Source organism: Lactuca serriola, chromosome 2 (assembly GCF_051521515.1).
Source record: "Lactuca serriola cultivar US96UC23 chromosome 2, Lser_US96UC23_V15, whole genome shotgun sequence".
Lineage (NCBI taxonomy): Eukaryota > Viridiplantae > Streptophyta > Magnoliopsida > Asterales > Asteraceae > Lactuca > Lactuca serriola.
The window spans coordinates 141,871,491-141,943,579 of NC_136409.1; positions in this window are offsets into that span (position 1 = coordinate 141,871,491).

Consider the following 72,089-nt stretch of genomic DNA (forward strand, 5'->3'; position numbering starts at 1 on the left):
CATCTGGTTTGGGGTGTGACAGATTGGTATCAAAGCAATTGTCTATAGCGAACTAAGTATATTCTTCCATGTAAGCAATACAACTATAGATACTGGTACTAATACCTCTAGCTAAAAATCATATCTTACAAATTATACTTTAGAATATAATAATAATTATATAAAAGTATACACACGCAAAACAAAGGCAATGTCACAATAAAACAAACCAAGAACATCAAATTTTGGGGTTGAACACTATAAATAAAGCTAGTATAACGTGTTGTCAAATCATGGGAAGATGTAGCCTGATCAACTATGCCTGACTAGGGTTTGACCGACATGTAACTAAGTGTGGGCATAGTAGACAGCAATATAAAACTCAAGTAATCAACATAACAATACTTAATAACCCCTCAAAGATCTACATTAACAACTTAGTAATCTACATAAAAATACTTGATAACCCCTGATCATCCATGGAGACCCCTATGATCATGCTATGGCAACTAATGGATGGATCGAGGAAGAACCAAAGGAGATTCACAAGGAAGACCCTGAGTAGGATCCTGAAGAGGATGCCGAGTAGGAGTTAGATGGGGAGATAGACATCAGGGAGATCATTGACGATCCTTATCTCATCAGGGGCAGCGATGATCCCCTTCCACCTCCCTCTTTTTAGGATTTACCTCCACAATGGGCGACACAGCTACACCCATGTGCGAGAGAGGACGGTCTACGATCCACATTTGGCATGCATCCACTGAACTATGTATCGGGCGCTAGCACCCCCGCAAACCGATCATTACCTATTATGGTACCACGAGTGTCCAGCCTGGGCACCCGAGTACATACCCTCAATAATGAGGTGATAGAGATTGGAGGCGAGGCCTGAATCACAATAGTACGAGTTTGACACATCGATGAAGAGCAAGACCGCCATTGGGAGACCATACTAGCTCTACAGGGTGAGCAGGTGGACACTACGAACCGTGTACACTCCTTAGAGGAGAGGGTGGACGCCTTGGAGTGAGAAGCCCTAGCAGCCGAGCCTAGGTTGCGGCAGCAGAACAAAGGGCAGAAGAAGCTACTCGTGAGATGAAGGAGATGGTTGGACACCTTGTACCCTATTTTAGTATTTGATAGATAGGTTATCCTATTGAGGTCATCCCAATCAGACGAAGCTCAAAAGTCTGTATACGTAGCCAACACCAACACCAACTCCAATACAGAAACCTATGGATGTGGCTGCAATCAAAGAAATGACTACACAAAAAGTAGCAACCGCAGTAGCCAACTACCATACCGATAGGCATGAGGGATCAGGACACGTTTACAACAATTACCACAACGACAACAGGGGAAATTCCCGAGTTTGCTTATACAAAAAAATTTCCAACTGCAAACCCAAGAACTTCTATGGCGATGGAGGAGTAATCGAACTAACATGCTGGATTGAAAAAAGATTGAATTAGTATTCAAGATAAGCTCTTGTACAAACGAGTGCAAGGTAAAGTTTGTTGCAAGCACATTCATGGATTCCGCCCTGTCATGGTGGAAGGGCCATGTAAAGACTATGGGCCTCACTACTGCAAATTCCATGAGTTGGGAGGCATTAAAGGTTATGATGATGGAAGAATACTACCTGAGGAGTGAAATGCAAGGCCTGGAACAAGAACTTTGGAATATCACCATGAAAGGTTTCGAGATAGCAACTTATACCAACCGCTTTAATGATCTGGCTGTTTAGTGCTCAGGGATGGTTACTCCTGAGTACAAGAAGATAGAGAGGTACATTTGGGGCTTGGCCCCACAAATTCAAGGGATGGTCATTTCCTCCTAACGAACCAGCTTTGACAACATGAAGCGCATTGCTTATCAACTGACTGACCAGGGCATCTGTCAAGGACCATGGTTCAGAAACCCGACCCTCCTAGGGAGAGGAAAAAAAATAGGAAATCTTTGAATAAAAAGAAAGAATGACCCCAACAAGGCCCCCAGAAGAAACAAGGAACGATGACATTCTTTGCCGCTACCGCCCCTGCAACCAAAAACCAACCAAAGCAATATGTCGGTAATCTTCCGAGGTGAGACAAGTGCAGTTATCATCACATTGGCACATGAAAGGAGATGTATTGCTTCAACTGCAAAAAAAGGGGGCACGTTTCTAATTTCTATAAGACCCCGACACAAGGGACCAATCAAGCATCCAACTCAGGGGTGACCCGTGCTTGTTACGAATGTGGGGAAACTGGACATTACAATAGGGATCATCCAAAGGCCAAGAGTTCAAGTGGAGGAGGCCAAGGAAAAGTCTTGGCCATGGGAGCAAAGCAAGCAATGCAGGATCCTATCACTGTGATTGGTACGTTCCTTGTCAATAACTCTTATGCCTGCATACTTTTTGATAATGGTACCAAAAGAAGCTTTGTTAGTCATCAGTTCAAACAATTACTAAAACAAAACCCCCCAACAATATAAAGAAATCTATACAGTAGAAATGGCTAATGGGAGAACTAAAAACTCCAAATAAATTTACCTAAACTGCACCATAACACTAAACGACCACATTTTCCGAATCAACCTCATGCATATGACTATTGGGAGCTTCGATGTAATAGTCGGTATGGATTAGTCATGTGTCACGAGAAAGTCGTCCGACTCAAACTAACCAACAACAAAAGTCTCGTTGTGTACGGTGACAAACCAGGAAAGGGCCTCCAGATCATCTCGTGTATGAAAGCGCAAAAAGTACATGCACAAGAAGTATTATGCATTCCTAGCCCACGTAGTAGAAAATAAGATAGAAGTGAAGGAGATTGTGGACATAATAGAAGTCCATGAATTTTCCGACGTATTTCCAGAAGACCTCCCAGGGTTACCGCCTGTTTAACAAGTCGAGTTCAAAATCGATTTATTCCTAGAAGCAGCCCCCGTAGCAAAGTCTCCATACAGATTAGCCCCGACGGAGATGCAAGAGTTGTCTAGCCAATTACACAAATTATTAGATAAAGGGTTTATCAGACCGAGATTCTCACCTTGGGAGCACCGGTCCTGTTTGTAAAGAAGAAAGATGGATCCTTTAGAATGTGTATTGACTACCAGGAACTAAACAAGCTAACCATCAAAAACCGGTACCCACTCCCCAAGATTGATGATCTGTTCCACCAATTACAGGGATCCGACTACTTCTCATAGATCAATTTGAGATCAGGGTACCACCAGCTTAGAGTTAAGGAATAATATATTCCGAAGACATCGTTCAGAACTTAATATGGCCACTATGAGTTTGTTGTAATGCCATTCGGACTAGCCAACGCTCCAACGGTATTCATGGACCTCATGAACCGCATATGAAGACCATATCTAGACAAATGTGTGATTGTATTCATCGATGATATATTGATATACTCACGAAGTGAAGAGGAGCATAGTTAGCACTTGCGATCGATACTGGAGTTGAAGGAGAAATTGCACGCACAATTTTATAAGTGTGAGTTCTTGTAAGAACTGGGAAGCACCAAGGACACCAACGGAGGTACGCCAGTTCTTGGTTCTTGTTGGCTACTATTAGAGATTCATCAATAACTTCTCCAAAATAGCTAAACCCCTCACAACGTTAACCTAAGAAGGGGTGAGTTTTGACAGGAAAGACAAACAAGAGGATGCCTTTCAGACATTGAAGCAAGCTTTGTGTAGTGCACTGATCATGTCCCTCCCAGAAGGCATGGAGGACTTCGTTGTGTATTGTGACACTTCTAAACAAGGGTTGGGATGCGTTCTCATGCAAAGAGAAAAGGTCATCGCCTATGCTTATAGGCAGCTCAAAACCCATGAGGTCAACTACACCACCTACGATCTAGAGCTTGGAGCCGTGGTATTTACATTGAAGATTTGGAGACATTATCTGTATGGTACCAAGTGTATGATATTTACTAATCAAAAGAGCCTTCAACATATCCTCAACCAGAAAGAGCTTAACATGAGGCAGCGAAGGTGGGTCGAGTTGCTAAACGATTATGAATGAGATATTCATTACCATGTGGGCAAGGCGAATGTAGTAGCTGATGCTTTGAGCTGGAAGGAACACTCAGGGTGTCGAGTAAAATAGTTAACAATGACCATACACTAAAAGACATGCTTTGTTCCTGTATGATAGACTTCGGCAAGGCATACGACACTCACATACCCTTAATTGAATTATCCTACAACAATAGCTACCACTCCAGCATCAAAGTTGTTCTGTTCGAGGCTCTTTATGGATGCAAGTATAGGTCACCATTATGCTGGGATGAGGTTGGCGATATCTAACTGGCTACGGGTCAAGCGACGACTAACGCACTCACCGACCCAAAAATTATACGGGAAGCAACGAAGAAGATCGTTTAGACATGGGAATGACTTAAAGCGTCTCGAGATCGAAAAAAGAGCAATGCTGATAGGAGACGCAAACCCTTGGAGTTTCAAGTTAGAGACTGAGTACTATTAGAAGTCTCGCCATTGAAAGGGATGATATGATTTGGCAAACGAGGTAAACTTAATCCACGTTATATAAGACCTTTTGAGATCCTTGCGAGGATAAGTCTTGTATCCTACAAGCTCTAATTTCCACAATAACTTAGCAATATACATCCCACCTGTCACGTGTCAAACCTCGAGAAATATCTATCCGACAAAACCCTTGTCATTCCATTAGACGAGATCGAGGTCAACGAAGGTCTGAGTGTCATCGAAAAACCGGTCAAAATCATGGATAGGGAAGTTAATAAAATGAAACAAAGTCACATTCCAATAGTAAAGGACCGTTAGAACGCTAAGCGAGGACCTAAGTTTACTTGGGAATACGAGGATCAAATGAAACTGAAATACCCCAAAAGTATTTCAAAGCCCCTAGGAGCCTGGTACCTAAAACTAATTTCGGGACGAAATTCTTTTTAACGAGGGGATGATGTGACACCCATCAATTTTGGTCAACAGAAGTCAACCATAATTAAGGTAAACATAATATATCCCTCACAACTATTAAGATATATTAGAAAATCTTTAAATGAAAGTACATTGCCTTTTCAAATTTCAAACTGTATATAAGTCGGTACATTTAACACAACATTACATACGTGACAAATTGGATAAATAGTGAATGATTTATCGGGTTATAACAATACAACGTCATACAAGGTATATAGAAATACAACATACAAATGACCTTTAGTGATTAAGGTTGTAACAAGTATAAATAAACTATACTAACTTCCACATCAGCAACCACTAATAATTATATGAAAAACTATTATAGCAACCAACTTTTATAACACTTTCTCCAAGAATAGAATTGTTGTATTTTTATAAAAGTTATTATATTTATAAATACACACACACACACACACATATATATATATATATATATATATATATCCGTGTGTGTGTATTCATAAATATAATAACTTTTATAAAAATACACCAATCCTTTTCTTGGAGAAAGATACACACACAGACAGACATAACTAACCATCCTTAATTTAATATAAAGAAGTCAAGCCCATTAAATAATGCAAAAGTATTACAAGACCAAATGATCATGTCGTTTACACCTTTATAATAAAAGATCAATCAAACATGCCCCTTCCCATACCCCTAAAATCATCCACCCATTCCCCATGCAACCTAGGACACTTTTGTTACACTATAAACACATTCAACTTCTTCACAACATAGCATGAACCAAGTAAACACTCTCATCTTCATCTCTTTTTCTCTTGGCCGAAAGTTTCGCCAGCACCCCCATCACTCTCAAATTCTTCATTCGAAGCTTAATCTGTTGTACACACAACCCTCATAACTCAAGATCTTGGAAGGAAAGTTCAAGAACACCAAGATCCAAGCCAATGACCACCATCTTCAAGTTTTGTTTAACCTTTGGACAATAACATAACAAATGAGTGCATACCCCTTTTTTTCTACTAGTTTTACTCATTTCACTCTTTTAGGGGAGATTACATACCATGCTAACAAATTACACTTTGGTCAATGACTTTACACAAAAGTCCTAGATCTAATATATGTTATATAAAACCTTTAACCTTTAGGTAATGTTACTTCATACATGATTATTCCTTATTTAAGAAAGTATATATATATATATATATATATATATATATATATATATATATATATATATTGTGACATCCCCAAATTTACGGTCATTTTAAAAAAATTATTTATGCATATTCAAAAATCAGAGTATTCCTTTTAAAGGATAATATTGCGGAATTTGTTCCCAGAAAAACATGATAAATATATTATTAAATCATTTCCGAAGAAATATACTTTGTTTATATTAAAACTTGGGATGTCATCGGCAATACAGAAACATAAGCATAAACAGACCTTACATTCATTTACACTAGTGATTTACATCTCCTTTAATCTCTCAGCGTAATGTAGCTTCGTATCGACACCTGTGACACAAATAAACTGAGTGGGTTAGGTTGGAAAACCTGGTGAGTAAATAGGGATTTCAATCCCACAATGTTATATATATATATATATATATATATATATATATATATATATATATATATATATATATATATATATATTAGAACTCACAAAATAAACAATTTCATCTTATATAAGCAATTCTTATCCTAACCCGTCGATCCTTACAACGATTGTGCCCATTCTGTACTCTCGGACTAGGGACAATTGACTATGTCTCAATCCATGCTCCCAGATTAATGACAAATAACTATGTGCTATCCATACTCTCGGACTAAGGATGAATGACTAAGTCTAATCCATGCTCTTGGATCAATGACAAGTTTTAAAGTTCTACCCTACGTGTATATCTCACTCCTACTCATAAGGAGATACTACCCAATATTACTCTTAATTAATTTAGGTTTACTCTGTATCCTAAATCATCATATATTATCATATATGCTCTTAACTAGTATTTCAAGCAATATAAAATATTTCACACAAAAATATATATTTAATACTTTAATCAATACTTATATTAAAATCATGTTCATGAAAGGGACTATGCACTCACTTGTTAAAGTGATGATTCCCAACTCGGGCAATGCTTCGCTTATAACGATTCTATTTTCCTTCGATGAAACCTAGTATTATTACCACTATATTTTAGTCTAAAATTTATCGCGACTATTTATGAGAAACATTGTTTTATAAGTGTTAAACAATACTTTTCAACCACTACGTACAGACAGGGGCCAAACACGAAACACCGGAGGTGAGGACCAGTTTGGCATTAGAGCACTTCTGAAATCCAACATCCCTATACGACATTTCAAACCAGATTCCCCGTACCGCGAGTAGTTAAAAGATATTGTAATATGATGTGCACAAAAGTACCCACTAATTTTAATATTTATAACCTAACAAACTTAGACTATCTATGCACTTATAGGCAGTGTACCTAGTCAGATTACAGTATAGCTTAGGTAAGTCGGGTGTCGATCACAGGGAACGGTGGATTAATTTAATATATTTGATTATAGGTTACAGGTTACACGAAAATAATAAAATGGTTTAATAAATCAATTAACTCTCGATAAACTAACAGGAAAGCACATTTCTTCAGGTACTTGGGTTTAGATAAATTACACCTTAAAACATAGACAATTGCATACACAAATTCATTTATTCAATGTTCACCGATTCCTAAAATGATTAGATTCGCGTTCACTATAACTAATCCTTTAGCAAACAAGTCAATTCAAACAGTGATCAGTTGATTAAACTAACATGCTTCCTAGTGTTTAGTTCGTATCAAGCAAGACTTGTAAATATAGTTAATCAATGTAGACATTTAATCAACCTCTTGTTGATGGTCATCAAACAAGGCTCACACATTAACTTACTTATTCTCAAATTAATTCTAGTTTCACATTCGTTATTTCTAGTCTTATAATCTCGATGGTCATCAAAAATCATAAGAGACAAGCAAATCAAGCAGATGTTCAAGCAACTCAATTCACTTAACAATTAACAGAAAATAATCATCATTAACACATGAGGATCTTTTAACAAGCTTGGCAAGATAAATTAAACACAAATAAACTATTTAATATAGCAATTAGTCTAATAATCAAAGATTCATTCAATCATAAACACAAAGTAAAAGGTTTTTACACCTAAATCAGAAACTAAATACAGAAAAGTACCACCATAGAATGCTAAACATGGTCACGTCAGCAAACCATATGATAATCAACATGTATCCGCTCTCCAATCCTTCCGATTTCCGCTTCCGTTAGCTTAACGGCCTTCCGGCCGCCTTCTAGACCCTCAAAACGGCTTAACAGAAGTTAATTATCGACTAAATTAGGTTAGAAGTCGAATCCTCCTCTCTGGTTAGCTAAAAATCGATATTTATAATCTTTGTGACCGACCTAAGTACGCTGGGCGTACTTAGAATTACGCAGCGCGTACTCAAGATAATCACGCGATCAAGTTTATCCGGTGCAAAGGTGTACGCGGCGCGTAACCTTAAGGTACGCGGGGCGTAACCGCTACCTCAGCACCATTTTGTTTCTTTTAGCTTCTAAACCCGGTTTCCGCTTCAGTCTTTTCTTTTATGCTTTATCGGCAACGAATAGCTGCAAAACATAATTCAAAGCATTATGAGTACTTTTTAGTTCTAAAATAGAATAAATAAGGCCAAAATATTAAGATAAAGTGTATAAAAATGTATATGAAAATACACATATCAAAATACCCCACACTTAGCCTTTGCTTGCCCCCAAGCAAATTTGCTTTTATTTTACCAATATCGCACTAAACAATCCATTTAAAACTCAGCCATTATGCCAAGACCTCAACGCGTACATTTGTGTCTAATATTTTCCTAAAGTACCCCCCCATATTTTAAATACTCACAATCTTCATAAACACTCGCCCACTTTTTCCGAACAATGCTCATTTTATGCAACCCTCCGAATCCATCCGCAGAAAACCTCCTAACCTCAAGGTATTTTTAGTTGAGCAACCTAAGCATACATATTCTAGAAAATTACAACTTTCCGATACCACTATGGAGCTTTATTTGAATTCTTCATTTCTTTAGCATTTTGATCTTTGATTTCTTTGAATTCAACACCTTATTTGAATTGATTTCTGGTATCTTCAACTTTTTGAATTTCTTCAGAATTTTGATCTTTTGATCTTTACTTTATTTGCTCCAAAATTCAACTTTTTTCGTAATTCTCTTTTCTCTTTTTTTTTTTTTTTCACATGTAACTCACTTTTTTCACTCAAACCCTACATGCTTAAGCAGAGGCGCTCAACCTCAACCTTTATTGGTTAATGATAATAATTTTCCTGGATACATTTCAGGTTTAGGCTGCTAAACCTATTGCATCCCTCAGACCAAGCGGGGTTGTGTTTTTGTTCCATGATTTCACTAAAATAAGGGAAGCCACAAATGCACTATAACGTGTATTGGCTCAACTAAACATTTGAGTTCTTATCGGATCATTTCATACAATATTAGCAGAATTTAAATTATCACTAGATTTTTTAAACTATTATTTCAAGTTTTAAAATTTTTAAATTTCCTAAATTCTAGCAATTTCATTTTTTTTTCTTAATTTTAATTTACTTTTACCGATCCCCTACCCCACACTTATTTCATACAATGCCCTCATTGTATGCTAAAACGAATTAAGAACATAAAAAGGGAGAAAAAGGAACAGACTCCCCTGGGTAGTTGTGGCGAGATCGAATGGGGCTGCTACAAGTTGCTTCAAATTTTGCCGAAAAACTGAAAACTGGAACTGCTGCCTCTGAATTTGCCGAAAAATAAAATCAAGACCGCCATCTTCAAAAATGTGGTGCAAAATATTGCAAATAAATGCAAAGTATAGTAACCATGATGTGGGAAAGTGTCGACCACGTCGTCTCGTCGAGAATGACATCCTCTACTCGCGATGAAAAATCCCCCATAACATAGGAAAGTGTCAACCATGTCGTGGCAGCCGGGACGATACTTCTTCCTCGCGTCGAAATAAAACTCTATAGTATGGAAACTGCTCATCCATATCATAAGAGTCAAAACATCGTAACAATGCCAATCTTCAAAACGATTGCTCACGAAATAAATATGCACCCCACACTTATGACAAATCATGGGTCTCGACTATAATCTTCAACTCTCATACCGCTCTCTCTAGCAACAGTCGGACCTAGCTGCTGAACTTACTGCCAGCTTCCTAAGGGCGAAAATTCTGCAGAAATCTAAACAACCAAAGAGCATCAACATGGAAAACAAACTAAATCAAACTAAATCAAAGTTTAATTACATACCAAATACTAAAAACTAAACTAAATTAAAAATAACAAAAAACAAATAAAACAAAATAAAAAGGATCACTCGTCATCTCCATCATCATGTGGCTGTGTCCCAGAAGTACCGGCCCCATCAAATCGTGACTGGAATGGTGGTGGAAAGGGAACCGAATACTGAAACCCCTGATGGGCAAAGAATGCGTTCAACGCATTCCCATACCACCGCTGTTGCGCGTCCACATGTACAACATACTCGCTAAGACTCTGGACCCTCATGTCAAGCCGGTCAATACCCTGAGCCAGGTAGCGCATATCAATCTCCCGCTCAGGTCCCTGCTACGCTCCCCGAGGAGCAGGTCGACGCCGCTGGACCCGTCTCGGCTGTGGCTCGGCAGCACCCTCCTCATCTGCCTCATCATCTGCTCGAACTCTCAAAGCACCATCACCACCCCGCTCTAATACGCGCATCGACTCCAATAGCTGAAGACTCATCGGCCTCATGTCGTGAAACACCATCGATCTCGTGATCTCACGTGTCATCAACTGGTATGATCGAGCTAACCGTGTGATAAAATGCCCTCCGCATATCGGGCTATCTCCCCGAAGTCCCCTGGCCCTCCGTCCCAAGTATGCAGCTAAAGCAACTGGAAGGTTCAGGTGCCTCCCTGGACTAACTAGTGCCCATAGGAAATACAGGTCTGTCGAAGGCACTCTCTCACTATTCTTGTGATGCGTGAGAGACATAGAAATCAACCGGTGCAACATTCGGTATGTAGTGGACCGAATCATCCCTCCTCGAGCGGTAGATGGTGTATAAACTCCTCCCGTAATCTCGGCCCAAAATGTGTTCTCATTATAGTCCGCTGGCCGTTCCGTGAGACAGTCAGCAAGGAATGCCGGGAAGTGGACACTCCTCGTCTCGTCGGCTGTGTAAATACCCACCCGAGTCGCAAGCTCTATCACGCTGCATTCCCGGCTCACTCCTCCCAGTCTGAAAGCAAAGGCTGTCCTGTCATCGAGTGGCTTCCTAGGATCATAGGAAACTGTAGCGTAGAACTCCAGCAAAAACTCCCGATACACAGGCTCCTGGATCCTGAACAAACGCGCCCATCCCTGACACACAAACAATTCCACACCACTCGCGTCCGAGTGTGTATATTGCAAAAACTCCTGGATCAATGCAGCAAGTCCAGTCCTGGTAGCCAACTCCCAATCAAATGAGGGTGCAATATCAATCTCCTTTGTGAGAAGCAAGCTCAAGTTGGTGACATAACGCGCCCAGGTAGCATCGTTCAGCGTTTGCGGAAATTGTAAAAAACGATGATCGGTCACATCCTCGGGAGGGTTGGTTCTTTGTGCCCTTCGAGCCATAATCTGCACACATTAACAAAACACAAAACCAAACCAAATATCACAGCATTAATAAGTTTTAAACCAAAAAATATAGGGCTGGATAGGGGCAGTACGCTGGGCGTACATCCAGCGAACGCTGGGCGTACGTCCAGGTTCAACAGATCTGTGTCGGTTCTATTACTCGTGCATAAACCATACCCCAACTCTAAATAAACACAGCAGGGCAGCAAACTGTTAACATTTCGTGGTCCAAATGCAGTAGGAACAAAAAACGTGACCACCCTTAAAAATCAGTCCCCGTTATCTCGTAACTAGTGATAATCAAGAGTAGCAGTCAAGAACTCGAAGTCAGTCAAGAAGTCGAAGTCAACAGGGGTACGCTAGGCGTACGACCCCAAGCTCAAATCGATGGTGTGGGACGGAATTAAGACGAAATTAGGTTCTAGGGTTTAGTGTATTAACCGAAATCGGTCCATTCAAGCCCTAATCAACACATACAATTGCGAAATCGGCCCTAATTCGAGAAATATATAAACCCTAGATTTCAAGCAAAAGCTAAATGCAGCTTATTCCGCCGATTGAAACACAAATATATGATATTGAGTAACCGAAAAGCTTACTTGTGTGTTGGATTTAACAAGAAACGAAAAAAATCGAGGATCTTGGAGGCTTCTTCCGTCCACAGCGTATGCGATAAAGGAGATGGGTTTGAAAATAACAGCGAAGTCAAAGGGTCAAGATATATTTACCTGGTCGCTTATGTACGCGAGGCGTAACACAAGGGTACGCGGGGCGTACCCCCATCACCCTGAGATGTTCATCCGCGATTCGGTTCTTATTACGCATGGCGTAACTAAACATACGCGGGGCGTAATTAAATTTTCCTTTCTTCTTTTAATTGAATTTCCTTTTCTTTTTAATCATTTCATCTAGGGACTTAAAACTTATTTATTTTTTTTCTTTTTAATTTCTTAAGCTAATGATGACTTCACGATGAGTGAATAAAAAAATTGAGATGTCATAATCACTTATCTTTGTCAAGATCAAACAACAATGGTTGATCAAAAACCTTTGCATGCAAGAATTGGTTTGCGAAAACACCCACTTTCGGGACCCGTTAGAATATTTCCTTTGTTTTCCTTGCACCTTTAACTAAAAGCGGAACAATAAGTGACCTAACTAGTCAAGAACAGCAAGAGCTCGGTCTTCCACTTAACCACCACAATACGGCTTGCTATACTACGCCTCATGGATTGAGTTGGACAAATCAACAAAGTAGTAGGCTAAGCAGGTCAAGAATTCCCTAGTCGCTTTCATTCCCGAAACCCATGCAAAAAGCAAAGTCAAGCAATGTGTACAATCCCAAATTCCTGCAAAATAAAAACAAGAACCTTCCCGACAAGTGAAATGATATCATCGAAAATCAAACTAAAAATAAAAACTAACTAAAAACAAACTAAAAAACAAATAACGAATAATCAAATAAAATAAATTAATGACAAGCCGTTCCCCGGCAACGGCGCCAAAAACTTGATGTGCACAAAAGTACCCACTAATTTTAATATTTATAACCTAACAAACTTAGACTATCTATGCACTTATAGGCAGTGTACCTAGTCAGATTACAGTATAGCTTAGGTAAGTCGGGTGTCGATCACAGGGAACGGTGGATTAATTTAATATATTTGATTATAGGTTACAGGTTACACGAAAATAATAAAATGGTTTAATAAATCAATTAACAACTCTCGATAAACTAACAGGAAAGCACATTTCTTCAGGTACTTGGGTTTAGATAAATTACACCTTAAAACATAGACAATTGCATACACAAATTCATTTATTCAATGTTCACCGATTCCTAAAATGATTAGATTCGCGTTCACTATAACTAATCCTTTAGCAAACAAGTCAATTCAAACAGTGATCAGTTGATTAAACTAACATGCTTCCTAGTGTTTAGTTCGTATCAAGCAAGACTTGTAAATATAGTTAATCAATGTAGACATTTAATCAACCTCTTGTTGATGGTCATCAAACAAGGCTCACACATTAACTTACTTATTCTCAAATTAATTCTAGTTTCACATTCGTTATTTCTAGTCTTATAATCTCGATGGTCATCAAAAATCATAAGAGACAAGCAAATCAAGCAGATGTTCAAGCAACTCAATTCACTTAACAATTAACAGAAAATAATCATCATTAACACATGAGGATCTTTTAACAAGCTTGGCAAGATAAATTAAACACAAATAAACTATTTAATATAGCAATTAGTCTAATAATCAAAGCTTCATTCAATCATAAACACAAAGTAAAAGGTTTTTACACCTAAATCAGAAACTAAATACAGAAAAGTACCACCATAGAATGCTAAACATGGTCACGTCAGCAAACCATATGATAATCAACATGTATCCGCTCTCCAATCCTTCCGATTTCCGCTTCCGTTAGCTTAACGGCCTTCCGGCCGCCTTCTAGACCCTCAAAACGGCTTAACAGAAGTTAATTATCGACTAAATTAGGTTAGAAGTCGAATCCTCCTCTCTGGTTAGCTAAAAATCGATATTTATAATCTTTGTGACCGACCTAAGTACGCTGGGCGTACTTAGAATTACGCAGCGCGTACTCAAGATAATCACGCGATCAAGTTTATCCGGTGCAAAGGTGTACGCGGCGCGTAACCTTAAGGTACGCGGGGCGTAACCGCTACCTCAGCACCATTTTGTTTCTTTTAGCTTCTAAACCCGGTTTCCGCTTCAGTCTTTTCTTTTATGCTTTATCGGCAACGAATAGCTGCAAAACATAATTCAAAGCATTATGAGTACTTTTTAGTTCTAAAATAGAATAAATAAGGCCAAAATATTAAGATAAAGTGTATAAAAATGTATATGAAAATACACATATCATAATAACACTTTATATATTATATTTTATAATATATATATTGTTTATAAGTTCATAATAACGATAATAAATTTAAACCTAAGCTATACTTATAGTAGGGTAATCATAACTCACTTGCTAGGATATTTGGATAGGAACCAGGCTCTGTGGGGGCAGAACTTCCGAGCCGAAAGCTCTTCTTGTCGGAGCCTTCTGGCGCTCTGGGACTCTCCTCTTGCACTTGGAAGTTGCTAGGGATTGGGAGGGAGAAATTGGGAGTGTTGAAAGAGAACGAATGGGTAAGGTGTGAGTTTTAGGGTGATTTGTGCCTCTATTTATAGGTTAAGTCCAATGCGAATGTGGGGCGTTCCCTTGCTGAACGCTGGGCGTTCGTGGCTAGGTGTCATCATATGGTGTCAAGCCGTGGTGAGGAAGTAGTGGCTCAGATCGTGCCATGTGTCACTTGCTGGTTACTCCAAAAACTAATTATCTTCTAAAATCCGTTACTTTTGCACACGAACTCCATTTTTGACATTCTTTATATCCATGTGTAGGTATCGACGGGATCTACAAGTTTCATTTAGACTCCGTCGGCTAATTTTGTCTTTATTTTTAAAGTTACATTTTAACAGACTTAGACAGTTAAAATCCGTTAAAAATTCATTACTTTTTCATCTGACATCTGTTTTCGTCGGTCTTTATATTGTTGGGCTCCTATTAATGAGATCTTCAATTCTCATTCAGGTTGTGTCAGCTAAAAATCGATCGATTTAAAATCCGCTTTCCGGGTTGGGCACTGCTATGCTAAATCTTAGAAAAATCATAACCTCCTCATACGAAGTCATATTCAAACGTTTTTTTATGTACATTCTCGGTTTAACATATACTATGACTTTTGTTTAGATCTCTAAGGCTAAAAATTATTTTATTGCAAAATCACCTTTTACGATTCCTGGTGTCGTGCTGGTTTTGCCGAAAAACTTCGACAAGTCATAACTTATTCGTTATAACTCGAATTTCAACGTTCTTTATATGTACGAAACCCTTGTGACATATAATATAAATTAGTTAAGATTATTTATTCTAAATAATCTTCTATGAAAAAGTCACGTTATTGTCTTTAAGTTGACTAGACCGAATCTGCCGGCGTTATATATATATATATATATATATATATATATATATATATATATATATATATATATATATATATATATATATATATATATATATATATATATATATATATATATATATATTCAGATTCCAAATGAAGTACACAAGTTTTATTCCTTATATGCATTTTAGATAAGTTTCTAAGTCTAAATCTATTGTATGATGGATAAGAATATTACACATAGGATAACCGCAAATTGGCATTTTTATCAAAAATATAGATTTGAAAGATTAAAATTTGGTGATTACATATTGGATAAAACCATTATCCATTGGATAAACCATTATCCATTCGATAATACTATTACCCATTGGGTTACCAACACAACACTTTGATCATTATCCCGGACATAGAAAATTTTGATTACATTTTCAACTAGAATAACATACATTCGACGGATTATGTGAGACATTTCTTCAACCAATACATTAAGTCTCAGCCTTATAATTATTAAATATTAAACGAGTTAGATAGTTGTGTATAGATCTATATGAGAATGACAACCCTCACCTACGGTTGGTAGCTACAACCACGACCGACGGGTCAAGGGTGACAATTGTCTTAACATTTTCACGATGTGCGAAGAAGCGTTGTGGCGGGTATTATTACAATCGATAGCTCGATTATTAGGGCTGTTCAGTATTTGGATAAAACCGAATTATCCAATTGAACAATTTGGGTTGGACTATTTGGTTCGGATTTTCGGATTTTTGGATTGGTTTTCAACAAAACCGAATTATTATTTTGGATTTTGGATTGGTTTTGGTTTATAAAATAAAAACCGAATAGTCCAAAAAAACCGAATAAACATTTATTATTTATCTATTTATAATATATATCTATAGTTATTTATTAATTTTGTAATTTATTTTTTCAAATAGGTTCAAAACATTTCACCCGATAAAAAAAAAACATTAATATGCATTTTCTCTTAAAAGTTTTCTATCTATAAAATATTTAACTATAATATATCTTCTTATTAGTTGTTTATAATTTTCAAATAGCAACTAAATAATTTGTTTTTGTCTCTTGTGTAAAGTTGGGTAATATTATACTTATATGTCGTTTTAAAATGTTTCGGTTTTTTAAAACCGAATTATAAAAACCGATCCAACCGAATTATAATTGGATCGGATCGGATCGGATTTGAATTTAGTTTGGACTATTCGGATCCATGTTTTAAAAACCGAAATCAATTTGGATTCACCTGATTGGATCGGATCAAACCGATCCATCCAAACGAACAACCCTATCGATTATAAGTCTCACTATAACATCAAATAGTGAAATTCTAGTACAAAACACATTTATAAATATGATTATTTACTTATACTCTTGATTTTGAGTAATAAAATCATATGACAAGCCACATTTTTTATAAGTTTAGAGGTTATAGAAACTTCTATTTTATAAATACTTTTGGATACATACTACACACATACATTCCGCTTATACGCTGAAGGCGTAAAAATACAAAACGTTTTACAAAGTAGAGATACGATATGCATATGAGGAAAAATATCGGATTTTTCTACAAATAAACTCTTAAACTCTTATGAACTCATTAACTTTATGTTAACTTTTATAACGACATGTAATATCAGGAAACAATTAAACTCGGATCAGTGGAACCGAATTTGAAGGTAAGACACCCAATATCATTGCTTGAATTTTGTGATATTCATACGGGAACTACCGTATTTGATGACATACAAAATTTGTAATGTATTTTGATATCAATTAACATTTGGATTATGTAATTTGTCTAATCATATGTATGATAGCTGTTTATGTACTTGTGTTTAAATGCATTTAATTATTGTGATATTGTGTTCTCGTTCCACCCTCAGACGTTACCGCCATCCGGTTTGGAGGTGTGACAAAAAAAAAAAAAAAAAAAAAAAAAAAAAAAAAAAAAAAAAAAAAAAAACTATTTTTTTTTCAAAAACGAAAAGAATTAGAAAAACGAAATAAATATTAAAAAGTTAAAACTGAGCATATACTTATTTAAATATTTTTTTTGAATTTTTTAGTGAAAAATAAAAAAAATAAAAAAGCGAAAAAAACCAAAATAAATGAAAAAGAAAACAAAAACTAATTTAAATGATGTTAAATGGACGTTCGTCGCACATGATTATTCTATCAAATCCGAATTACGTTTCATTCACGTGCACCGCGTGTGAACATGTAGCGGCCAAGTAAATGAGTTTGATGTTTGTGCCGTTGACGATCGGTGAAGAATAGTCTTTACGGTTCCTATATATATATATATATATATATATATATATATATATATATATATATATATATATATATATATATATATATATATATATATATATATATATATCAGTTGAATATTTGATTATATATTATACAATTACGTATTAGTTCTATAAAGTGAGTGGGCTGTTTCTGGGTTTTGATTTCTAATTGGTTGATTATTGTCAGACTGTCGGCTGAGCCATCAAAATCTAAGAGGGCCTCAAGCCCACTAACTTAGATAGTATGTTTTAGTACCTAGAGAAGTTGCTTTTTATTTTTTATTTTTTATGTTTATAAATGATTCTAACTAATAAAATTATAATAATTGTTATGATTTTATACTTTTTTTAATTAATTTATTAAGATTATATTAGGAATATATCAAAATAAATTAAATTGAATGGTAATTTGTCATAATTTTAGTGGGTATAAATAATTATAGGCATAAAAGATAGAAGGTAATTTAATTTCTCCTAAATTCTTTTTAATTTCTCAATATATTTTTGGTCAAATATGTGTGAATCGCTACAACTGATTTGTAACGGTCATAAAGAAGGATCTGTAAAACCGGTTGTATTTTTATAACAATAAAAAGAATATAGTATATAACTGCAGTTAGTATATATTTGTATTATATTTTATTTTAGATTTTTGATTCAGTAATTATAAAAAAAAAAAAAAGACATCAAATACAAAAAAAGTATTAGGAACTAAAATTTATTAAAGCAAACAATACTTCTCTATCATTTTATCCTGTTTGTTTATTTATCCTAGGTTGTTGCCGTGTGCATCGAGTTGAGTACTTGGGCTTATTAGCCCTATTGATATTTGTAACGTAAATCTTGGTCGGGAAGATCAATTTCTTCTTGAAGTTAAACATTGCTTTGTATTTCGGCCGCATATTAAGGCTTTGTTTGGGTTACTTTTTTTTTTTTAATCACAAAAATGATTTTTAAGAAAATTGTTTATTAGCTTATGGCTTTTAGGAAAAACGGATTTTAAAAAGTATTTTGATAAAAAAAACTGTTTTTTTTAGAGTAAAATGACTAAAAAGCTAAAAAAATTAGGATCTTTCAGTTTTTTGAAAACTTATACTTTTTTCCTATCCAAAAAACTATTTTAAAAAATGTTTTTTTAAATACACAAACACTTTTTTAGCTTATTAGCTTTTTAAAAAGCTAAAAAGATAATAAATTATTTTCAAAAGCTATCCTAAGAAAATTTTATATTATAATTTAGAAAAATCCTAAAATCATATATATATTTTTTTGTTTGAGAGATATACAAACATATTCCCTAAACTATTTTTAAATTGTTTTTTTTTGTCTTCAAAGAGACTTGAAATATCAACATTTGACTGAGAGACGTATTTCCACTGATAAACGATACCGACGTGCTACAAGTCATTTGATATTTTAGTTTTACTATATCTCATATTATTATTATTATTATTATTATTATTATTATTATTATTATCTTTTTTTTAATCTAGCATTCTACAACACAAGCAATTTCGGTACCTAAATAGCCTTATTAGGCTGAGGTGAGTGGTGACAGACTAACCAAGTTCCACCTTAGCCTTCTCCATTTTGCTGAAGTCCATGCCAAACAGAGTGGGGGAGTGGAAGAAAATAGAAGATAAGAGGTTGTCGAGTGGAGAAGAAGAAATAGGGAAGAAAGGAGGAAGAAGAAGAGAACTCAACATACCTTTACCGAGTTTGGCACCAAACTCGACATGCCGCCTTTGTGGCCCAATGGTCGCCGAGGACACGTTGGCAATTGTCGAGCTTCATCAAGATCACTCCATCTAGCCTTAATTGCAGGCTTACAATGATGAGTATCTTGAAAAGAAATGACTAATGATAATGGATTCTCAAAGTGCATTACTAACAAAAGTCTACTAGGATATTTTACATGTGTGACAAATGAATGTGTCTTAACATCTTGTAATGATATAAATGGAGAAATCAATGGTCAAGGATAACTACTAACGAAAATTCTACGATCAAGAAAGTTACTTATGTAGTTATGTGGATGATTAATACACAATCTAATCAATACGACACTATAATTTAAATATGAACACAAAGTAGAGTTTGAAAAAAAGAGAGGCTATATTACAAAAGAAAATAAGAAAGTTTTGAATGAATTAAAGAGATATGGAAGGATGTATCATATAGATAGTGATCTTATTGTTGGAAAACCTAACATACATTTTTCTCTAAAGTTTCTCTATGTTTGAGTTGGATTTGACATATAGGGTCTCATTTAAACTTCAGTTAACCTCCAGAAGTTGGTAGGACAAATTCAGATTATTCAATCAAACGACCACTATAATTATTACACATAGACTTATATGTACCATAAAGAGTGGAAAACCTTGGAAGAAATACACTCTAGTTATAGTTGATGACTTTACAAGATTCAGTTGGGTGTACTGTTAGGTTATCGACATACAAACAAAGCCATAAAGGCACAACATAAGTAATAAAACAAATCTCATAACTCAAAGAGGATCCAAGTTCAATCAATCTTAAGACACTTAATACAAACATATAAAGATTAGAATCCATACCCTTAAAGACTTAGAAACCTTTATGGTTCTTGATGATGAGAGAATGTAGAGAGTCCAAAATGGAACTCTATTTCGTAGTCACACCCAAGAATAAATCAACAGCTATTGACACTTCCAGATCTTAAAAACACTTTCAATACAAAACCACAATCTGACTTCGGCGTACACATGTCGTGTTTTAAGAATTGTCGCGCCGAATCGACGATGAAACTCAAGTGGATTGGAGAGAAATAGGGTTGGACGGTTTGGCGTGCTCTCTAGCACTTATGCAAGTCATATGTACACCCATATATATAGGGGCGAGGGGCGAGATTTAGGTTTCCTTAAAACAGTTTCTTGGTCACTAAGAAACTATCGTTCACTTAAAACCCTTAAGGATTTACAAGTTTCTATTAATTTATTAATAACTAATAAATCAAAAAACTAAATCCTTAAGGATTTACAAGTTTCTTGGTCACTAATAGTAATATTATTAACTTGTTGTAAGTATGAGAACTAATTCCAACAATCTCCCACTTGCACAATTCACCAATAATAGTATGGTTTAATATTACCTAATATAGCAATGAGTGTACCATCTAATGAACATTTTAATACTTACAACTTTGAGTTATGAAACAGCCTTTAGATAAGTGATCAAGTATTCCTTTTTTCTTTGATATGCATATGATTGTAAGACATGGAAAGATGTTAACTAAAACGTTTAATGTAACATCCGGATCCTTGGAGGCACATTTGTTTAAAGTATTTGTGTATTTGTATATTTTAGATTGTGAGCAACACCACGTCGTGGTGGAGCCTCACCACGATGTGGCAATAGCTTATGGGATGATAGGATTTAATGAACTACCATGACGTGGAAATAGGTGCCACGACGTGGTGGCCTATATTAGAGAAAACCCTAAAGTTTAAGGGTTTGAGTCTTATTTAAACAACCTTAAACTCTTGTAGTCTCCCTCCCCTATAATCGTCCCTTGCAAACCCTAGACTTCTTGTGTGAGTTTTCCTAGCCTAAAGTGTGTGTTTTGGTGCTTGTGAAGAAAGAAGGTGGTGGTAGATCATCTTGGGAGTTCAAAGCTACGTAGATCCAGATGTTTGGCTTCCTCAAACATCTCTAATAAGTATGAAGCTTTCATCTTGTCGAGTAAATCGATAGATCTCTAGATTTTATCCACACTTTTCTATGACTTGTTGTCTTGAGTGGTTTGGTCTCATAAAGCTTGTGACTTTATGGATCTCCATGCCTTTGGGAGTATTTGGTGCTTTGGATCTAGGATAGAATTGAGCTTTGAGACCATGAATGAATCTTGGCCCCTTTTGCCCTATTTTTGACCTAATAAGAGTTTAAGACATGTATGTATAAAAATGACTGATTTTTTTTTTAATGAGAATGGTGTTAAAAACACTTCTAGAGTTTTTAGATAAGTGACCTTATAGATTAAGTGCTTATTGCCTAAGCCATGTGGTGTTTTGGACCATAAAGTTGAGATCTATGCACCTTGGAGTGTTCTAAGGGATAAAGTTGGAAACTTTATCCATCTAGACCCTAAAATGGACCAGATATGAGCTGGAGAATCCTTGGAATCGAAGGAAAACAACTTAATTTGTTAAGCTGTTGAAAAACTAGTGGCCACGACGTGGCGGCTAGGCTGGTCACGACTATTTTGTCGTATCGACACCATGACGTGGTCAAGGATGACCACGACGTGGCAGTGAGTCTGTTAACTTTTGATTTTGACTAAGGTTTGACCAATTTCCACAAAGGGTATTTTGGGTATTTTGATATTAATTTTAAGTTGGGACATGATTTGAATAATAGGTGTCGAGTAGAGCCGGTATTCGTAGCAGGCATTATTCCGCTTTTATTCAGACTGAGAAGTGAGTTTTCCTCACTGTACTTGTGGGTTAAAGGCACCAATGCCGACCCACTAGATTATGTATCCTGGTTCTAGGATAGTAATATGCGAGTATACGATTGATTAGTGGATTTGCATGATATCTGTATTTTTTGTTTTTGTGGTTATGTTTATCGATTACATATGTCGACGTATTGTGGTTGGGTTGAAGCGATCCTGCTTTGTGTTGAAGGCCAAGACACCCGGGGCGGTCTGGATAGGCTGTAGGCCCTTCCAGGCAGTCTAGTTAGGTCGCAGGCCCATAGAGCGGTCCAGATAGGTTGTAGGCCCTGCGAGGAAGTCTAGTCAGGCTGAAGGCTCATATTTTCATGCTTTGATTGTTATGTTGTGTGATGGTACTTTGGGGGAACTCACTAAGCTTTAGCTTGCAGTTTTAGTTTATGGTTTCAGGTACTTCAGAGGATCATGAGAAAGCAAAGGCCTGATCGTGCACATCTTTCTATTTTCATGATATGGATTTTTGGGACACTCTAATATGACTTACTTTTGAGACAATGGTTCTTTTTGTGTAAACAATTATGGATAATGGTTGTTTTTGAAAATTTTAAATTTTTATGATTTTTGGAGTTTTACAAGCTGGTATCAAAGCCTTGGTTTGAGAAAATTGGATGAACATTCATGTGAATCCAGACTCAAACAAAGGAACTGCAATAGTTTTTAAAATGGTTTTCGAAATTGTTTTCAAACGTAACCAAGGAAGGATGAGATGTGTACAATCAACCTGAGAAAGTATACCCCAAGTTACCCACACTATTATTGATATTATATTTATGGTAGAATAACATGCTAGTAGTAGACTAAGGATCTTCAGGAATTATATGATAGAATTGCCTGATAGCCTAGGGTTATTTCTTGTATGGAATTGACATCATTACTATAGTTGATAAGTGTACGAATCATAGCTGTACATAACTAAGATTTTATAGCCTAAGCATATTTGGTTTACATTATTTCATATTGTTGTATGATTAAGGGCTTAGGGTAGAATCAAGTATTCGACTGTCTGTAGGATCCAATGCTATGTATGATTAGCATACACGAGTGCTACAGGGTTGGTGGAAGTTTCATGGATGAGTAGATGTGTGAGCAGCCAGCCAAATGAGGAGTGTTTAGCCACTCTCTAGAGAGTGAGTATAGGACGTATACGTATCCTTGTTGTTGTATCTGTTTAGGGCGATTATGATGATCCTTGAGGCAAATACGGGTAGGTGTGGAAGGTAGTATGGTCCTGTACTATTGAAAGCACTGAAACCGTACGCGTAGTAAGGAAGTCACAAACCCAAGGGTTAGTCTCGCATTGTTTCTATAGCTATGTTCATTATGAAATTTATGATATATTTTCGTTTATTTTTAGTATGGTGTTTATGAGAGGATTTGGTTCCGGGTCTAGAGTGGGTGACCAGGATAGGCCAAGTTTGACAGATAATCAAATTCAGGAGATCATTGCCACTAAGGTGGCTGTTGTTGTCTGGAGGTCTATACCGAAGGTGTTTGGGTCAGTCAAGACCGCCATGATTGAGTTTTTCGATGATCGTTATGCTGCACTTTCCGAGGCTGTTGTTGTTGCAGCTACCACGACTACTGCTGCCGCGTGGATTCAAGAGGATAGTGTTTTCTAGTATCGGGACTTCGACAATATGAAACCCCTAGTGTTTAATGGAGTTCAGGACCCAATTGTGGTGATGAGGTGGTTGTCTAACGTGGAGGGGTGTTTCTTCACCTGCTCTTGCCCTGCTAACCAGAATGTCAAGTGCACCATGAACCTTCTCTGGTCAGGGGCGAAAGATTGGTAGAGAATGGTGACTGGCTCATACACTCCTGAGTAGAGGGTTGCGGTGACCTGGGAGCAGTTCTCTGAGATGTTTTGCACTAGGTATGTTCCTATGGTGGAGAGGGAGAGGTTGGCTCACAAGTATCTGGATTTGATACAGGTGACTAAGATGATGACTGAGATCACCAAGATGTTTATAGAGATGACTCTTTTTTTCATGAGTTTGCTGCTTCTGAGCATGCTCAAGATAGATATCCACTAGCTCGTGTCTACCTAGCAATATCGTACACTTTTGGAGCTTCAGGAGGCCGCGAGGAGGCGGAAGATTGAGATGGAGCTCTAGGTGAGGGAGCGGAGGCAGGCACCGGTGCAGACGCAACCTGCAGTGAAGCGGTTCAAGGATGCTGATTCGAGATCTAGGATACAAAGGGGTCGCACTTGTGGCAAGTGTTTCAAGACTCATGATGGTGTAACACCTCTTTTGAATCATTTCAGAATTCGGGATAGTAACCCGAAGACCGATTATCATAAGAATTAGGGCCTTTAGGAAAGAGACTTAGACCCCCTTTGAGTGTGGATAATGTAGGTTAGATGATCTGGTGGTTCGGTTTGTGTTTTGGAGTCCAAGGGTACATCGGTAAAGTGTCAGTTCGGGCCTTTTATGAATTTTGGATTTTAGTTCGGAAAGTTTTATGGGAAGGGGAGCCGATAGAAGTATAGAGCATCTCATTACCTTTCCATGGATATAAAGCTCTTCGAAAACGGAGTTAGAATGAAGAAGTTATGGCTTTAAGCTAAGCCTAGTATGTGGGGTGTACATAGGGAGTACGCAGGGCGTACTAGGTAGGGGCGATTGTGGCACCTCATGGAGTATGCCTGGTGTACTGGGAGTATGTAGAGAGTAATCCAGCCTCATGCAAACTCTAATTTAGGGTCTTGAACCTTATTTAATGATCTAAACTTAACTACAAACCCCCTTAAATTCAGCCTCCATCCTATTTAAGCCTAGATTCGAAACCCTAGCTTCCATTTGAGTATTTTGAGGCTTGTGGTGTGATTTTGATGTGCCTTGGAGAGGAAGGAGTTCTTGTTGGAAGCATTTCTTGTCTTGGAGCTTGTGGATCCAAGCTCTAATCATCTTCATCATCTTCCAAGAGGTATAAAGTTTCGAACTTGATGAATCTGTGTTAGATCTAGTCTAGGGTATGTTTTAGGTTTATTTTGGTCCTTAGAGTCATCCTTGTGAGTATGAGCTACTCCAAGAGCTTAGAATGTTGGATCTTAGCACTTCTGAGGTAGTGGGTGCATAAAAATGTCATCTTTATGGGTTTGGTTGAGTCATGATTAAGTTGGTGTTCATATTATGGGCTTGGAAGGATAAAAATGGGGTTTGGGTCCCATTGAGGCACACAAGGGAATAAAGTTGGCAAATTTATGGTTTAACACCTTATCTAGGGATTAGATCTATGTTTGGATGACTTAACTTAACCCAATAAGTGCTTAATAAGGATTTTTGGGCCTCTGATGAGTATGTTGGGCGTACGTGGAGAGTACGCTCAACATAATGCTAGTTTATGCATCATCTGCTTGTATGTGGTGCTTCAGGGGTGAGTACGTGGAGCGTATGTTTCTAGTACATAGCGTATACTCCCCAGATTATGGGCTTTCTTAAAAATAGGTCCATGATGGTTTTGGGCCCAATTGAGAAGATGGGCCATATTGGGCCTTGGGATGCTATTTAATGAATTGGGCTTTTGAGCAAATGGGTTGGGCCTTGGTTTTGGGCCAAGTAAGAAAAGGGTAAAATGGTCTTTTACCCTGGATATTGGACAAGTAATTTAGATTCTTGATTACAGGTTGAGATCCAATTATTAATTTGATATTATTTGATGATGTTAGCGCGAGGATTTCTCGAATCAGTAGACCAAGATTTTATTTGAGAGATTCAACGGCTTGAGGTGAGTTTTTCTCACTGTACTTACGGGTCGAAGGCACCAAGGACAACCCATTGGATTGATATCCTGGTTTACCGTATGTTGTTATGTTGTAGTGATCTGTTTGATCTGTATCCTGGTATATAGGATGTTACTATGTTGTGGTGATCTGTTAGATCAGTATCTTGGTATATAGGATGTTGTTATGTTGTAGTGGTCTATTAGATCTGTATCCTGGTATATAGGATGTTGCTATGCTATAGAGATCTGTTAGATCTGTATCTTGGTATACTGTATGTTGCTATGTGGTAGTAATCTGTTAGATTTGTATGACCACCTGTATGTGCTAGCTATTTATTGTTATGGAATACGTTAATATGTGATGGTGTATCGGGTTGAGGCTGTCCTGATTTTTGTTGAAGTCCAAGATACCTGGGATGGTCCGGATAGGCTGTAGGCCATGCGAGGCGGTCCAGTCAGGCCAAAGGCCCAAAGAGCGATCTGGATAGGCTGTAGTCCCTACGATGCGGTCCAGTCATGCTGAAGTCTCGGAGAGCGGTCTGAATAGGCTGTAGGCCCTATGAGGTGGTCCATTCATGCCAAAGGCTCGGAGAGCAATCCGGATAGGCTGTAGGCCTAAGAGGCGGTCCAGTCATGCCGAAGGCTTAGCGAGCGGTCCAGATAGGCTATAGGGCCTGCGAGACGGTCCAGTCATGCTGAAGGCTCTATATGCATGTTGTTGTTTGTTATATTTATGTGATGGTACTTTGGAGGAACTCACTAAGTGTTGGCTTATAATTTTAGTTTTGTTTCATATACTTTCGAGGATCGTGGCAAGGTGAAGGCGTGACCATACACATCCCAGGTTTTATGTTGTGGATCTTGGGAAACTCTATTTTGAATAATGTTTTGAAAACAATGGTTATGTAAACACTTATTTTAAGTAAATGAGTTGTTTTGAAAAGTTTAAATTTGTTGTGATTTCTGGGATGTTACAAGTTGGTATTAGAACCTTGGTTTGAGCGAATTGGAGGAACATCCGTGTGAATCTAGTCTCAAACTAAGGAACTACAAGGGTTTTAAAAAAGTCTTTTTTAAAAAAAAAAATTATTTTCAAAAATAATCACGAAAGGATGTGATGTGTATGATCATCCGGAGCCAGTAAGTATACCCCAAGTTACTACACTATTATCTAATGTTATGTTATGTTAGAACACCATCATAGTTGTAAGATAGGGATATTCGTGAATTGCGTGATACGTTCCAAATACATGATGCCTTATTTCCTATAGAGTTTTCTTGCTTATTGTTGAAGGACTCTTGCGGGTGTGAATTAAGTATTAAATGGGTACGTTAAGTCACATGTTTCATGGGTTAAATAATTTTTGAGTGAAGGATTTGGTCCTATGGCTGATGTGTGCAAAAATATATCCATCTAGTTTTAAATTCATAACCTAACTACTTATCTACTAATGCACCTATAGGCAGTGTACCTAGTCAGTTTATAGTATAGTAAAGTAAGTTGGGTATCAAATACAGGGAACGGATTCAGTATGATAAAATAACTACTAAAAGTTAATCTAAAATCAAACAACAATTAAAAAGGGTTTTTTATCTGATTTTTCAAGTTCATACTAACTTAAGCACTCAACTACTATCAATTGTAATCAAGATATTTAAAACACTTTCGTTTAGTTTCGAATTCATATTTTCCTATGGTTAACTCTTATTTTTGGATTAATAAAGTTGGTTACCAATTTATATGTAATTAGCAATCTTGGTCCATTCTACTAATATTTTTACCAACTCATGTATTACTATGTAATGGGCATACATAAGCAAACACATAATTAGTTATTAATGATAATTGGGCTATGTAAGATATATCTAGATAATTATCTATGGCCAGAAAATTAATCAAAGACAATTATGTTCACAATTATGTTCTCCAACACAGTTAAAGTTGTTACCTTTATTACTTTATCCAAATGGGGTAACTTCTAGCTTTAGCAATTTAATGGTCAATAAACTACTAGGTAAACAAGTTCATGTAATTTAATGGTCACTAAACTACACTTAACTTGAATTTAAGCAACAAAGGTAAAAAATTTAACATGCTAGGTAATTATATTCTAATACATGCACCAAACCAACTTTATAAAATCCATAAAATGATACGTTAACTCATAGTTTTAAGGTTTCATCTAGCTAAACGAAAGTCAACTAAATTAGCTACGCATTACTAAAAGTAAACAAACAAGTTCATAACAAATTGAAATGATTAATTAATGCGATCCGAATGTAATAATTTAATCTTCAAATTCTTGATCTTCAAACAATCTCTCCTTCCAAAGGATGTTTTTTGCAGGTTTCTGACCTTCAAACTCGAGTATCTTTACAAAATATGTCTAAACCAACCCCCTAAGTCGAATTAGAAAAGGGATATATATATATATATATATATATATATATATATATAGTTTCCAAATATCGTGTCTCACGTTGTGAGAATTAAGTTCTCACGTTGTGATCTCAATAGAATTCGTGTTCGGCAAGGAAACTGTATTCCGCGTAGCTATCTTTTTGAAGAATCAATCTCACATCGTGAGATTAAACTCCTTACATCATGAGAACTTGGAATTAGCATTTGGCACAAAAACAAAAGTCGTCTGAAATTTTGTGTAGTTTTTAGATCATTTTGAATCTCGTCAATCAGAGTTACAAGGCATGAGATATGGTCAAAATACCGACTAGGGGTCAAGCTGTCCAACAACATCATTTTTGTATCTTTTTCAGCTCCAGTCTTCCAAGTATCCAACTTTTGTTGGTTTCAATCTTTTTCTTCCAAAATGTCCACTTTTGGCTGAAAAATATAATTTAAACATTATAATTTATAAGTACCAAATATCTTTGCAATTAACCAAATTATTGCTTAAAATGTATTAAAATATTGCCTATATATATATATATATATATATATATATATATATATATATATATATATATATATATATATATATATATATATATATGACAATATCAAAATACCCCTCACTTATCTTTTGTTTGCCCTCAAGCAAAACTAATATTTTAAGTTAAACTTTCATTACCAATATCGTGTAAGATAATCTATTTTGAACTCAACCATTGTACCAAGACCTCAATATGCGTATTTGTGTGTAGGGTTCCTAATAACTTCTCAATCCTAACTACTCATAACCCGTATGGACCTTCACCCCTTATTTTATACGTCACTCATTTTTGCAACCCTACGAATCCATCCTCAGAAATCTTTCTTAACCTCAAGGATGTACGATGGAGTGGGATGGCATATTGACGTTCATAGTATATATGTTGCGGAGCCAGAGCCCAGAATCTCGGACTTGAAATTTCATTAGCCTTATTTTGATCAACAGATGTCATGATGTCTTTCTATGAAATTTCTGGTAGGTCAAGGACATTAGATCGGTTAGTGAAGATGTTGTAAATCACATACAACTAGTCCTTGCTCATCGAATTGGTGTCACAATGTTTTGCTGATAAACCTCTCAAAATTGTATGTGTCGGTATTGTCCAGATGCGAGGAACCGCCGATATTTTGAATTCCTTAGCTTTGAATTCTCCCTTGTAACCTATCTATACAAGAAAATCTTGGAAATCTTTAGCAGAGGGTTCAAAAAACTTGAATCCTACTGGGTTTGGAGAAACCCCAATTACTTGCAGAAACATTTCCGTATGAACATGAACAATGCGATCATCAATTATCTTGCATTCTATGATGCCTTGGTAGATTATCAATCATTCAAATGCTTTGAAAAGAAGACGAAGAGGGAAATTAGGGTTATAGATTTTGGTAAGTGGAACATTGATGGGATGGCGATAGACGAATTCCAACATGATACGAAACATATTCATCTTATTCTATAGGTTTGAGTAAAAAGAGTTGTGTGGTATCTTTCAAGATTAGTTCAGTAGAGGACGACGAAGCAAATTCTTTGGACGATTTCTTCTTGGTGGAGGTTTTGGAAACTTTGGACACCATTGTTGAATGCACGAAGAACATGGAGAACAAAGTACATAGAAAACTCTAAGGAAGAAGATAGATAAAGAGCATAAATATGGAATGGTTGGATTCAAAATCCTTTTATTGGGGAGTTATTTTGGGTCGGGTTGATGAGTACAATGATGATACCTGACTCCATAAATGGGTAGCATTAAATGCATAGGTCTAAAAAACCTTCCTATGTGATATTTAATCCGATGAGACAAGACTTGTGTTCTATTTAAAAAGGAAACCGTCGATTCATATTCAAAAAATACTCAGTGATTTAAAGGAATGCGTGCTAAAGCATGTTTATTGAGACTAAAGGATAATAACCGTTGGGTAAACATTTTGACCGTTTCGTAAAACAGAGTTAACGATAACCTTAAAATCAAATTTATTTTTTTATTAAAGAAAGATCTCGAAATAATGGAATTACGAGATGAACTAACATAAGATGCTTTTGAGAATCGAAATATTAAACCCTAATATTTGATATTGATCCAAGAAGTGGCATAACTTCAAGAATGGATATCAGAAACAAAAGTTGCATGGAATATCTTAGTCAGACATTTGAAAGAGATTTGAGAGATTCTGAGTGCTAAAGGATTAAAGCTCGGAAAAGAGATGAAATGCAATCAAATTACCAGTTCGGAGTTGAGTTCTGAGATGAAATTATTATAAAGAGATCGGAAAGTGAAATTTCAGATCTCAAGATTTCTTAAAAAAGATGTTTCGTATGCAACTTTGCAAGATATTGACCATCATCCTGAGAGCTTAATACTGAAAGAAAGGTTAGACAAAAAGACATATAGAGATCCTTTATTTTCCGAGAAGAAACAGTTCCAAACTGAAAAATGTTTAGCTCGGAATTATTTGACTTTTTGATGTTTCCATCAGAGAGTACATACTTCTTGGAAAAACTGAGGATCAAGCATCATCATTCCCATTTTTTTTCTTCAGAAAACCATTAAATTTAGTTTCGTCTTATGCCTCAGTAATCTCATCGTCCGATGGAACAAAAATGAGATCAATGTTACTGTTTAAAACATGATATTTAATGAAATGGTACCAAATATTAATGTGCTTGGTCATGGAGTGCTGGATCGAATTATGAGAGATCATGATAGCACTTTGAGAATCACAGTAGATAGGAATCCGCTGAAATCAGAAACCATAGTCTAGCAACTAAGATATTATCCAGAGAACTTGAGAGGTGCAGCTTGCAGGAACAATGTATGTCGCTTCGGCTATTGAAAGTACTATGCAGTTTTGATTCTTGGATGATCAACTAACTAATCTTCCACCCATAAATTGACAACCATCGGATGTGATTTTATGATCAAGTTTAACTTCACCATAATTACAATCCGAATAGACGTGCAACAAGAAGCTTTCATTTACAGGGTACCAAATTCTGAGGCTCTTTGTTCCTTTAAGATATCAGAATATTTATTTCATGGCCAAAAGATTATACATCTTCGGATTAGCCTGGAATCTAGCACAAAGTCATGTCGAGAACATGAGATATGGGCGAGTTGAGTGAGGTATAGCAGCGATCCAATCATTCCACTATAAGTTTTCTGATCAATGTCTTCACCATATGGGTCCGAGAAGATCTTGTGTCCGAAACCCATTGGAACTTTTGCAAATGCGCAAGTGTTCATTGAATAATTCTTTAGAAGTTCGGAAATGTACTTCTCTTGGTGAATAAATATTCCTCAATTTTTTGTTTGACTTGCAATCCGAGAAAGAATTTTAGTTCGTGATTCATGCTCATTTGGAATCGGCTAACCATCAGCTTGGCAAAATCAATAACCATCATCGGATCGACTAATCCAAAGATGATGTCATCGACATATATTTGAGCTAACATGAGATGGTTTCCATTTCATCTTCGGAACATGGTTGGGTGAAGAACTCCTATTTGCAAACTAGATCCCTTCATAAAACAAGTAAGAGTCTCATACCAGGCGCAAGGAGCTTGCTTCAGGCCATACACAACTTTTTGGAGTTCGTAGCAGTAGTTCAGAAAGGATAAGTTCACAAAAACAAGAGGTTGTTGAAGATAAACATCATTGTCAAGTTCACCATTGAGGAAGGCACTTATGACGTCCATTTGGTAAACTTAGAAAGACTTTTGAGCATCATATGCGATAAAGATTCAGATGGCTTCAAGATAGGAAACATGTGCAAAAATCTCATTGTAATCAAGACCTTCCATACGTGTGGATCCTTTAGCCACCAATCTTGATTTGTTACGGATATTGACTCATGCTTCGTCGAGCTTGTTTTAGAAAATCCAACGAGTTCCGATAATTGGGTGATTCCGAGGAGGAGGGATGTCACACCCCCAAACCTGAACGGTGGAAACGTTCGGGGGCGGATGACTTCATGTGGTAACGTAACAAATGAATACATAGTAAAGAAAGCAATACAACCATCATATATATAATTGAAAGTTTACATTTGTCAAAAGTTACATGTTCAAGACCAATTACAATATGATGTCAAAAATACGAGATTAAACTGGCGCCGCAGCATCCCTTCATCAAAAGCGTAATGAATACCTGAAATTACTGATTTCCTGGGACATACAAGTAATTTTGAAAGAGTAGATCAGCATTTAAGCTGGTGAGTTTCATAAGTATTTAAGTGACAATGTTTGTATGAAATGAAATGTTTTGTCTTTGTTTGTTTGTGTTTAGAAAATCCTATATTTTCTACTAGTATAAAAGTAGCCTTCACTCAAGACCAATGTTTGTTTCTAAAAATGTATGTAAGTGTAAAATAACCAATGTGTTTGAAAACCTTGTAAATCAATGCATTTTTAATACCCCATGTGAGTTTTATAACCATACTATTGACTCGGAATGCCTATACACAACGTTCTTCAGGCGTTGGAATGTTATGACGTTTGTCACCCCAAACGGTGGACTGCAGCTAACAGTCAGGGCGCGGGTTGTCAAGCCCGTATAGATCTATACACAAACACCATGCTCCCCCTCCAAGGGATTCTGGTATATAATACATGACTTGAAATGTGTACTCGAACGTACATGAAGTTAGTGTCTCACAAAACCGTGGTATAAAAACAGATCTACTTGTTAAAATGATACGTTTGTTCTTGTATACGACAGTGACTTCTTGAATTCATGTTTCTAGTACATAAGAGTTAGAAATTTGTTCGTAAAACTATACCTATTATAGTTTTCTAACAGTGTGTCTCGTTTGTTTAGAAATACCTAGAAAAGGTATCATTTGTTTATACATGCATTACAACAAATTTATATTTCAAAAGATAGAATGTTATTTTAACATATGTTATGTATAAGAAAGTTCCTTAAAAGTTTGTAAATCGCATGTGATTTGGATATATAACAGCATATAAAAGAGTTCTTTATGTAACACACGATAATACTCGTGTGTTTTACTTGTAATCCCCCCCTTGAAAGCATATAAAAGAATTTATAGAATATTTAAAAGGTAAATTAAGGGGTATGAACTCACTTGAAAGTTTGAAGAGAGCGAGATGGAAAAGCGGGCAGAGTTTCGTCTCGGGAAACGGATTTTCCTCGGGATTCTCGGGAATCTCGGGAGTAAAATCGACCCTCGGGACTTGAGCAAAAAGACCAGAGCTTCGGGTTTGAACGGGCGCGGAAAATGAGGCAAGATTGTGAGAGAAAGGAGAGAAATGAGCATTTTTCTCGGAAGCCCTCGCATTCTATTTATAGGAAGGCTGAACCGCCTCGGTACGCGGGGCGTACGCTCGTACGTAGCGCGTACGCGTACGTCATGCATGACCGAAGCCTCGACTGCCTCGGCTTCGGATGGGACGGATCGGATGGGGAGGCGGGTCGGATGGGACGGCGGGTCGGATGGGACAGCGGGTCGGACGGGTCGGAAGCCTCGGATAGGGCGACGTGGACGATCAGAGGCCAAGTCTCTCGGGTACGCAGGGCGTACAGGGGTACGCAGCGCGTACCTCGGATGAGGACGCTGACTCCTCTTCGGATAAGGCTTGAATTTTGATTTAAATAAATATATAATTTATTTAATAAACTTCAAAAATTCATATCTTCTTCATACGAACTCCGTTTTCGATGGTCTTTATATCCACGCGTAGGTGAGACTACGCTCTACAACTTTCGTTTAGACTCCATCGGCAAATTCCGAAATTATTTTTTTTATTATTTATATTATAACTCATCGTGTTTAAGGAATTTCTTTGAAAATTCATAACTTCTTTATCTGATGTCGGTTTTTGCCAGACTTTTTACCGTTGAAATACCATTGTCGAGACCTTCGATTCTCGTTTAGGTCATTCCGGCCAAAAGTCGCTCGATCTCCGATTCGAGTTTTTAGCTGTCTGTTGCTAAGCTGAACTTGGAAAAGTCATAACTTCGATATATGAAGTCGGATTTGGGCGTTCTTTTTACGTACGATCATGGTTTAAAGACATTTAAACATAGAAGGAATTTAAATAGAACTATTTGTACATTTTATTATGAAAGTAAATTTTATTAATCAAAAGTGGTTACAATACTTGACCCATTTAGGTCATTACAAAGAGTTAAAGTATCGGGTTGTCACATCATCCCCCCGTTAGAGAGAATTTTGTCCCGAAATTTAAAGTAGTAAAGATACTAGTGAACATGAAAGAGATGAGGGTACTTTTGTTTCATCTGATCTTCGCGTTCCCATGTGAATTCAGGTCCCCGCTTGGCGTTCCAGCGAACCTTCACTATGGGTATGCGACTTTGTTTTGTTTGTTTGACCTCTCAGTCCATGATTTCTACTGGTTCTTCCACAAAGTTGAGGCTCTCGTTGATCTCGATCTCGTCGAGTGGAATAACAAGAGTCTCGTCGGACAGACACTTTTTCAAGTTTGTGACGTGGAAGGTTGGATGGATGTTACTAAGTTCGCGCGGTAGGTTAAGCTTGTAAGCCACAGGGCCGATTCTGGCAAGAATCTCGAAAGGCCCTATGTATCTTGGATTTAGTTTCCCACGCTTTCCAAAGCGTATTAAACCCTTCCACAGTGAGACCTTTAATAAGACGTGGTCTCCTACCTGGAATTCCAAAGGTTTCCTCCTTTGGTCAGCGTAGCTTTTCTGTCGGTCTCTAAAGGCTTTCAATCGTTCACGAATCTGAACGATCTTCTCTGTCGTTTCTCGTATGATTTCCGGACCGGTGAGAGTGCTTTCAGGAACTCTTCCTCTAGCTAACTGGGTATCGCCAACTTCAGTCCAGCACAGAGGGGATCTGCACTTTCGACCATAGAGGGCTTCAAACGGAGCAGCCTTTATGCTTGTATGATAACTATTGTTGTATGAAAATTCGACAAGGGGTAAATGGATATCCCATGCCTTTCCAAAGTCAATCACACAGGCTCTCAGCATATCTTCTAAAGTTTGTATTGTTCTCTCACTTTGTCCGTCTGTTTGTGGGTGGTAGGCTGTACTCATGTCTAGCCTAGTTCCCAGGGAACTTTGTAGTGACTGCCAGAATCTTGAAGTGAATCTACTATCTCGATCGGAGATAAAGGATATCGGAACACCATGCAGTCGCACTACTTCCCTTAAGTAAGTTCTTGTAAGCTTCTCCATTTTGTCAGTCTCCTTGATGGGTAGGAAATGCGCGGATTTTGTCAATCTGTCTACAATGACCCATATGGTATCGAGTCCACTTGTCGTCTTGGGTATCTTGGTTATGAAGTCCATAGTAATCCGCTCCCATTTCCATTCTGGTATCTCTGGTTGTTGTAGTAATCCTGACGGTTTCTGATACTCGACCTTAACCTTAGCGCAAGTAAGACATTTACTCACGAAGGTAGCAATTTCTGCTTTCATGTTAGGCCACCAGTACAGTTTCTTAAGATCCAGATACATTTTATCTGAACCCGGGTGAACGGAATATCTTGAGTTGTGAGCTTCGGTCATGACTACGTTTCTGAAACCACCATGTTTCGGGTTCCAGATTCGGTCCATGAGATAGTAGGCTCCGCCACCCTTGACTTCTAGATTCTTTTCCATTCCTCGCAGGGATTCACCCGCCACATTTTCAGGTTGCAAAGCTTCCATTTGTGCCTCCTTAATTTGTGTGGATAAGTGGGAATGGATAGTCATGGTCAGAGATTTGACCCTCCGACCAGCGTATTCCTTTCGACTGAGGGAGTCAGCAACTACGTTGGCCTTGCCAGGATGATAACGAATTTCACATTCGTAGTCATTTAGTAACTCAACCCATCGTCGTTGTCGCATGTTGAGTTCCTTTTGATCGAAAATGTGTTGAAGGCTCTTGTGATCGGTGAAAATAGTACTCTTTGTTCCGTATAAGTAGTGCCTCCAGATCTTCAGAGCAAATACCACTGCTCCTAACTCGAGATCGTGTGTCGTATAGTTCACTTCGTGTGTCTTAAGCTGTCGGGAGGCATAAGCGATAACCTTCCCTCTCTGCATAAGAACACAACCGAGTCCTTGATTTGACGCATCACAATACACTACGAAGTCTTCTATCCCTTCGGGGAGGGATAGTATCGGTGCGGTGCACAAAGCCTGTTTTAGCGTCTGGAATGCCTTCTCTTGTTTCGCTTCCCAGTCAAAGGCCATGCCTTTCTGGGTTAATGTAGTAAGAGGTTTCGCAATGCTAGAGAAGTTCTTTATGAATCTGTGATAGTAGCCAGCGAGACCTAGAAATTGACGAATTTCTGTAGGTGTCTTTGGTGCCGACCAGTTCTCAATGGCCTTAATTTTGGAGGGGTCCACGTGTATACCTTTCTCGCTAACAACGTGGCCTAAAAATTCGACTCTTCGAATCCAAAATTCGCATTTAGAGAACTTCGCATAGAGTTTCTCCGTTCGCAGTGTTTCTAGGACTTTTCGTAGGTGTTGACTATGCTCTTCCTTACTTCGAGAGTAGATAAGTATATCATCGATAAAGACGATGACGAACTGATCCAAGTAAGGGCGGCATACCCTATTCATTAGGTCCATAAATACTGCTGGTGCATTGGTTAATCCGAACGGCATCACAACAAATTCGTAGTGTCCATAACGAGTTCGGAAAGCTGTCTTTGGAATGTCCCCCTCTAGAACTCGTAATTGGTGATATTCGGATCATAGATCTATTTTGGAGAAGTAGTTCGCTCCTTGAAGTTGATCGAATAGGTCGTCAATACGGGGTAGAGGATAGCGGTTCTTGACAGTAAGTTTGTTCAGCTCTCTGTAGTCGATGCACATACGGAACGATCCGTCTTTCTTCTTTACAAACAAGACCGGTGCTCCCCAAGGTGAGAAACTCGGTCTTATGAATCCTTTTCGAAGGAGTTCATTAAGTTGACTGGAAAGTTCCTGCATCTCTGCTGGTGCGAGACGATAAGGCGACTTCGCTACAGGGGTAGCTCCCGGAACTAAGTCAATTCTGAACTCGACTTGGCGTTGCGGTGGTAATCCTGGTAGTTCTTCTGGAAAGATATCGGGAAAGTCGCGTACTACCGAGATGCCTTTGATGTCCTTCAGTTCTTGACTTGTATCAACGATGTGCGCTAGGAATGCTCGACAATCCTTCCGCAAGCACTTTCGAGCTTGGATGCACGAAATGATGCGAAGGTTTGTACTAGATTTGTCGCCGTAGATAACTAATGTTTCGTTGTTAGGGAGGTTAAGAAGAACTGCTTTTTCAAAGCACATGATGTCGGCGCGAAGAAGACTCAACCAATCCATGCCGACTATGACGTCGAAACTTTTAATTTGGACCGACATGAGATTGATTGGGAAAGAATGGCCGTCTAAAGTTAACGTACAGCCCATGTATATGCAGTTAGTGTTTTCGGTTTTTCCATTGGCCATCTCTATAGTGAATGATTTTTCTAACTTGCTAGGTTTGGGTTTAAGTGAATGAATAAAGTTTTGACTCACGAAGCTTCTCTCCGCTCCACTATCGAATAATATGCATGCATATGAATTATCGAGAAGGAACGTACCAGCAACTATAGTTGGGTCAGCCACAGCTTCGTCGTGGCCTATTGCCAAAACTCGTCCCACACCTCCAGTGCCTGCTGCCTTAGGACAGTTCCTCTTGTAGTGGCCCACCTCGCCACAACCGTAGCAAGTCTGCCCTATACTCGCACCGGGAACTTGAGTGATCGGCTTTGCGGGGTCCTTGCAGAAACGGGCTGTGTGTCCCTTCCTGTTGCAGTTGGCGCATTGCATTTCCCGACAAGGTCCATGGTGGTGGTAATTGCATTTAGTGCACTTTGGGAGGTTACCTACATAAGGCTTTGTTGGGTAGGTATTTGTAGGAGCTGTAGTAGGTATAGTGGTAGCATTCACTGAAACCAGTTGTTTCTTTGCGGATTCCTGGGAAGACCCACCCTTCCCTTTATTCCACACTCTCTTCCTGCTATTGTTGTTGTTGTTGTTGTTGTTGTTGTTGTTGTTGTTGTTGTTGTTGTTTCCTTTCTGTGGTTCTGGTACAGAAGTGGTTGAGTGCTGACGACCTCCGTAGTCAATCAGAGATTGTGCCAGTTCCTTTGCACTTTCAAAGGTGTCAGGTTTGGAAGCAAACACGCTTGATCGAATTTGGGGCGTCAGTCCCCAGATGTACCTTTCTATTTTCTTGCTCTCGGGAGCAATCATATCTGGACAAAGAATTGCCAGCTCGCAGAATCTGTTGGTATAAGTAGCGATGTCGGTACCAACCATTCCGAGAGTCCATAGCTCGTGTTCAAGCTTTTGAATCTCTCCCCGTGGGCAGTATTCTCTCATCATCATGGCTTTCAGGCTCTCCCAACTTATGGAGTTTGCCACGATTAGCGTAAGTACTTTAACGTGGCCATTCCACCAAGTTAAAGCTTTATCAATAAGGGTGAAAGTTGCAAATTTGACTTTGCTGTGCTCGGGACAGGAGCAGATTTCAAAGACTGCCTCCGTCCTTTCAATCCACTGCCTCAGGGCCATCACACCACCAGTTCCATAAAACATCCGGGGCTTGGCATTAGTGAATTCCTTATAGGTACATTCTCGAGGTGGTCCATGACTCTCGCCATGGTTGGATGGGTGTGTGCCAGATCCCGAGCCATTAGTACTCGAGTTATTGATCTGTGACATGGCAGCTGCCACCGCTGCGGTGACTGCTGCTTGGAACATGACGGCATCAAATTGAGGTGGAGGAGGTGGTGGTGGTACAGGTGTTTCCCCACCGTTGTTTCGCCTTGGGTTCCTACGCGGAGGCATCCTTCAACTATGGGTTGAAAAGACAAGGATAAGAATTCCATAGAATAGAAAATGTATGTGTCTCATGAACTAAATTGCTATAGTTCAACAACAGATGATAGTATGAGTCTTAAAATAGAAGAATGAAAGTTATTTGTAAGACTGAAAGTATGAAACAAGTATTTGGTTTCTTAAAGACCTTTCAAAGTTTGAACGAAATACTTAACGTAGTAGTAATAGTGTCACTTATATTAATATAAAAGTTGTTACAATGATCATGAAAATTTGACCCCTATAAGGGTCTCCGATCACAAAGTTCGAGAAATTTAAAGACTTTTAACCGAGGTCCTAAGCTATAACAAAATTTGAGTCCTTGACAAGCATTACTTGCGTCGTAGGTTGCGCTTGGAGCTTGACTCCGCATCTTGAGAATCACAGTAGATAGGAATCCGCTGAAATCAGAAACCATAGTCTAGCAACTAAGATTTTATCCAGAGAACTTGAGAGGTGCAGCTTGCAGGAACAATGTATGTCGCTTCGGCTATTGAAAGTACTATGCAGTTTTGATTCTTGGATGATCAACTAACTAATCTTCCACCCATAAATTGACAACCATCGGATGTGATTTTATGATCAAGTTTAACTTCACCATAATTACAATCCGAATAGACGTGCAACAAGAAGCTTTCATTTACAGGGTACCAAATTCTGAGGCTCTTTGTTCCTTTAAGATATCAGAATATTTATTTCATGGCCAAAAGATTATACATCTTCGGATTAGCCTGGAATCTAGCACAAAGTCATGTCGAGAACATGAGATATGGGCGAGTTGAGTGAGGTATAGCAGCGATCCAATCATTCCACTATAAGTTTTCTGATCAATGTCTTCACCATATGGGTCCGAGAAGATCTTGTGTCCGAAACCCATTGGAACTTTTGCAAATGCGCAAGTGTTCATTGAATAATTCTTTAGAAGTTCGGAAATGTACTTCTCTTGGTGAATAAATATTCCTCAATTTTTTGTTTGACTTGCAATCCGAGAAAGAATTTTAGTTCGTGATTCATGCTCATTTGGAATCGGCTAACCATCAGCTTGGCAAAATCAATAACCATCATCGGATCGACTAATCCAAAGATGATGTCATCGACATATATTTGAGCTAACATGAGATGGTTTCCATTTCATCTTCGGAACATGGTTGGGTGAAGAACTCCTATTTGCAAACTAGATCCCTTCATAAAACAAGTAAGAGTCTCATACCAGGCGCAAGGAGCTTGCTTCAGGCCATACACAACTTTTTGGAGTTCGTAGCAGTAGTTCAGAAAGGATAAGTTCACAAAAACAAGAGGTTGTTGAAGATAAACATCATTGTCAAGTTCACCATTGAGGAAGGCACTTATGACGTCCATTTGGTAAACTTAGAAAGACTTTTGAGCATCATATGCGATAAAGATTCAGATGGCTTCAAGATAGGAAACATGTGCAAAAATCTCATTGTAATCAAGACCTTCCATACGTGTGGATCCTTTAGCCACCAATCTTGATTTGTTACGGATATTGACTCATGCTTCGTCGAGCTTGTTTTAGAAAATCCAACGAGTTCCGATAATTGGGTGATTCCGAGGAGGAGGGATGTCACACCCCCAAACCTGAACGGTGGAAACGTTCGGGGGCGGATGACTTCATGTGGTAACGTAACAAATGAATACATAGTAAAGAAAGCAATACAACCATCATATATATAATTGAAAGTTTACATTTGTCAAAAGTTACATGTTCAAGACCAATTACAATATGATGTCAAAAATACGAGATTAAACTGGCGCCGCAGCATCCCTTCATCAAAAGCGTAATGAATACCTGAAATTACTGATTTCCTGGGACATACAAGTAATTTTGAAAGAGTAGATCAGCATTTAAGCTGGTGAGTTTCATAAGTATTTAAGTGACAATGTTTGTATGAAATGAAATGTTTTGTCTTTGTTTGTTTGTGTTTAGAAAATCCTATATTTTCTACTAGTATAAAAGTAGCCTTCACTCAAGACCAATGTTTGTTTCTAAAAATGTATGTAAGTGTAAAATAACCAATGTGTTTGAAAACCTTGTAAATCAATGCATTTTTAATACCCCATGTGAGTTTTATAACCATACTATTGACTCGGAATGCCTATACACAACGTTCTTCAGGCGTTGGAATGTTATGACGTTTGTCACCCCAAACGGTGGACTGCAGCTAACAGTCAGGGCGCGGGTTGTCAAGCCCGTATAGATCTATACACAAACACCATGCTCCCCCTCCAAGGGATTCTGGTATATAATACATGACTTGAAATGTGTACTCGAACGTACATGAAGTTAGTGTCTCACAAAACCGTGGTATAAAAACAGATCTACTTGTTAAAATGATACGTTTGTTCTTGTATACGACAGTGACTTATTGAATTCATGTTTCTAGTACATAAGAGTTAGAAATTTGTTCGTAAAACTATACCTATTATAGTTTTCTAACAGTGTGTCTCGTTTGTTTAGAAATACCTAGAAAAGGAATCATTTGTTTATGAAAGCATAGATTTTTGGTGTAGAGTCTAAGATAGACAAGTATAATCTAAGAAAAGTTTAGTTTATACATGCATTACAACAAATTTATATTTCAAAAGATAGAATGTTATTTTAACATATGTTATGTATAAGAAAGTTCCTTAAAAGTTTGTAAATCGCATGTGATTTGGATATATAACAGCATATAAAAGAGTTCTTTATGTAACACACGATAATACTCGTGTGTTTTACTTGTAATCCCCCCCTTGAAAGCATATAAAAGAATTTATAGAATATTTAAAAGGTAAATTAAGGGGTATGAACTCACTTGAAAGTTTGAAGAGAGCGAGATGGAAAACCGGGCAGAGTTTCGTCTCGGGAAACGGATTTTCCTCGGGATTCTCGGGAATCTCGGGAGTAAAATCGACCCTCGGGACTTGAGCAAAAAGACCAGAGCTTCGGGTTTGAACGGGCACGGAAAATGAGGCAAGATTGTGAGAGAAAGGAGAGAAATGAGCATTTTTCTCGGAAGCCCTCGCATTCTATTTATAGGAAGGCTGAACCGCCTCGGTACGCGGGGCGTACGCTCGTACGTAGCGCGTACGCGTACGTCATGCATGACCGAAGCCTCGACTGCCTCGGCTTCAGATGGGACGGATCGGATGGGGAGGCGGGTCGGATGGGACGGCGGGTCGGATGGGACAGCGGGTCGGACGGGTCGGAAGCCTCGGATAGGGCGACGTGGACGATCAGAGGCCAAGTCTCTCGGGTACGCAGGGCGTACCTCGGATGAGGACGCTGACTCCTCTTCGGATAAGGCTTGAATTTTGATTTAAATAAATATATAATTTATTTAATAAACTTCAAAAATTCATATCTTCTTCATACGAACTCCGTTTTCGATGGTCTTTATATCCACGCGTAGGTGAGACTACGCTCTACAACTTTCGTTTAGACTCCGTCGGCAAATTCCGAAATTATTTTTTTTATTATTTATATTATAACTCATCGTGTTTAAGGAATTTCTTTGAAAATTCATAACTTCTTTATCTGATGTCGGTTTTTGCCAGACTTTTTACCGCTGAAATACCATTGTCGAGACCTTCGATTCTCGTTTAGGTCATTCCGGCCAAAAGTCGCTCGATCTCCGATTCGAGTTTTTAGCTGTCTGTTGCTAAGCTGAACTTGGAAAAGTCATAACTTCGATATATGAAGTCGGATTTGGGCGTTCTTTTTACGTACGATCATGGTTTAAAGACATTTAAACATAGAAGGAATTTAAATAGAACTATTTGTACATTTTATTATGAAAGTAAATTTTATTAATCAAAAGTGGTTACAATACTTGACCCATTTAGGTCATTACAAAGAGTTAAAGTATCGGGTTGTCACATCATCCCCCCGTTAGAGAGAATTTTGTCCCGAAATTTAAATTAGTAAAGATACTATTGAACATGAAAGAGATGAGGGTACTTTTGTTTCATCTGATCTTCGCGTTCCCATGTGAATTCAGGTCCCCGCTTGGCGTTCCAGCGAACCTTCACTATGGGTATGCGACTTTGTTTTGTTTGTTTGACCTCTCAGTCCATGATTTCTACTGGTTCTTCCACAAAGTTGAGGCTCTCGTTGATCTCGATCTCGTCGAGTGGAATAACAAGAGTCTCGTCGGACAGACACTTTTTCAAGTTTGTGACGTGGAAGGTTGGATGGATGTTACTAAGTTCGCGCGGTAGGTTAAGCTTGTAAGCCACAGGGCCGATTCTGGCAAGAATCTCGAAAGGCCCTATGTATCTTGGATTTAGTTTCCCACGCTTTCCAAAGCGTATTAAACCCTTCCACAGTGAGACCTTTAATAAGACGTGGTCTCCTACCTGGAATTCCAAAGGTTTCCTCCTTTGGTCAGCGTAGCTTTTCTGTCGGTCTCTAAAGGCTTTCAATCGTTCACGAATCTGAACGATCTTCTCTGTCGTTTCTCGTATGATTTCCGGACCGGTGAGAGTGCTTTCAGGAACTCTTCCTCTAGCTAACTGGGTATCGCCAACTTCAGTCCAGCACAGAGGGGATCTGCACTTTCGACCATAGAAGGCTTCAAACGGAGCAGCCTTTATGCTTGTATGATAACTATTGTTGTATGAAAATTCGACAAGGGGTAAAGGGATATCCCATGCCTTTCCAAAGTCAATCACACAGGCTCTCAGCATATCTTCTAAAGTTTGTATTGTTCTCTCACTTTGTCCGTCTGTTTGTGGGTGGTAGGCTGTACTCATGTCTAGCCTAGTTCCCAGGGAACTTTGTAGTGACTGCCAGAATCTTGAAGTGAATCTACTATCTCGATCGGAGATAAAGGATATCGGAACACCATGCAGTCGCACTACTTCCCTTAAGTAAGTTCTTGTAAGCTTCTCCATTTTGTCAGTCTCCTTGATGGGTAGGAAATGCGCGGATTTGGTCAATCTGTCTACAATGACCCATATGGTATCGAGTCCACTTGTCGTCTTGGGTAACTTGGTTATGAAGTCCATAGTAATCCGCTCCCATTTCCATTCTGGTATCTCTGGTTGTTGTAGTAATCCTGACGGTTTCTGATACTCGACCTTAACCTTAGCGCAAGTAAGACATTTACTCACGAAGGTAGCAATTTCTGCTTTCATGTTAGGCCACCAGTACAGTTTCTTAAGATCCAGATACATTTTATCTGAACCCGGGTGAACGGAATATCTTGAGTTGTGAGCTTCGGTCATGACTACGTTTCTGAAACCACCATGTTTCGGGGTCCAGATTCGGTCCATGAGATAGTAGGCTCCGCCACCCTTGACTTCTAGATTCTTTTCCATTCCTCGCAGGGATTCACCCGCCACATTTTCAGGTTGCAAAGCTTCCATTTGTGCCTCCTTAATTTGTGTGGATAAGTGGGAATGGATAGTCATGGTCAGAGATTTGACCCTCCGACCAGCGTATTCCTTTCGAATGAGGGCGTCAGCTACTACGTTGGCCTTGCCAGGATGATAACGAATTTCGCATTCGTAGTCATTTAGTAACTCAACCCATCGTCGTTGTCGCATGTTGAGTTCCTTTTGATCGAAAATGTGTTGAAGGCTCTTGTGATCGGTGAAAATAGTACTCTTTGTTCCGTATAAGTAGTGCCTCCAGATCTTCAGAGCAAATACCACTGCTCCTAACTCGAGATCGTGTGTCGTATAGTTCACTTCGTGTGTCTTAAGCTGTCGGGAGGCATAAGCGATAACCTTCCCTCTCTGCATAAGAACACAACCGAGTCCTTGATTTGACGCATCACAATACACTACGAAGTCTTCTATCCCTTCGGGGAGGGATAGTATCGGTGCGGTGCACAAAGCCTGTTTTAGCGTCTGGAATGCCTTCTCTTGTTTCGCTTCCCAGTCAAAGGCCACGCCTTTCTGGGTTAATGTAGTAAGAGGTTTCGCAATGCTAGAGAAGTTCTTTATGAATCTGCGATAGTAGCCAGCGAGACCTAGAAATTGACGAATTTCTGTAGGTGTCTTTGGTGCCGACCAGTTCTCAATGGCCTTAATTTTGGAGGGGTCCACGTGTATACCTTTCTCGCTAACAACGTGGCCTAAAAATTCGACTCTTCGAATCCAAAATTCGCATTTAGAGAACTTCGCATAGAGTTTCTCCGTTCGCAGTGTTTCTAGGACTTTTCGTAGGTGTTGACTATGCTCTTCCTTACTTCGAGAGTAGATAAGTATATCATCGATAAAGACGATGACGAACTGATCCAAGTAAGGGCGGCATACCCTATTCATTAGGTCCATAAATACTGCTGGTGCATTGGTTAATTCGAACGGCATCACAACAAATTCGTAGTGTCCATAACGAGTTCGGAAAGCTGTCTTTGGAATGTCCCCCTCAAGAACTCGTAATTGGTGATATTCGGATCGTAGATCTATTTTGGAGAAGTAGTTCGCTCCTTGAATTTGATCGAATAGGTCGTCAATACGGGGTAGAGGATAGCGGTTCTTGACAGTAAGTTTGTTCAGCTCTCTGTAGTCGATGCACATACGGAACGATCCGTCTTTCTTCTTTACAAACAAGACCGGTGCTCCCCAAGGTGAGAAACTCGGTCTTATGAACCCTTTTCGAAGGAGTTCATTAAGTTGACTGGAAAGTTCCTGCATCTCTGCTGGTGCGAGACGATAAGGCGACTTCGCTACAGGGGTAGCTCCCGGAACTAAGTCGATTCTGAACTCGACTTGGCGTTGCGGTGGTAATCCTGGTAGTTCTTCTGGAAAGATATCGGGAAAGTCGCGTACTACCGAGATGCCTTTGAAGTCCTTCAGTTCTTGACTTGTATCAACGATGTGCGCTAGGAATGCTCGACAATCCTTCTGCAAGCACTTTCGAGCTTGGATGCACGAAATGATGCGAAGGTTTGTACTAGATTTGTCGCCGTAGATAACTAATGTTTCGTTGTTAGGGAGGTTAAGACGAACTGCTTTTTCAAAGCACATGATGTCGGCGCGAAGAAGACTCAACCAATCCATGCCGACTATGACGTCGAAACTTTTAATTTGGACCGACATGAGATTGATTGGGAAAGAATGGCCGTCTAAAGTTAACGTACAGCCCATGTATATGCAGTTAGTGTTTTCTGTTTTTCCATTGGCCATCTCTACAGTGAATGATTTTTCTAACTTGCTAGGTTTGGGTTTAAGTGAATGAATAAAGTTTTGACTCACGAAGCTTCTCTCCGCTCCACTATCGAATAATATGCATGCATATGAATTATCGAGAAGGAACGTACCAGCAACTATAGTTGGGTCAGCCACAGCTTCGTCGTGGCCTATTGCCAAAACTCGTCCCACACCTCCAGTGCCTGCTGCCTTAGGACAGTTCCTCTTGTAGTGGCCCACCTCGCCACAACCGTAGCAAGTCTACCCTATACCCGCACCGGGAACTTGAGTGATCGGCTTTGCGGGGTCCTTGCAGAAACGGGCTGTGTGTCCCTTCCTGTTGCAGTTGGCACATTGCATTTCCCGACAAGGTCCATGGTGGTGGTAATTGCATTTAGTGCACTTTGGGAGGTTACCTACATAAGGCTTTGTTGGGTAGGTATTTGTAGGAGCTGTAGTAGGTATAGTGGTAGCATTCACTGAAACCAGTTGTTTCTTTGCGGATTCCTGGGAAGACCCACCCTTCCCTTTATTCCACACTCTCTTCCTGCTATTGTTGTTGTTGTTGTTGTTGTTGTTGTTGTTGTTGTTGTTGTTGTTGTTGTTTCCTTTCTGTGGTTCTGGTACAGAAGTGGTTGAGTTCTGACGACCTCCGTAGTCAATCAGAGGTTGTGCCAGTTCCTTTGCACTTTCAAAGGTGTCAGGTTTGGAAGCAAACACGCTTGATCGAATTTGGGGCGTCAGTCCCCAGATGTACCTTTCTATTTTCTTGCTCTCGGGAGCAATCATATCTGGACAAAGAATTGCCAGCTCGCAGAATCTGTTGGTATAAGTAGCGATGTCGGTACCAACCATTCCGAGAGTCCATAGCTCGTGTTCAAGCTTTTGAATCTCTCCCCGTGGGCAGTATTCTCTCATCATCATGGCTTTCAGGCTCTCCCAACTTATGGAGTTTGCCACGATTAGCGTAAGTACTTTAACGTGGCCATTCCACCAAGTTAAAGCTTTATCAATAAGGGTGAAAGTTGCAAATTTGACTTTGCTGTGCTCGAGACAGGAGCAGATTTCAAAGACTGCCTCCGTCCTTTCAATCCACTGCCTCAGGGCCATCACACCACCAGTTCCATAAAACATCCGGGGCTTGGCATTAGTGAATTCCTTATAGGTACATTCTCGAGGTGGTCCATGACTCTCGCCATGGTTGGATGGGTGTGTGCCAGATCCCGAGCCATTAGTACTCGAGTTATTGATCTGTGACATGGCAGCTGCCACCGCTGCGGTGACTGCTGCTTGGAACATGACGGCATCAAATTGAGGTGGAGGAGGTGGTGGTGGTACAGGTGTTTCCCCACCGTTGTTTCGCCTTGGGTTCCTACGCGGAGGCATCCTTCAACTATGGGTTGAAAAGACAAGGATAAGAATTCCATAGAATAGAAAATGTATGTGTCTCATGAACTAAATTGCTATAGTTCAACAACAGATGATAGTATGAGTCTTAAAATAGAAGAATGAAAGTTATTTGTAAGACTGAAAGTATGAAACAAGTATTTGGTTTCTTAAAGACCTTTCAAAGTTTGAACGAAATACTTAACGTAGTAGTAATAGTGTCACTTATATTAATATAAAAGTTGTTACAATGATCATGAAAATTTGACCCCTATAAGGGTCTCCGATCACAAAGTTCGAGAAATTTAAAGACTTTTAGCCGAGGTCCTAAGCTATAACAAAATTTGAGTCCTTGACAAGCACTACTTGCGTCGTAGGTTGCGCTTGGAGCTTGACTCCGCATCTTGAGAATCACAGTAGATAGGAATCCGCTGAAATCAGAAACCATAGTCTAGCAACTAAGATTTTATCCAGAGAACTTGAGAGGTGCAGCTTGCAGGAACAATGTATGTCGCTTCGGCTATTGAAAGTACTATGCAGTTTTGATTCTTGGATGATCAACTAACTAATCTTCCACCCATAAATTGACAACCATCGGATGTGATTTTATGATCAAGTTTAACTTCACCATAATTACAATCCGAATAGACGTGCAACAAGAAGCTTTCATTTACAGGGTACCAAATTCTGAGGCTCTTTGTTCCTTTAAGATATCAGAATATTTATTTCATGGCCAAAAGATTATACATCTTCGGATTAGCCTGGAATCTAGCACAAAGTCATGTCGAGAACATGAGATATGGGCGAGTTGAGTGAGGTATAGCAGCGATCCAATCATTCCACTATAAGTTTTCTGATCAATGTCTTCACCATATGGGTCCGAGAAGATCTTGTGTCCGAAACCCATTGGAACTTTTGCAAATGCGCAAGTGTTCATTGAATAATTCTTTAGAAGTTCGGAAATGTACTTCTCTTGGTGAATAAATATTCCTTAATTTTTTGTTTGACTTGCAATCCGAGAAAGAATTTTAGTTCGTGATTCATGCTCATTTGGAATCGGCTAACCATCAGCTTGGCAAAATCAATAACCATCATCGGATCGACTAATCCAAAGATGATGTCATCGACATATATTTGAGCTAACATGAGATGGTTTCCATTTCATCTTCGGAACATGGTTGGGTGAAGAACTCCTATTTGCAAACTAGATCCCTTCATAAAACAAGTAAGAGTCTCATACCAGGCGCAAGGAGCTTGCTTCAGGCCATACACAACTTTTTGGAGTTCGTAGCAGTAGTTCAGAAAGGATAAGTTCACAAAAACAAGAGGTTGTTGAAGATAAACATCATTGTCAAGTTCACCATTGAGGAAGGCACTTATGACGTCCATTTGGTAAACTTAGAAAGACTTTTGAGCATCATATGCGATAAAGATTCAGATGGCTTCAAGATAGGAAACATGTGCAAAAATCTCATTGTAATCAAGACCTTCCATACGTGTGGATCCTTTAGCCACCAATCTTGATTTGTTACGGATATTGACTCATGCTTCGTCGAGCTTGTTTTAGAAAATCCAACGAGTTCCGATAATTGGGTGATTCCGAGGAGGAGGGATGTCACACCCCCAAACCTGAACGGTGGAAACGTTCGGGGGCGGATGACTTCATGTGGTAACGTAACAAATGAATACATAGTAAAGAAAGCAATACAACCATCATATATATAATTGAAAGTTTACATTTGTCAAAAGTTACATGTTCAAGACCAATTACAATATGATGTCAAAAATACGAGATTAAACTGGCGCCGCAGCATCCCTTCATCAAAAGCGTAATGAATACCTGAAATTACTGATTTCCTGGGACATACAAGTAATTTTGAAAGAGTAGATCAGCATTTAAGCTGGTGAGTTTCATAAGTATTTAAGTGACAATGTTTGTATGAAATGAAATGTTTTGTCTTTGTTTGTTTGTGTTTAGAAAATCCTATATTTTCTACTAGTATAAAAGTAGCCTTCACTCAAGACCAATGTTTGTTTCTAAAAATGTATGTAAGTGTAAAATAACCAATGTGTTTGAAAACCTTGTAAATCAATGCATTTTTAATACCCCATGTGAGTTTTATAACCATACTATTGACTCGGAATGCCTATACACAACGTTCTTCAGGCGTTGGAATGTTATGACGTTTGTCACCCCAAACGGTGGACTGCAGCTAACAGTCAGGGCGCGGGTTGTCAAGCCCGTATAGATCTATACACAAACACCATGCTCCCCCTCCAAGGGATTCTGGTATATAATACATGACTTGAAATGTGTACTCGAACGTACATGAAGTTAGTGTCTCACAAAACCGTGGTATAAAAACAGATCTACTTGTTAAAATGATACGTTTGTTCTTGTATACGACAGTGACTTCTTGAATTCATGTTTCTAGTACATAAGAGTTAGAAATTTGTTCGTAAAACTATACCTATTATAGTTTTCTAACAGTGTGTCTCGTTTGTTTAGAAATACCTAGAAAAGGTATCATTTGTTTATACATGCATTACAACAAATTTATATTTCAAAAGATAGAATGTTATTTTAACATATGTTATGTATAAGAAAGTTCCTTAAAAGTTTGTAAATCGCATGTGATTTGGATATATAACAGCATATAAAAGAGTTCTTTATGTAACACACGATAATACTCGTGTGTTTTACTTGTAATCCCCCCCTTGAAAGCATATAAAAGAATTTATAGAATATTTAAAAGGTAAATTAAGGGGTATGAACTCACTTGAAAGTTTGAAGAGAGCGAGATGGAAAAGCGGGCAGAGTTTCGTCTCGGGAAACGGATTTTCCTCGGGATTCTCGGGAATCTCGGGAGTAAAATCGACCCTCGGGACTTGAGCAAAAAGACCAGAGCTTCGGGTTTGAACGGGCGCGGAAAATGAGGCAAGATTGTGAGAGAAAGGAGAGAAATGAGCATTTTTCTCGGAAGCCCTCGCATTCTATTTATAGGAAGGCTGAACCGCCTCGGTACGCGGGGCGTACGCTCGTACGTAGCGCGTACGCGTACGTCATGCATGACCGAAGCCTCGACTGCCTCGGCTTCGGATGGGACGGATCGGATGGGGAGGCGGGTCGGATGGGACGGCGGGTCGGATGGGACAGCGGGTCGGACGGGTCGGAAGCCTCGGATAGGGCGACGTGGACGATCAGAGGCCAAGTCTCTCGGGTACGCAGGGCGTACAGGGGTACGCAGCGCGTACCTCGGATGAGGACGCTGACTCCTCTTCGGATAAGGCTTGAATTTTGATTTAAATAAATATATAATTTATTTAATAAACTTCAAAAATTCATATCTTCTTCATACGAACTCCGTTTTCGATGGTCTTTATATCCACGCGTAGGTGAGACTACGCTCTACAACTTTCGTTTAGACTCCGTCGGCAAATTCCGAAATTATTTTTTTTATTATTTATATTATAACTCATCGTGTTTAAGGAATTTCTTTGAAAATTCATAACTTCTTTATCTAATGTCGGTTTTTGCCAGACTTTTTACCGTTGAAATACCATTGTCGAGACCTTCGATTCTCGTTTAGGTCATTCCGGCCAAAAGTCGCTCGATCTCCGATTCGAGTTTTTAGCTGTCTGTTGCTAAGCTGAACTTGGAAAAGTCATAACTTCGATATATGAAGTCGGATTTGGGCGTTCTTTTTACGTACGATCATGGTTTAAAGACATTTAAACATAGAAGGAATTTAAATAGAACTATTTGTACATTTTATTATGAAAGTAAATTTTATTAATCAAAAGTGGTTACAATACTTGACCCATTTAGGTCATTACAAAGAGTTAAAGTATCGGGTTGTCACATCATCCCCCCGTTAGAGAGAATTTTGTCCCGAAATTTAAAGTAGTAAAGATACTAGTGAACATGAAAGAGATGAGGGTACTTTTGTTTCATCTGATCTTCGCGTTCCCATGTGAATTCAGGTCCCCGCTTGGCGTTCCAGCGAACCTTCACTATGGGTATGCGACTTTGTTTTGTTTGTTTGACCTCTCAGTCCATGATTTCTACTGGTTCTTCCACAAAGTTGAGGCTCTCGTTGATCTCGATCTCGTCGAGTGGAATAACAAGAGTCTCGTCGGACAGACACTTTTTCAAGTTTGTGACGTGGAAGGTTGGATGGATGTTACTAAGTTCGCGCGGTAGGTTAAGCTTGTAAGCCACAGGGCCGATTCTGGCAAGAATCTCGAAAGGCCCTATGTATCTTGGATTTAGTTTCCCACGCTTTCCAAAGCGTATTAAACCCTTCCACAGTGAGACCTTTAATAAGACGTGGTCTCCTACCTGGAATTCCAAAGGTTTCCTCCTTTGGTCAGCGTAGCTTTTCTGTCGGTCTCTAAAGGCTTTCAATCGTTCACGAATCTGAACGATCTTCTCTGTCGTTTCTCGTATGATTTCCGGACCGGTGAGAGTGCTTTCAGGAACTCTTCCTCTAGCTAACTGGGTATCGCCAACTTCAGTCCAGCACAGAGGGGATCTGCACTTTCGACCATAGAGGGCTTCAAACGGAGCAGCCTTTATGCTTGTATGATAACTATTGTTGTATGAAAATTCGACAAGGGGTAAAGGGATATCCCATGCCTTTCCAAAGTCAATCACACAGGCTCTCAGCATATCTTCTAAAGTTTGTATTGTTCTCTCACTTTGTCCGTCTGTTTGTGGGTGGTAGGCTGTACTCATGTCTAGCCTAGTTCCCAGGGAACTTTGTAGTGACTGCCAGAATCTTGAAGTGAATCTACTATCTCGATCGGAGATAAAGGATATCGGAACACCATGCAGTCGCACTACTTCCCTTAAGTAAGTTCTTGTAAGCTTCTCCATTTTGTCAGTCTCCTTGATGGGTAGGAAATGCGCGGATTTGGTCAATCTGTCTACAATGACCCATATGGTATCGAGTCCACTTGTCGTCTTGGGTAACTTGGTTATGAAGTCCATAGTAATCCGCTCCCATTTCCATTCTGGTATCTCTGGTTGTTGTAGTAATCCTGACGGTTTCTGATACTCGACCTTAACCTTAGCGCAAGTAAGACATTTACTCACGAAGGTAGCAATTTCTGCTTTCATGTTAGGCCACCAGTACAGTTTCTTAAGATCCAGATACATTTTATCTGAACCCGGGTGAACGGAATATCTTGAGTTGTGAGCTTCGGTCATGACTACGTTTCTGAAACCACCATGTTTCGGGGTCCAGATTCGGTCCATGAGATAGTAGGCTCCGCCACCCTTGACTTCTAGATTCTTTTCCATTCCTCGCAGGGATTCACCCGCCACATTTTCAGGTTGCAAAGCTTCCATTTGTGCCTCCTTAATTTGTGTGGATAAGTGGGAATGGATAGTCATGGTCAGAGATTTGACCCTCCGACCAGCGTATTCCTTTCGAATGAGGGCGTCAGCTACTACGTTGGCCTTGCCAGGATGATAACGAATTTCGCATTCGTAGTCATTTAGTAACTCAACCCATCGTCGTTGTCGCATGTTGAGTTCCTTTTGATCGAAAATGTGTTGAAGGCTCTTGTGATCGGTGAAAATAGTACTCTTTGTTCCGTATAAGTAGTGCCTCCAGATCTTCAGAGCAAATACCACTGCTCCTAACTCGAGATCGTGTGTCATATAGTTCACTTCGTGTGTCTTAAGCTGTCGGGAGGCATAAGCGATAACCTTCCCTCTCTGCATAAGAACACAACCGAGTCCTTGATTTGACGCATCACAATACACTACGAAGTCTTCTATCCCTTCGGGGAGGGATAGTATCGGTGCGGTGCACAAAGCCTGTTTTAGCGTCTGGAATGCCTTCTCTTGTTTCGCTTCCCAGTCAAAGGCCACGCCTTTCTGGGTTAATGTAGTAAGAGGTTTCGCAATGCTAGAGAAGTTCTTTATGAATCTGCGATAGTAGCCAGCGAGACCTAGAAATTGACGAATTTCTGTAGGTGTCTTTGGTGCCGACCAGTTCTCAATGGCCTTAATTTTGGAGGGGTCCACGTGTATACCTTTCTCGCTAACAACGTGGCCTAAAAATTCGACTCTTCGAATCCAAAATTCGCATTTAGAGAACTTTGCATAGAGTTTCTCCGTTCGCAGTGTTTCTAGGACTTTTCGTAGGTGTTGACTATGCTCTTCCTTACTTCGAGAGTAGATAAGTATATCATCGATAAAGACGATGACGAACTGATCCAAGTAAGGGCGGCATACCCTATTCATTAGGTCCATAAATACTGCTGGTGCATTGGTTAATCCGAACGGCATCACAACAAATTCGTAGTGTCCATAACGAGTTCGGAAAGCTGTCTTTGGAATGTCCCCCTCAAGAACTCGTAATTGGTGATATTCGGATCGTAGATCTATTTTGGAGAAGTAGTTCGCTCCTTGAATTTGATCGAATAGGTCGTCAATACGGGGTAGAGGATAGCGGTTCTTGACAGTAAGTTTGTTCAGCTCTCTGTAGTCGATGCACATACGGAACGATCCGTCTTTCTTCTTTACAAACAAGACCGGTGCTCCCCAAGGTGAGAAACTCGGTCTTATGAACCCTTTTCGAAGGAGTTCATTAAGTTGACTGGAAAGTTCCTGCATCTCTGCTGGTGCGAGACGATAAGGCGACTTCGCTACAGGGGTAGCTCCCGGAACTAAGTCGATTCTGAACTCGACTTGGCGTTGCGGTGGTAATCCTGGTAGTTCTTCTGGAAAGATATCGGGAAAGTCGCGTACTACCGAGATGCCTTTGAAGTCCTTCAGTTCTTGACTTGTATCAACGATGTGCGCTAGGAATGCTCGACAATCCTTCCGCAAGCACTTTCGAGCTTGGATACACGAAATGATGCGAAGGTTTGTACTAGATTTGTCTCCGTAGATAACTAATGTTTCGTTGTTAGGGAGGTTAAGATGAACTGCTTTTTCAAAGCACATGATGTCGGCGCGAAGAAGACTCAACCAATCCATGCCGACTATGACGTCGAAACTTTTAATTTGGACCGACATGAGATTGATTGGGAAAGAATGGCCGTCTAAAGTTAACGTACAGCCCATGTATATGCAGTTAGTGTTTTCTGTTTTTCCATTGGCCATCTCTACAGTGAATGATTTTTCTAACTTGCTAGGTTTGGGTTTAAGTGAATGAATAAAGTTTTGACTCACGAAGCTTCTCTCCGCTCCACTATCGAATAATATGCATGCATATGAATTATCGAGAAGGAACGTACCAGCAACTATAGTTGGGTCAGCCACAACTTCGTCGTGGCCTATTGGCAAAACTCGTCCCACACCTCCAGTGCCTGCTGCCTTAGGACAGTTCCTCTTGTAGTGGCCCACCTCGCCACAACCGTAGCAAGTCTACCCTATACTCGCACCGGGAACTTGAGTGATCGGCTTTGCGGGGTCCTTGCAGAAACGGGCTGTGTGTCCCTTCCTGTTGCAGTTGGCGCATTGCATTTCCCGACAAGGTCCATGGTGGTGGTAATTGCATTTAGTGCACTTTGGGAGGTTACCTACATAAGGCTTTGTTGGGTAGGTATTTGTAGGAGCTGTAGTAGGTATAGTGGTAGCATTCACTGAAACCAGTTGTTTCTTTGCGGATTCCTGGGAAGACCCACCCTTCCCTTTATTCCACACTCTCTTCCTGCTATTGTTGTTGTTGTTGTTGTTGTTGTTGTTGTTGTTGTTGTTGTTGTTGTTGTTGTTGTTGTTGTTGTTGTTGTTTCCTTTCTGTGGTTCTGGTACAGAAGTGGTTGAGTTCTGACGACCTCCGTAGTCAATCAGAGATTGTGCCAGTTCCTTTGCACTTTCAAAGGTGTCAGGTTTGGAAGCAAACACGCTTGATCGAATTTGGGGCATCAGTCCCCAGATGTACCTTTCTATTTTCTTGCTCTCGGGAGCAATCATATCTGGACAAAGAATTGCCAGCTCGCAGAATCTGTTGGTATAAGTAGCGATGTCGGTACCAACCATTCCGAGAGTCCATAGCTCGTGTTCAAGCTTTTGAATCTCTCCCCGTGGGCAGTATTCTCTCATCATCATGGCTTTCAGGCTCTCCCAGCTTATGGAGTTTGCCACGATTAGCGTAAGTACTTTAACGTGGCCATTCCACCAAGTTAAAGCTTTATCAATAAGGGTGAAAGTTGCAAATTTGACTTTGCTGTGCTCGGGACAGGAGCAGATTTCAAAGACTGCCTCCGTCCTTTCAATCCACTGCCTCAGGGCCATCACACCACCAGTTCCATAAAACATCCGGGGCTTGGCATTAGTGAATTCCTTATAGGTACATTCTCGAGGTGGTCCATGACTCTCGCCATGGTTGGATGGGTGTGTGCCAGATCCCGAGCCATTAGTACTCGAGTTATTGATCTGTGACATGGCAGCTGCCACCGCTGCGGTGACTGCTGCTTGGAACATGACGGCATCAAATTGAGGTGGAGGAGGTGGTGGTGGTACAGGTGTTTCCCCACCGTTGTTTCGCCTTGGGTTCCTACGCGGAGGCATCCTTCAACTATGGGTTGAAAAGACAAGGATAAGAATTCCATAGAATAGAAAATGTATGTGTCTCATGAACTAAATTGCTATAGTTCAACAACAGATGATAGTATGAGTCTTAAAATAGAAGAATGAAAGTTATTTGTAAGACTGAAAGTATGAAACAAGTATTTGGTTTCTTAAAGACCTTTCAAAGTTTGAACGAAATACTTAACGTAGTAGTAATAGTGTCACTTATATTAATATAAAAGTTGTTACAATGATCATGAAAATTTGACCCCTATAAGGGTCTCCGATCACAAAGTTCGAGAAATTTAAAGACTTTTAGCCGAGGTCCTAAGCTATAACAAAATTTGAGTCCTTGACAAGCACTACTTGCGTCGTAGGTTGCGCTTGGAGCTTGACTCCGCATCTTGAGAATCACAGTAGATAGGAATCCGCTGAAATCAGAAACCATAGTCTAGCAACTAAGATTTTATCCAGAGAACTTGAGAGGTGCAGCTTGCAGGAACAATGTATGTCGCTTCGGCTATTGAAAGTACTATGCAGTTTTGATTCTTGGATGATCAACTAACTAATCTTCCACCCATAAATTGACAACCATCGGATGTGATTTTATGATCAAGTTTAACTTCACCATAATTACAATCCGAATAGACGTGCAACAAGAAGCTTTCATTTACAGGGTACCAAATTCTGAGGCTCTTTGTTCCTTTAAGATATCAGAATATTTATTTCATGGCCAAAAGATTATACATCTTCGGATTAGCCTGGAATCTAGCACAAAGTCATGTCGAGAACATGAGATATGGGCGAGTTGAGTGAGGTATAGCAGCGATCCAATCATTCCACTATAAGTTTTCTGATCAATGTCTTCACCATATGGGTCCGAGAAGATCTTGTGTCCGAAACCCATTGGAACTTTTGCAAATGCGCAAGTGTTCATTGAATAATTCTTTAGAAGTTCGGAAATGTACTTCTCTTGGTGAATAAATATTCCTCAATTTTTTGTTTGACTTGCAATCCGAGAAAGAATTTTAGTTCGTGATTCATGCTCATTTGGAATCGGCTAACCATCAGCTTGGCAAAATCAATAACCATCATCGGATCGACTAATCCAAAGATGATGTCATCGACATATATTTGAGCTAACATGAGATGGTTTCCATTTCATCTTCGGAACATGGTTGGGTGAAGAACTCCTATTTGCAAACTAGATCCCTTCATAAAACAAGTAAGAGTCTCATACCAGGCGCAAGGAGCTTGCTTCAGGCCATACACAACTTTTTGGAGTTCGTAGCAGTAGTTCAGAAAGGATAAGTTCACAAAAACAAGAGGTTGTTGAAGATAAACATCATTGTCAAGTTCACCATTGAGGAAGGCACTTATGACGTCCATTTGGTAAACTTAGAAAGACTTTTGAGCATCATATGCGATAAAGATTCAGATGGCTTCAAGATAGGAAACATGTGCAAAAATCTCATTGTAATCAAGACCTTCCATACGTGTGGATCCTTTAGCCACCAATCTTGATTTGTTACGGATATTGACTCATGCTTCGTCGAGCTTGTTTTAGAAAATCCAACGAGTTCCGATAATTGGGTGATTCCGAGGAGGAGGGATGTCACACCCCCAAACCTGAACGGTGGAAACGTTCGGGGGCGGATGACTTCATGTGGTAACGTAACAAATGAATACATAGTAAAGAAAGCAATACAACCATCATATATATAATTGAAAGTTTACATTTGTCAAAAGTTACATGTTCAAGACCAATTACAATATGATGTCAAAAATACGAGATTAAACTGGCGCCGCAGCATCCCTTCATCAAAAGCGTAATGAATACCTGAAATTACTGATTTCCTGGGACATACAAGTAATTTTGAAAGAGTAGATCAGCATTTAAGCTGGTGAGTTTCATAAGTATTTAAGTGACAATGTTTGTATGAAATGAAATGTTTTGTCTTTGTTTGTTTGTGTTTAGAAAATCCTATATTTTCTACTAGTATAAAAGTAGCCTTCACTCAAGACCAATGTTTGTTTCTAAAAATGTATGTAAGTGTAAAATAACCAATGTGTTTGAAAACCTTGTAAATCAATGCATTTTTAATACCCCATGTGAGTTTTATAACCATACTATTGACTCAGAATGCCTATACACAACGTTCTTCAGGCGTTGGAATGTTATGACGTTTGTCACCCCAAACGGTGGACTGCAGCTAACAGTCAGGGCGCGGGTTGTCAAGCCCGTATAGATCTATACACAAACACCATGCTCCCCCTCCAAGGGATTCTGGTATATAATACATGACTTGAAATGTGTACTCGAACGTACATGAAGTTAGTGTCTCACAAAACCGTGGTATAAAAACAGATCTACTTGTTAAAATGATACGTTTGTTCTTGTATACGACAGTGACTTCTTGAATTCATGTTTCTAGTACATAAGAGTTAGAAATTTGTTCGTAAAACTATACCTATTATAGTTTTCTAACAGTGTGTCTCGTTTGTTTAGAAATACCTAGAAAAGGAATCATTTGTTTATGAAAGCATAGATTTTTGGTGTAGAGTCTAAGATAGACAAGTATAATCTAAGAAAAGTTTAGTTTATACATGCATTACAACAAATTTATATTTCAAAAGATAGAATGTTATTTTAACATATGTTATGTATAAGAAAGTTCCTTAAAAGTTTGTAAATCGCATGTGATTTGGATATATAACAGCATATAAAAGAGTTCTTTATGTAACACACGATAATACTCGTGTGTTTTACTTGTAATCCCCCCCTTGAAAGCATATAAAAGAATTTATAGAATATTTAAAAGGTAAATTAAGAGGTATGAACTCACTTGAAAGTTTGAAGAGAGCGAGATGGAAAACCGGGCAGAGTTTCGTCTCGGGAAACAGATTTTCCTCGGGATTCTCGGGAATCTCGGGAGTAAAATCGACCCTCGGGACTTGAGCAAAAAGACCAGAGCTTCGGGTTTGAACGGGCACGGAAAACGAGGCAAGATTGTGAGAGAAAGGAGAGAAATGAGCATTTTTCTCGGAAGCCCTCGCATTCTATTTATAGGAAGGCTGAACCGCCTCGGTACGCGGGGCGTACGCTCGGTACGTCATGCATGACCGAAGCCTCGACTGCCTCGGCTTTGGATGGGACGGATCGGATGGGGAGGCGGGTCGGATGGGACAGCGGGTCGGACGGGCCGGAAGCCTCGGATAGGGCGACGTGGACGATCAGAGGCCAAGTCTCTCGGGTACGCAGGGCGTACAGGGGTACGCAGCGCGTACCTCGGATGAGGACGCTGACTCCTCTTCGGATAAGGCATGAATTTTGATTTAAATAAATATATAATTTATTTAATAAACTTCAAAAATTCATATCTTCTTCATACGAACTCCGTTTTCGATGGTCTTTATATCCACGCGTAGGTGAGACTACGCTCTACAACTTTCGTTTAGACTCCGTCGGCAAATTCCGAAATTATTTTTTTTATTATTTATATTATAACTCATCGTGTTTAAGGAATTTCTTTGAAAATTCATAACTTCTTTATCTGATGTCGGTTTTTGCCAGACTTTTTACCGCTGAAATACCATTGTCGAGACCTTCGATTCTCATTTAGGTCATTCCGGCCAAAAGTCGCTCGATCTCTGATTCGAGTTTTTAGCTGTCTGTTGCTAAGCTGAACTTGGAAAAATCATAACTTCGATATATGAAGTCGGATTTGGGCGTTCTTTTTACGTACGATCATGGTTTAAAGACATTTAAATATAGAAGGAATTTAAATAGAACTATTTGTACATTTTATTATGAAAGTAAATTTTATTACTCAAAAGTGGTTACAATACTTGACCCATTTAGGTCATTAAAAAGAGTTGAAGTATCGGGTTGTCATAAGGGACAAGAGTCCACACTTGATTTCTATCGAACTATGATAATTCTTCTTGCATGACTACAATCCAATTGAAATGTTCTAGAGCTTCTTCGATGTATGTAGGTTCAACCATTAAAATGAATGTTGAGAAATGACACTCATTTTGAATATTAGCAGCTGATAGTTAGTTTTGTTTACTTCTTTTTATAGTTTATTTTAGCATATTTCATTCATAATTTAGATAATTTCCATGCATATTTTCCATTTTGTTATTTTATGACTATTTCGGGTACTTTCGAATCTTGTGAGCATAATTACAGGTTTTCGGGTCTAGCGGAGCGGGAGTGTTCGGGACGTATGGGAAGCGATGAGATTTGATAGGCAAAAAGGATGTTAGGCTTGGTGATTGTGGAGATTATGCATGGAGCGAGCTTGATGGTTATTTGAAGGCTTGGAGAGAAATAAACTTTAAATTTGCAAGATGCGGGAGTTTATTCAAGCATACGTAGATTTTTAATCGGGAGAGTGCACGAGCTTTGGAGGATTTGGAGAGGTCAAATTGGGCTTAAAATGAATAAAAACTTGAAGAAAATGGGCTAGGAGGTGATTGGATTCGATCTGGGCTAGTGGGACATGCTTTGGAGGCCCAAAATCTCAAAGAAGCCCATGTCAGGCACCACCCGCGCAACCCACCCGCGCAGCAGCACGCGGGTCGCGCAACCTCCTGCAGGGGCAATTTCGGAAATCCATTTGGAAGGCTATTTGAGGAAGGTTGGTGCCCATCTTTTGGAGACTCTTGGACATCCGATTTTTGGAGATTCTCTCTGGAGTTTTGAAGACTTTTGAAGGCCATAAACACTTGAAGAACATCATATTTTTACCTCTTGATTCTTGCTTAATGTTTGGTACAATTTTCTCTAACTTTGTTTCTTTGTGTTTAGCCATGCTTGGCTAAACTAATATTGGTTGACTTTTGGTTAATCCTTTGAACTTTTGTTGAATGTTGAAGAATCCATGAACATGTTCTTAAATCTTTATGGGAATGTTTTGTGTTTTAACATCTTATCACTACTTGTATGTTTTAGTTCATGAGTTTAAATGTGTTTGTGGTGATTAGTTGGCTAATTTCTTGATTAAGTAAAGGATCCTCAAATTAGCAAGCAACAAATGATTTTTGTGTTGTTTTTGCTTCACACAATCATAAAAACATTTCCTCCAACATGGTGGTGAAAGCATTTGACCCCTCTTGGATTTGGTGACTTTTTGGTTCTTAATGCTAGTTGACTTTCACTAATTACATGCTATTTGGAATTAGTGACTTTGACTAAGGAAATTGTTATGAGCTTCTCTAGCCATTTCAACAATTAAGAAAAGTCTAGGTAATCTCAAGCTTCTTGGATTACTATAGCCAAATTAAGGATTTAAATCAAAGTATTGCACCATTGGATTCTAATGATATGTTCATCAAAAGTCAAAGTGAGGAAACTTTAAGTCAACCATCTCTCCCTTATTGATTTTACATCAAACTCTTATTTTTGTTGCATTTGTCTATTTAAATCATAGTTAATTCTAGTTTGTTTCAAGTATTTCAAAACACCAAAACCCCCCATTTTATTTTTATTGTCATTTTACAAGTATTTTTACAAAGAGATTTTTCATAGAGTTATAAATTGAACCAATCTCCGTGGATTCGATCCCTTTACCACTATACACTATTTTAGTGTGTAATATTTAGGGTTATTATTTGTGTTGGCCTCGACAACCACCAAATTTTTGGCGCCGTTGCCGGGGATTGGTTTTGATTTAATCAGTTTGTTTCTCTATGCCTACATCTCATTGTGCAGGTACTCTAATTTAAAACCCCGAAATTAAAAAAAAGTATGATTTGGAAATGAACACTCCTTGCACCGAAGACCAACTTTCTGAGCTAGCTCAGTTAGTTATGATGATTGAAAGTAACCAAAGTGTGCAGCCCACACCTCTTCTTTGTGATTTTTGCGCCCAAAATGGACATCATTCCGACGTGTGTCCATATTTACAAGGAGAATGGGAAGAAGTGCAAGAGAAAGGAAGTTACTACCGGTCAAACCAATGGAGTTATGATCAGCCTCAACATGATCAATGGTGGGACAACAACCAAGTTTGGGGAAATAACCATTACCAAAACCCATACCAAACATGGGGAAATAACCAATACCAACCAACTCCACTGTTCCAAGAACCCTATCCTTATCCTCCTCAACAAACTGAAACGCCAAGCATGTCCTTAGAGGACATTGTGAAAAGCATTGCCACTTCTACCCAAATTTTCCAGGAAACAACTCAAGCTAGCCTCAAAAGCTTAGAGCAACAAATAACACAAATTTCTCAATCATTGAGTATGGTGGAATCTCAACATAAATTACCATCTGAAGAGAGCCCATGTCATAACGCATGTTGCATTCCTTTGAAAGATGAGAAAACTTTTGATGGCCCAAGAGTGTTATATGAAGAAGAGGAAGAAGAAGTAGAAGTGGAAGAGGTTGTTAAAGAAGAAGAAGAAATTGAAACAGCTGACAATGAAACTATAGAGGAAGTGATATGGGTTAATGAAAGAGAGGTTGAGCCGCCCACTACCATTAAGAAACTAACTCCATTGGTAGACCAACCACAAGAGATGGAAGCGATAAATTTGTCGGACTCTTCAAAGGATACGTATCACAAGAAAGAAGACGCCCAACCGGTCACCTACTCAAAAACCATGTCAAAGAAGGAAGAGTTGGTCACCTTAATGAACAAGTACAAGAAAGAATATGGTTTGATGATTGCTATTATCAAAGGTTTGAGTCCGGTATGGTTCTCCCGTAAAAAGAAAGTCAAATACAAGAAAAGAGTCTCAATGGAGGTGGGGAAATTAAAAAATGTCGACACGGGGAAAATTTACAAGGTTAATGGACATCGATTGAAGCCATTCAATGAAGTTTTTGATTCAAATGTCCAAGATGTCGTCCATTTGGACGCCCCAAAGTGTTAAAGTGAAGTTTGGAGGCGTCTCGCTAAAGACGTTAAAGAAGGGCATTTTTGGAAAGCATTGTGTTTTCGTGTTTTTAATTTGAACAAAATGAGTTTTGAAGATGTTTTTGGGATTCAAAAGAGTTGTTTTTTTGAAGAAATCAAGAGTTTCTAGGTGTTTGGGGCTGTCCGATGCAAGAACGGGTGAAAAACGAAGAAAAATGAAGCGAAAATGAAGATCAGCATCAGCGGGTTGCGCGACCCGCGTGCTGTTGCGCGGGTGGGTTGCGCGGCCAGGTGTGATGAAGCGACATTGGCCCAAGACTTAACTGCAAGGTCTGCGCGACCCGCGTGCTACACTGCGCGACCCGCGCACTGTGCTGGGCAATTTGGGCTATTTTTGGCTATTATTGGACCAAGTGTTGACCAAAGGTTTTAATGAGTTGACCTTTTGACTTTTCTTGACCAACATTGACCGAAATTGACCCTTTTTGACCCATAGATTAAAATGTTCAGCTTCCCTTCTTCCTCATTTAATCATCTTGACCTCCCACTCCATTCCTCTCATATAACCTTCCAGCACCCACCTCACCGGAAAATTCAAGATTGTCGGAGTTCTACTGGTCGTAATTTCACGAAACCACCGCCACAAACATCTCCCGTCATCCAATCCTCCGATTTAGGTCATTTTTGCCCTTACCTTAAGCATTGAGGACAATGCTTGTTCCCCAAAACTGAAACTATAAGCACGAAGCTTAGTGAGCTCCCCCAAACTACCACATACCACACAATAACATATAAACAACTATTGGGCCTTGCCCACTGCATCGGACCGAGGTCCGGAAACTGCATCGGACCGAAGTCCGGAACTAACCAGGGCGTTGCCCTCTGCATCGGACCGAAGTCCGGAACTGACTGGGACCGTGTCCCCTGCATTAGACTGAAATCCAGAACTAATTGCATCAGACCAAAATCCGGAACTGACCGGGACCGTGTCCCCTTTATCGGACCGAAGTCTGGAAACTGACTGAGCATAACGTAGCATAACATAAACATATCAACTAGCATAAGCACATATACTACATACTGCATCGGACCGAAGTCCGGAACACAAAACACAAAGACACACATGAACCACAAATACATCAAGCACACTGAACTACTATATCGGACAAAAGTCCGGAACTACTGCTAACTAGACGGGCCGGCATTGTGGCCGTAGACCCGTTCCTACTGGAAGGATAACTCACCTCGTAACGCTGGCCGCCGAGATGCTAAATCTGAAACTGCCGGACCGCTGTTCCGAAACTCCCTGGCTACAAATCCCATAAACACTAAATCCAATACTGATAACTAATCTCAGGGTAGAATGTCTATTTACCCCTAGGCAAGTCAAAGTCAACTTTCTGGTCAAAGTCAACTTTCTGGTCAAAGTCAACTTCCTGTTGATTGGACTCGCCGAGTCCCTCTCATCTATTCTAGTCCTCTACCTGCTTCTACTCGTCGAGTTTGGCAAAGACTCGACGAGTTCTTCCTCGATGCTAACATCGAGTCTAACTTCATCCGACTCGCCGAGTTGTATGAACAACTCGTTGAGTTCTCCTTCAACATATGAACACGTCCAGTCTGTGACTCGCCGAGTCGTATGAACAATTCGTCGAGTCTGATGAACAACTCACCGAGTCCCAAGCATGCTATTACTATATAGTCGATTCTAATCGATTTCAGTGATTCCAAAACATAGATCTGAGCATCTAGGACTGGTTTTACACGTAAAATGTCCAACTTTACGTGCATGCACAAGGGTATGAGGCTAAAATACCCAAACTCATCAAATACTAAGCACTTAGGGTTTGGAACAAGGTTAAGATTGCATAAAGGTGGCTATAATGAGCTCCTGGAGTTCAAGAGAGGCTAGATCTGAAGTATAACTTGATCATAAGGCTTTATTACAAAGGATTTGGGGTTTTGAGCTTAATATCAACAACTTAGGGACAAACTAGATCTATTAGATCAATAAGCAAGATGGAGACGTTATTACCAGAATAGATGTCCACAAAGGAGTGTGTTCCGAATCTACTTCTTCTTCCTTGAACTCTTCAACCTTTTCCTTCTTCTACTTGCTCCAAAATGCACCAAAAGTTCCTTCACAAGGCAACAATCACTCACACACTCTCTAAGGAGGCTAGGGTTTGATAAGAAATGTTCTGAGGGTGATGTAAGCGAGGTTGGGGCGCATAAATGTGTTTAAATAGGGTGCAGACCCTTAAAATTAGGGCTTCATCCATATAGGCGGACTTGCTAAGTCCCAACATATGGAATCGTCGAGTAGCCAACTCCATTTGCGTGATCATCCCTTCTCTACTCGACGAGTCGGGCTATAGACTCGTCGAGTACCCCTTAAGAATTGAAAATACTTATTTAAATTACATACCAGAAAATGGGGCGCTACAACTCTCCCCCACTTATCTTAGACTTCGTCCTAGAAGTCCGCTGCTACTAAATCTTAAAATAACTCTGGATAATGCTCCTTCATCTCCCCCTCGGACTCCCATGTCCACACTAAACCCTTTCGGTGCTGCCATTGCACCTTCGCTAACTGAACCACCTTGTTCCTCAAGGTCTTCGCCTTCCGATCTAAGATCACAACTGGCCTCTCGATATAATTCAGGCTGCTATCAACCTGAATATCATCCAAGGGTACAACTGCTGACTCGTCCACCGAACACTTCCTCAATTAGGAAACATGGAAACTGTTGTGGATCGAGCTAAGCTCTGCCGGAAGATCCAACTGATAAGCTACCCGAGCCACCCGGGCCAAAACCCTAAAAGGACCAATGAACCTGGGGCCCAACTTGCCCCTCTTCCGGAACTTGATAACACCCTTACAGGGTGACACCTTCAAGAGGACCATATCGCCCACTTGAAACTCCTAGTCCGAACGCCTCATGCGGCATAACTCTTCTGTCGACTCTGTGCAGTCTGCAATCTACTACAGACCTGCTGGATCAACTCTGTGGTCTTGAGCACCACCTCGATGCTCCCGATGACTCGCTGAACAACCTCGCCCCAACAAATTAGGGTCCTACACTTCCTCCCGTAGAGCATCTCTAAAGGAGGGAGGTCAATACTAGCGTGGTAACTATTGTTATACGAAAATTCCGCCAAAGGAAGATACGTATCAAAATCTAGGACACATGCCCGAAGCATGTCCTCGAGAGTCTGAATTTCCCTCTCGCTCCGCCCATCCGACTGGGGGTGGAAGGTGGTGCTAAAATAAAGACGAGTCCCCATCTCTTCATGAAACCGCTTTCAAAACCTGGAAGTAAAATGGACATCTCGGTCTGATACTACCGATACAGGCACTCCATGCCGTGCCACTACCTCATGCACATAAATATCGGCTAGCTTCTCGGCCGATATGCTCTCCTGAATTGGTATGAAATGCGCACTCTTGGTCAGCCGATCCACTATGACGCAAATCGAGTCAACTCCACGTGCGGTCCTGGGAAGTTTAGTGATGAAATCCATAGTGATATCCTCCCATTTCCACATCGGATTGTCTAACGGCTGCATCTTGCTGTGGGGGATCTGGTGTTCTGCCTTGACCTTCCTGCAGGTCAGACATTTCTCTACGTACCAGGCTATGTCCTGCTTCATGCAAGGCCACCAATAATCGAGTCGAAGATCTCTATACATCTTCGTCACACCTGGATGGATGGAGAACCGAGACTTGTGGGCCTCATCCATCAACATCTGCCATACTCCTCCCCAATACGGCACCCAAACTCTCCCATGAAGGGTCAACAATCGTCAACTGTCGGAATTGAAAGAAGCTACTCGGCCCACGATCCTCTCACACTTCTGCCTCTCCTCCTTCAGGCCCTCGACCTGTGCCTCTCTAATTTGCTCCAATAATGAAGTAATCACCGTCATCCTCAGACATATATCTCTGATCAGTGCCACCATCTCCTTGCGGCTCAGGGCGTCGGCCACAACGTTGGCCTTGCCCGGATGATAAAGGATCTCACAATCGTAGTCCTTCACCACATCTAACCATCGACGCTGCCTCATGTTCAAATTCGGCTGGTCCATGAGGTACCTCAGACTCTTGTGATCCGTGTAAATGGTATAGTGGACCCCGTAGAGGTAATGTCTCCAAATCTTGAGGGCAAACACCACTGCCCCCAGCTCTAAATCGTGCGTCTGATAGTTAGCCTCGTGGGGCTTCAGTTGTCTAGAGGCATAAGTTATCACATGCCCTCGCTGCATCAACACTGTTCCCATCCCTGTGATCGAAGCATCATAATAGACTACAAAGTCATCCACTCCTTCTGGCAGGGTAAGAATCAGTGCCTCACACAATCGTTGTCTGAGGGTCTTAAATGTTGTCTGCTGCTAGTCAGTCGGGTAAGTGGAACTGCTATCTTGGAGAAATCCTGGATGAATCTCCAGTAGTACCCTGCCAACCCTAGGAAGCTCCGAATCTCAGATGGAGACCTCAGGACCTCCTACTGCATCACGGCCTCTATCTTCGCCGAATCCACCAATATCCCCTTCTGGTTGACGAGGTGTCCAAGGAACTGTACCTCGCATAACCAGAACTCGCACTTGGAGAACTTCGCGAAAAGTCTCTAGCACTTCCCTCAGGTGCTCCTCATGCTGCTCCTTAGTCTTGGAATAAACCAAGATATCGTCAATGAACACCATCATAGACCAATCCAACATCGGCCTGTATACGCGGTTCATGAGATCCATGAACATGGCTGGAGCATTGGTGAGCCCAAACGGCATCACCACAAACTCATAATGACCATAACGGGTCCTAAAAGCTGTCTTCTGAACATCCTCACCTCTGACCCGCATCTAATGATAACCGGAGTGCAGATCAATCTTGGAAAGCCAAGATGCTCCCTGAAGCTGACCGAACAAATCATCTATCCTCGGGAGTGGGTAACGGTCGTCACCTTGTTCAACTCCTGGTAATCTATATACTTACGGTGCGACCCATCCTTCTCCTTCACAAATAGGATCGGGGCTCCCCATGGTGAACTACTCGGTCTGATGAAACCCTTGTCTATCAGCTCCTGCAGCTACGTAGACAACTTCTGCATCTCTAGAGGAGCCAATCGATACGACGCCTTGGCTATCGGAGCCGCACCAGGAACCAGTTCAATCCGAAACTCAACCTGTCTCTCCGGAGGTATCCCAAGCAAATCCTCCGGGAATACGTTCGGGTAGTCTCGCACTACCGGTACATCATCGACTGTCACCTTGCCCTTCTCCCGGGCATCCAAAACATAGGCGACGAACCCTGCGCAACCCTGCTGAAAGTAGCGCCTCGCTTTCGCTGCTGAGCAAAGAATCGGTCCGCATTGTGGCCTCTCGCCCTGAATCACTAACTCTCCCCCACTGGGGGTGCGGACCCTCACTAGCTATAGCTCACAATCAATCACTGCCCTATTGGGGCTCAGCCAATCCATACCCACTATGACCTTATTCCCACGCAGGGGAATAGGAACCAAATCCACTGAAAACTGCTCATCAAATAACTGCAGCGAACATGCCCTATGTACTCTCGCGACTCTGACGGTCTTGTCATCAGCTATCTCAACCTCAAGTGGAGAATCCAGCTCCCTCGGAGCTCTGTTGAACCTCTTGCTAAGCGTAAGTGAAACAAATGATCGGGTAGCCCCCGAATCAAACAATATTGTGGCTTATACGCCGTTCACTAAGAATGACCCTATATAAAAACATATAACCATTAGAAAAAATCAACATTAATAAAGAGATGAAGGGAAGATACATACCCGTCACCACATCAGGAGTCGCTCACGCCTCCCCTGTAGTCATCTGAAAAGCTCTACTCTTCGCCACTAGCGCTTCACTTCGGCCCTGACGGCCGTCTGTGATCCTCAATGTTGCAGGAGCAGGTGCTGCCACCTTCCCTGCTGCTGCTGCTGGCAAACTCGGACACTGTGACTTTTTATGTCCCCTCTGATTGCAATGGAAGCAAATCAGATCAGATACCGCGGTAACGGTGGGAGTAGCTGTACAATCTCTCCTCATATGCCCGGTCTGGCCGCACTTGTAGCAACCGGGACTTCCTGCCTTGCACGCCACATTGTGCAATCTCCCACACTTGCCACACCGACCATGGCTCTGCTGAACTCTAGATCTTTGATCTGATACCTTCGACTTTTTGCCAGAACTCCCTGTGCCAGATACCGCCTCTGGCTTCCTCTTCTTCTCCATCTCTAGATCAATCTCCCTCTCACGAGCCCTAGCAATCATGTCATCCAGCGTTTCATAGCTGGATCGGCTCACAAACTGGCGGATATTACTCCGCAATATCTCATGGTAACGAACTTTCTTCATTTCCTCGTCAGCTGCATACTGAGGAATAAGAAGAGCTCTCTCCATGAACTTGGCAGTAATCTCCGCCACTGTCTCTGTAGTCTGGGTAAGATCCTAAAACTCCCTGGCTAACTGTTACACCTCAATAACCGGTGAAAACTCGGCTCTGAACCTGGTAGTAATATCAGCCAAAGTCATCGCATAAAGATTTGTGTCATCCCCGATGACATTCCCGGTCTGCTCCCACCAATCTCGTGCCTTGTCCTTCAGAAGACAGGATGCTAGTCTGACCTTGTCCTCCTCAGGACATCTGCTGGTGCGGAAAGCATTGGTGACATGCACCAACCACCTGGTACTCGCTATGGGGTCCCGAGCCCCATGATAGTCAGGAGCTCCACAGGCTCTGAACTCCCTGAAGGTGAGCGTGCGCGACCCCATCATGGTCGCCACTTCAGTACGAAAGGTGCTCAACCTCTCATCCATCAGCTCCAAAATACCCTCCTTGATCGAACCAAAGATCATAGGAGTCTGCTTGAGTATGATGCGAGTAATCTCTAAAGAGAGAAACTCCCTTGTCTGATCATCCAAATACTCGGCTCCCGAGCCTGGTCCTGATCCCTCACCGGTACTTGAACTGCCGACTGCTGGTCTAGGGCATAAAACCACCATTCTGAAACACATAACGACAACGTCAGAAATACTGATATATCTCGAGGGATCACTATTACTACAAGTTTCTTGGTCTCGTCTTGGCCTCCCTTGATTCAAGTACAGATCCTCTGCTTTCAGTAGTATGGGCCCCTACTACCTTCCACATCTATCTGTACCGTCCACAGTAGCTGCCTCGACCCCACCAAGTCCCTTCTACTACTACTGTTGATCTCATGATAATCTCATCCTATGCTAGCCCTAGGGTGATCACCAACCCACTCTCCGCCATCAGCTGCATAAGAAGTCCCCAATTTCTTTCCCTAACTAGCTCCCGAATACTATTACATATTACTCAGACTAGATAATTCTTCGAATGAGGGATCCTACCCTATAACGGTTGGACTCAAACAAGAGCTGCGAAATAGAGCTAGACCTAACCTTCTAAAATTATTTAGTCCTTGCAATATGTAACTTAACATATTCGTTTACTGGTTAGTGAAAGAAAACTAGAACTCCTAAAAGCACAAAGCAAGCAGCATTCGAGCAGTGAGTACATAATCATGCATACACCATTCTGGCTATCATTCTGAATAATCTGCACTAGCATACAATGCTAAGCTCAGACTATCAGGCATAACCTAACCAGGGTATCCTACTGCTATCTATTCAATACTAGCATGCAAGTCTCATAAAGCTGAAACACATATAGCAGGCACATAAGGCATCCTCCTAGATCCTTAGTCCTATTCTAGCATGCTGTTCTAATGAAACTGAAACTGGTAATCATAACATAAGCTTGTATGGGTAATTTGTGAGTACTTACTTGAGCTCAGCTGATCGCATGCACCGCACCCCTTTTTAAGAGAGCTCTTTTTCTTTCTAAGTTCTTTTCAAAATTTATTTTCGAAAACGTTTCTCTTTTAAAAATCTTTCACCATTTCCTTAGTTTGAGTTCAGACGCACTCAGAAGTATGGCTGAATCCCTCAAACCAAGGCTCTGATACCAACTTGTAACAGCCCAAAATACGACCCAAAATTTTATGTTTTAATGTTACTAAAAATCACGTCATCCAATGTCATATATAACAAGAACCATGGAATGAGTACTCAAAAGTTATAGTAACCGTGTCAAAGACATGATTGAATCACAAAGACATCAAGCACACTGAACTACTGCATCGGACCAAAGTCCGGAACTACTGCTAACTAGACGGGCTGGCATTGTGGTCGTAGACCCGTTCCTACTGGAAGGAAAACTCACCTCGTAACGCTGGCTGCCGAGATGCTAAATCTGAAACTGCCTGACCGCTGTTCCGGAACTCCTCGACTACAAATGCCATAAACACTAAATCCAATACTGATAACTAAACTCAGGGTAGAATGACTATTTACCCCTAGGCAAGTCAAAGTCAACTTTCTAGTCAAAGTCAACTTCCTGGTCAAAGTCAACTTCCTGGTCGAAGTTAACTTCCTGTTGACCGAACTCGCCGAGTTGGGACGTCAACTCGTCGAGTCCATATCATCCATTCTAGTCCTGTACCCGCTTCTACTCGTCGAGTTTGGCAAAGACTCGATGAGTTCTTCCTCGATGCTAACATCGAGTCTAACTTCATCCGACTCGCCGAGTTGTATGAACAACTCGTTGAGTTATCCTTCAACATATGAACACGTCCATTCTGTG